Below are 72,089 nucleotides of genomic sequence, written 5' to 3'. Positions count from 1 at the left end.
TTTCTCTACTCTCTCCACGGACGTGCTTTTTACCTTTTTGTGGATTTGAGAACATAACTTGGTCCATTGGCATCTTTTGGTTACGAAACGTTGTACAAAAGCTAGGCTAGCAACTTAGACTTCTAAGAACATTAAAAAGAGTACAATTGTCCCCTTTGATTCGTTGGAATTGCCCAACTCTCTCCATAGAATTACTTTTAACTTTTTTGTGCGTTAAAGAACATAACATGGTCTATTGACACCTTTTTGTTACGAAACGTTATACGAAAGCTACACTAGCAACTTAGACTTCTAAGAACAATAAATAGAGTACAACGGTCCACTTCGATGCTTTGGAATTGCTCAACTCTCTCCATAGACGAGCATTTAACGTTTTTGTACATGAAAGAACATAACTTGGTCTATTGGCATCTTTTGGTTACGAAACGTTGTATAACAACTATACTAACAACTTAGACTTCTAAGAACACTAAATAGAGTAGAACGGTCCACTTTGATGCCTTGGAATTGCTCAACTCTCTCCATAGTCGAGCTTTTCACATTTTTGTGCATTAACGAACATAACTTGGTCTATTAACCTGTTTTTGTTACGAAACGTTGTAGGAAAGCTACACTAGATACTTAGGCTTCAAAGAACACTAAATGGAGTACAACAATCCACTTTGATGATTTGGAATTGCTCTACTCTCTGCATAGAGGAGCTTTTCAAGCTTTTGTGCTTTTGAGAACATAACTTGGTCTATTGGCATCTTTTGGTCACGAAACGTTGTACGAAAGCTACACTAACAACTTAGACTTCAAAGAACACTAAATAGAGTACAACGGTCTACTTTGATGCCTTTGAATTTCACAACTCTCTCCATAGACGAGCTTTTAACGTTTTTATGCATTAAAGAACGTAACTTGGTCTATTGACATCTGTTTCTTACGAAACGTTATACGAAAGCTACACTAGCAACTTAGACTTCAAAGAACACTAAATAGAGTACAACGGTCTACTTTGATGCCTTTGAATTTCACAACTCTCTCCATAGACGAGCTTTTAACGTTTTTATGCATTAAAGAACGTAACTTGGTCTATTGACATCTGTTTCTTACGAAACGTTATACGAAAGCTACACTAGCAACTTAGACTTCTAAGAACACTAAATAGAGTACAACGGTCCACTTTGTTGCCTTGGAATTGCACAACTCTCTCCATAGACGAGGTTTTAACGTTTTTGTGCATTAAAGAACGTAACTTGGTCTATTGACATCTCTTTGTTACGAAACATTGTACGAACACTACACTAGGAACTTACACTTCTAAGAACAGTAAATAGAGTACAACGGTCCACTATGATGGTTTGGAATTGCTCTACCCTCTCTATAGACGAGGTTTTCATGTGTTTGTGCTTTTGAGAACGTAACTTGGTCTATTAGCATCTTTTGATCAAGTTGTACGAAAGCTACACTAACAATTTAGACTTCTAAGAACACTAAATAGAGTACAACGGTCCACTTTGATGCCTTGAAATTGCACAACTCTCTCCATATACGAGCTTTTAACATTTTTGTGCACTAAAGAATCTTAACTTGGTCTATTGGCATCTGTTTCTTACGAAACGTTATACGAAAGCTACACTAGCAACTTAGACTTCACAACTGTCCACTTTGATTTGTTGGAATTTCACAACTCTCTCCATAGACGAGCTTTTCACGTTTTTGTGTATTTCAGAATGTAACTTGGTCTATTGGCATCTTTTGGTTAAGAAATGTTGTACGAAAGCTACACTAGCAAGTCAGACTTCTCAGAACACTAATAGAGTACAACGGTCCACTTCGATGGTTTGGAATTGCTCTACCCTCTCCATGGACGAGGTTTTCAATTTTTTGTGCTTTTGAGAACATAACTTTCTCTATTAGGATCTTTTCGTCACGAAACGTTGTACGAAAGCTACACTAAACACTTAGACTTCTAAGAACAGTAAATAGAGTACAACGGTCTACTTTGATGCCTTGGAATTGCACAACCCTCTCCATAGATGAGCTTTTAACGTTTTTATGGATTAAAGAACGTAAGTTGGTCTAGTGACATCTGTTTCTTACGAAATGTTATCCGAAAGCTGCACTAGCAACTTAGACTTCTAAGAACACTAAATAGAGTACAACGGTCCACTTTGATGCTTGGGAATTGCTCAACTCTCTCCATAGACGAGCTTTTAACGTTTTTGTACATTAAAGAACATAACTTGGTCTATTGGCATCTTTTGGTTACGAAACGTTGTACAAAAACTATACTAACAACTTAGGCTTCTAAGAACACTAAATAGAGTAGAACGGTCCACTTTGACGCCTTGGAATTGCTCAACTCTCTCCATAGTCGAGCTTTTAACGTTTTTGTGCATTAAGGAACATAACTTGGTCTATTGACCTATTTTTGTTACAAACGTTGTAGGAAAGCTACACTAGATAGTTAGGCTTCGAAGAACACTAAATGGAGTACAACTATCCACTTTGATGATTTGGAATTGCTCTACTCTCTGCATAGAGGAGCTTTTTACGTTTTTCTGTATTTTAGAACATAACTTGGTCTATTGGTATCTGTTGGTTACGAAACGTTGTACGAAAGCTACACTAACAACTTGGACTTCTAAGAACACTAAATAGAGTACAACGATCCACTTTGATGGTTTGGATGGACGAGGTTTTCATGTTTTTGTGCTTTTGAGAACATAACTTGCTCTATTAGCATCTTTTGGTCATGAAACGTTGTACGAAAGCTACACTAACAACTTAGACTTCCAAGAAACCTAAATAGAGTACAACGGTCTACTTTGACGCCTTGGAATTGCACAAATCTCTCCATAGACGAGCTTTTAACGTTTTTATGCATTGAAGAACGTAACTTGGTCTATTGAAATCTGTTTCTTACGAAACGCTATACGAAAGCTCCACTAGCAACTTAGACTTCTAAGAACACTAAATAGAGTACAACGGGCCGCTTTGACGTTTTGGAATTGCTCAACTCTCTCTATAGATGAGATTTTCACGTTTTTGTTCATTTGAGAACGTAACTTGGTCTATTGGCATCTTTTGGTTACGAAACGTTGTACGAAAGTTACACTAGCAATTTAGACTTCTAAGAACACTAGATAGAGTACAACGGTCTACTTCAATGCTTTGGAATTTCTCCACTCTCTCCACGGACGAGCTTTTTACCTTTTTGTGCATTTGAGAATATAACTTCGTCCATTGGCATCTTTTGGCTACGAAACGTTGTACAAAAGCTAGACCAGCAACTTAGACTTCTAAGAACACTAAATAGAATACAATTGTCCCGTTTGATGCGTTGGAATTGCCCAACTCTCTCCATAGAATTGCTTTTAACTTTTTTGTGCGTCAAAGAACATAACATGGTCTATTGACATCTTTTTGTTACGAAACGTTATACGAAAGCTACACTAGCAACTTAGACTTCTAAGAACAATAAATAGAGTACAACAGTCCACTTTCATGCTTTGGAATTGCTCAACTCTGTCCTTAGATGAGCTTTTAACGTTTTTGTACTTTAAAGAACATAACTTGGTCTATTGGCATCTTTTGGTTACGAAACGTTGTATAAAAACTATACTAACAACTTCGGCTTCTAAGAACACTAAATAGAGTAGAACGGTCCACTTTGATGCCTTGGAATTGCTCAACTCTCTCCATAGTCGAGCTTTTAACGTTTTTGTGCATTAAGGAACATACTTCGTCTATTGACCTGTTTTTGTTACGAAACGTTATAGGAAAGCTACACTAGATACTTAGGATTCGAAGAACACTAAATGGAGTACAACTATCCACTTTGATGATTTGGAATTGCTCTACTCTCTGCATAGAGGAGCTTTTCACGTTTTTGTGCATTGAGAACATAACTTGGTCTATTGGTGTCTGTTGGTTATGAAACGTTGTACGAAAGCTACACTAGCAACTTAGACTTCTAAGAACACAAAATAGAGTTCAACGGTCCACATTGATGGTTTGGATGGAGGAGGTTTTCATATTTTTGTGCTTTTGAGAACATAACTTGCTCTATTAGCATCTTTTGGTCACGAAACATTGTACGAAAGCTACACTAACAACTTAGACTTTCAAGAACCTTAAATAGAGTACAACGGTCTACTTTGATGCCATGGAATTGCACAAACCTCTCCATAGAAGAGCTTTTAACGTTTTTATGCATTAAAGATTGTAACTTGGTCTATTGGCATCTGTTTCTTATGAAACGCTATACAAAAGCTCCACTAGCAACTTAGACATCTAAGAACACTAAATAGAGTACAACGGTCCACTTAGACATTTTGGAATCGCTCAACTCTCTCTATAGATGAGCTTTTCACGTTTTTGTGCATTTGAGAACGTAACTTGGTCTATTGGCATCTTTTGGTTACGAAACGTTGTACCAAAGTTACGCTATCAATTTAGACTTCTAAGAACACTAAATAAAGTACAACGGTCTACTTCGATGCTTTGGAATTTCTCTACTCTCTCCACGGACGAGCTTTTTACCCTTTTGTGCATTTGAGAACATAACTTGGTCCATTGGCATCTTTTGGTTACGAAACGTTGTACAAAAGCTAGACTAACAACTTAGGCTTCTAAGAACACTAAATAGAGTAGAACGGTCCACTTTGATGCCTTGGAATTGCTCAACTCTCTCCATAGTCGAGCTTTTAACGTTTTTGTGCATTAAGGAACATACTTGGTCTATTGACCTGTTTTTGTTACGAAACGTTCTAGGAAAGCTACACAAGATTCTTAGGATTCGAAGAACACTAAATGGAGTACAACTATCCACTTTGATGCTTTGGAATTGCTCAACTCTCTCCATAGATGAGCTTTTAATGTTTTTGTACTTTAAAGAACATAACTTGGTCTATTGGCATCTTTTGGTTACGAAACGTTGTATAAAAACTATACTAACAACTTAGGCTTCTAAGAACACTAAATAGAGTAGAACGGTCCACTTTGATGCCTTGGAATTGCTCAACTCTCTCCATAGTCGAGCTTTTAACGTTTTTGTGCATTAAGGAACATACTTGGTCTATTGACCTGTTTTTGTTACGAAACGTTCTAGGAAAGCTACACAAGATACTTAGGATTCGAAGAACACTAAATGGAGTACAACTATCCACTTTGATGATTTGGAATTGCTCTACTCTCTGCATAGAGGAGCTTTTCACGTTTTTGTGCATTTGAGAACATAACTTGGTCTATTGGTGTCTGTTGGTTACGAAACGTTGTACGAAAGCTACACTAGCAACTTAGACTTCTAAGAACACTAAATAGATTTCAACGGTCCACATTGATGGTTTGGATAGACGAGGTTTTCATGTTTTTGTGCTTTTGAGAACAGAACTTGCTCTATTAGCATCTTTTGGTCACGAAACGTTGTACGAAAGCTACACTAACAACTTAGACTTCCAAGAACCCTAAATAGAGTACAACGGTCTACTTTGACGCCTTGGAATTGCAAAAATCTCTCCATAGACGAGCTTTTAACGTTTTTATGCGTTAAAGAACGTAACTTGGTCTATTGACATAGTTTCTTATGAAACGCTATACGAAAGCTCCACTAGCAACTTAGACTTCTAAGAACACTAAATAGATTTCAACGGTCCACATTGATGGTTTGGATAGACGAGGTTTTCATGTTTTTGTGCTTTTGAGAACATAACTTGCTCTATTAGCATCTTTTGGTCACGAAACGTTGTACGAAAGCTACACTAACAACTTAGACTTCCAAGAACCCTAAATAGAGTACAACGGTCTACTTTGACGCCTTGGAATTGCAAAAATCTCTCCATAGACGAGCTTTTAACGTTTTTATGCGTTAAAGAACGTAACTTGGTCTATTGACATATGTTTCTTATGAAATGCTATACGAAAGCTCCACTAGCAACTTAGACTTCTAAGAACACTAAATAGAGTACATCGGGCCGCTTTGACATTTTGGAATTGCTCAACTCTCTCTATAGATGAGATTTTCACGTTTTTGTGCATTTGAGAACGTAACATGGTCTATTGGCATCTTTTGGTTACGAAACGTTGTACGAAAGTTACACTAGCAATTTAGACTTCTAAGAACACTAAATAGAATACAACGGTCTACTTCGATGCTTTGGAATTTCTCCACTCTCTCCACGGACGAGCTTTTTACCTTTTTGTGCATTTGAGAACATAACTTGGTCCATTGGTATCTTTTGGTTACGAAACATTGTACAAAAGCTAGACTAGCAACTTAGACTTCTAAGAACACTAAATAGAATACAATTGTCCCGTTTGATGCGTTGGAATTGCCCAACTCTCTCCATAGAATTGCTTTTAACTTTTTTGTGCGTCAAAGAACATAACATGGTCTATTGACATCTTTTTGTTACGAAACGTTATACGAAAGCTACACTAGCAATTTAGACTTCTAAGAACAATAAATAGAGTACAACAGTCCACTTTGATGCTTTGGAATTGCTCAACTCTCTCCATAGATGAGCTTTTAACGTTTTTGTACTTTAAAGAACATAACTTGGTCTATTGGCATCTTTTGGTTACGAAACGTTGTATAAAAACTATACTAACAACTTAGGCTTCTAAGAACACTAAATAGAGTAGAACGGTCCACTTTGATGCCTTGGAATTGCTCAACTCTCTCCATAGTCGAGCTTTTAACGTTTTTGTGCATTAAGGAACATACTTGGTCTATTGACCTGTTTTTGTTACGAAACGTTCTAGGAAAGCTACACAAGATACTTAGGATTCGAAGAACACTAAATGGAGTACAACTATCCACTTTGATGATTTGGAATTGCTCTACTCTCTGCATAGAGGAGCTTTTCACGTTTTTGTGCATTTGAGAACTTAACTTGGTCTATTGGTGTCTGTTGGTTACGAAACGTTGTACGAAAGCTACACTAGCAACTTAGACTTCTAAGAACACTAAATAGATTTCAACGGTCCACATTGATGGTTTGGATAGACGAGGTTTTCATGTTTTTGTGCTTTTGAGAACATAACTTGCTCTATTAGCATCTTTTGGTCACGAAACGTTGTACGAAAGCTACACTAACAACTTAGACTTCCAAGAACCCTAAATAGAGTACAACGGTCTACTTTGACGCCTTGGAATTGCAAAAATCTCTCCATAGACGAGCTTTTAACGTTTTTATGCGTTAAAGAACGTAACTTGGTCTATTGACATATGTTTCTTATGAAACGCTATACGAAAGCTCCACTAGCAACTTAGACTTCTAAGAACAATAAATAGAGTACATCGGGCCGCTTTGACATTTTGGAATTGCTCAACTCTCTCTATGGATGAGATTTTCACGTTTTTGTGCATTTGAGAACGTAACATGGTCTATTGGCATCTTTTGGTTACGAAACGTTGTACGAAAGTTACACTAGCAATTTAGACTTCTAAGAACACTAAATAGAGTACAACGGTCTACTTCGATGCTTTGGAATTTCTCCACTCTCTCCACGGACGAGCTTTTTACCTTTTTGTGCATTTGAGAACATAACTTGGTCCATTGGTATCTTTTGGTTACGAAACATTGTACAAAAGCTAGACTAGCAACTTAGACTTCTAAGAACACTAAATAGAATACAATTGTCCCGTTTGATGCGTTGGAATTGCCCAACTCTCTCCATAGAATTGCTTTTAACTTTTTTGTGCGTCAAAGAACATAACATGGTCTATTGACATCTTTTTGTTACGAAACATTATACGAAAGCTACACTAGCAATTTAGACTTCTAAGAACAATAAATAGAGTACAACAGTCCACTTTGATGCTTTGGAATTGCTCAACTCTCTCCATAGATGAGCTTTTAATGTTTTTGTACTTTAAAGAACATAACTTGGTCTATTGGCATCTTTTGGTTACGAAACGTTGTATAAAAACTATACTAACAACTTAGGCTTCTAAGAACACTAAATAGAGTAGAACGGTCCACTTTGATGCCTTGGAATTGATCAACTCTCTCCATAGTCGAGCTTTTAACGTTTTTGTGCATTAAGGAACATACTTGGTCTATTGACCTGTTTTTGTTACGAAACGTTCTAGGAAAGCTACACAAGATACTTAGGATTCGAAGAACACTAAATGGAGTACAACTATCCACTTTGATGATTTGGAATTGCTCTACTCTCTGCATAGAGGAGCTTTTCACGTTTTTGTGCATTTGAGAACATAACTTGGTCTATTGGTGTCTGTTGGTTACGAAACGTTGTACGAAAGCTACACTAGCAACTTAGACTTCTAAGAACACTAAATAGATTTCAACGGTCCACATTGATGGTTTGGATAGACGAGGTTTTCATGTTTTTGTGCTTTTGAGAACAGAACTTGCTCTATTAGCATCTTTTGGTCACGAAACGTTGTACGAAAGCTACACTAACAACTTAGACTTCCAAGAACCCTAAATAGAGTACAACGGTCTACTTTGACGCCTTGGAATTGCAAAAATCTCTCCATAGACGAGCTTTTAACGTTTTTATGCGTTAAAGAACGTAACTTGGTCTATTGACATATGTTTCTTATGAAACGCTATACGAAAGCTCCACTAGCAACTTAGACTTCTAAGAACACTAAATAGATTTCAACGGTCCACATTGATGGTTTGGATAGACGAGGTTTTCATGTTTTTGTGCTTTTGAGAACATAACTTGCTCTATTAGCATCTTTTGGTCACGAAACGTTGTACGAAAGCTACACTAACAACTTAGACTTCCAAGAACCCTAAATAGAGTACAACGGTCTACTTTGACGCCTTGGAATTGCAAAAATCTCTCCATAGACGAGCTTTTAACGTTTTTATGCGTTAAAGAACGTAACTTGGTCTATTGACATATGTTTCTTATGAAACGCTATACGAAAGCTCCACTAGCAACTTAGACTTCTAAGAACACTAAATAGAGTACATCGGGCCGCTTTGACATTTTGGAATTGCTCAACTCTCTCTATAGATGAGATTTTCACGTTTTTGTGCATTTGAGAACGTAACATGGTCTATTGGCATCTTTTGGTTACTAAACGTTGTACGAAAGTTACACTAGCAATTTAGACTTCTAAGAACACTAAATAGAGTACAACGGTCTACTTCGATGCTTTGGAATTTCTCCACTCTCTCCACGGACGAGCTTTTTACCTTTTTGTGCATTTGAGAACATAACTTGGTCCATTGGTATCTTTTGGTTACGAAACATTTTACAAAAGCTAGACTAGCAACTTAGACTTCTAAGAACACTAAATAGAATACAATTGTCCCGTTTGATGCGTTGGAATTGCCCAACTCTCTCCATAGAATTGCTTTTAACTTTTTTGTGCGTCAAAGAACATAACATGGTCTATTGACATCTTTTTGTTACGAAACGTTATACGAAAGCTACACTAGCAACTTAGACTTCTAAGAACAATAAATAGAGTACAACAGTCCACTTTGATGCTTTGGAATTGCTCAACTCTCTCCATAGATGAGCTTTTAACGTTTTTGTACTTTAAAGAACATAACTTGGTCTATTGGCATCTTTTGGTTACGAAACGTTGTATAAAAACTATACTAACAACTTAGGCTTCTAAGAACACTAAATAGAGTAGAACGGTCCACTTTGATGCCTTGGAATTGCTCAACTCTCTCCATAGTCGAGCTTTTAACATTTTTGTGCATTAAGGAACATACTTGGTCTATTGACCTGTTTTTGTTACGAAACGTTCTAGGAAAGCTACACAAGATACTTAGGATTCGAAGAACACTAAATGGAGTACAACTATCCACTTTGATGATTTGGAATTGCTCTACTCTCTGCATAGAGGAGCTTTTCACGTTTTTGTGCATTTGAGAACTTAACTTGGTCTATTGGTGTCTGTTGGTTACGAAACGTTGTACGAAAGCTACACTAGCAACTTAGACTTCTAAGAACACTAAATAGATTTCAACGGTCCACATTGATGGTTTGGATAGATGAGGTTTTCATGTTTTTGTGCTTTTGAGAACATAACTTGCTCTATTAGCATCTTTTGGTCACGAAACGTTGTACGAAAGCTACACTAACAACTTAGACTTCCAAGAACCCTAAATAGAGTACAACGGTCTACTTTGACGCCTTGGAATTGCAAAAATCTCTCCATAGACGAGCTTTTAACGTTTTTATGCGTTAAAGAACGTAACTTGGTCTATTGACATATGTTTCTTATGAAACGCTATACGAAAGCTCCACTAGCAACTTAGACTTCTAAGAACAGTAAATAGAGTACATCGGGCCGCTTTGACATTTTGGAATTGCTCAACTCTCTCTATAGATGAGATTTTCACGTTTTTGTGCATTTGAGAACGTAACATGGTCTATTGGCATCTTTTGGTTACGAAACGTTGTACGAAAGTTACACTAGCAATTTAGACTTCTAAGAACACTAAATAGAGTACAACGGTCTACTTCGATGCTTTGGAATTTCTCCACTCTCTCCACGGACGAGCTTTTTACCTTTTTGTGCATTTGAGAACATAACTTGGTCCATTGGTATCTTTTGGTTACGAAACATTGTACAAAAGCTAGACTAGCAACTTAGACTTCTAAGAACACTAAATAGAATACAATTGTCCGTTTTGATGCGTTGGAATTGCCCAACTCTCTCCATAGAATTGCTTTTAACTTTTTTGTGCGTCAAAGAACATAACATGGTCTATTGACATCTTTTTGTTACGAAACGTTATACGAAAGCTACACTAGCAATTTAGACTTCTAAGAACAATAAATAGAGTACAACAGTCCACTTTGATGCTTTGGAATTGCTCAACTCTCTCCATAGATGAGCTTTTAATGTTTTTGTACTTTAAAGAACATAACTTGGTCTATTGGCATCTTTTGGTTACGAAACGTTGTATAAAAACTATACTAACAACTTAGGCTTCTAAGAACACTAAATAGAGTAGAACGGTCCACTTTGATGCCTTGGAATTGATCAACTCTCTCCATAGTCGAGCTTTTAACGTTTTTGTGCATTAAGGAACATACTTGGTCTATTGACCTGTTTTTGTTACGAAACGTTCGAGGAAAGCTACACAAGATACTTAGGATTCGAAGAACACTAAATGGAGTACAACTATCCACTTTGATGATTTGGAATTGCTCTACTCTCTGCATAGAGGAGCTTTTCACGTTTTTGTGCATTTGAGAACATAACTTGGTCTATTGGTGTCTGTTGGTTACGAAACGTTGTACGAAAGCTACACTAGCAACTTAGACTTCTAAGAACACTAAATAGATTTCAACGGTCCACATTGATGGTTTGGATAGACGAGGTTTTCATGTTTTTGTGCTTTTGAGAACAGAACTTGCTCTATTAGCATCTTTTGGTCACGAAACGTTGTACGAAAGCTACACTAACAACTTAGACTTCCAAGAACCCTAAATAGAGTACAACGGTCTACTTTGACGCCTTGGAATTGCAAAAATCTCTCCATAGACGAGCTTTTAACGTTTTTATGCGTTAAAGAACGTAACTTGGTCTATTGACATATGTTTCTTATGAAACGCTATACGAAAGCTCCACTAGCAACTTAGACTTCTAAGAACACTAAATAGATTTCAACGGTCCACATTGATGGTTTGAATAGACGAGGTTTTCATGTTTTTGTGCTTTTGAGAACATAACTTGCTCTATTAGCATCTTTTGGTCACGAAACGTTGCACGAAAGCTACACTAACAACTTAGACTTCCAAGAACCCTAAATAGAGTACAACGGTCTACTTTGACGCCTTGGAATTGCAAAAATCTCTCCATAGACGAGCTTTTAACGTTTTTATGCGTTAAAGAACGTAACTTGGTCTATTGACATATGTTTCTTATGAAACGCTATACGAAAGCTCCACTAGCAACTTAGACTTCTAAGAACACTAAATAGAGTACATCGGGCCGCTTTGACATTTTGGAATTGCTCAACTCTCTCTATAGATGAGATTTTCACGTTTTTGTGCATTTGAGAACGTAACATGGTCTATTGGCATCTTTTGGTTACTAAACGTTGTACGAAAGTTACACTAGCAATTTAGACTTCTAAGAACACTAAATAGAGTACAACGGTCTACTTCGATGCTTTGGAATTTCTCCACTCTCTCCACGGACGAGCTTTTTACCTTTTTGTGCATTTGAGAACATAACTTGGTCCATTGGTATCTTTTGGTTACGAAACATTTTACAAAAGCTAGACTAGCAACTTAGACTTCTAAGAACACTAAATAGAATACAATTGTCCCGTTTGATGCGTTGGAATTGCCCAACTCTCTCCATAGAATTGCTTTTAACTTTTTTGTGCGTCAAAGAACATAACATGGTCTATTGACATCTTTTTGTTACGAAACGTTATACGAAAGCTACACTAGCAACTTAGACTTCTAAGAACAATAAATAGAGTACAACAGTCCACTTTGATGCTTTGGAATTGCTCAACTCTCTCCATAGATGAGCTTTTAACGTTTTTGTACTTTAAAGAACATAACTTGGTCTATTGGCATCTTTTGGTTACGAAACGTTGTATAAAAACTATACTAACAACTTAGGCTTCTAAGAACACTAAATAGAGTAGAACGGTCCACTTTGATGCCTTGGAATTGCTCAACTCTCTCCATAGTCGAGCTTTTAACATTTTTGTGCATTAAGGAACATACTTGGTCTATTGACCTGTTTTTGTTACGAAACGTTCTAGGAAAGCTACACAAGATACTTAGGATTCGAAGAACACTAAATGGAGTACAACTATCCACTTTGATGATTTGGAATTGCTCTACTCTCTGCATAGAGGAGCTTTTCACGTTTTTGTGCATTTGAGAACTTAACTTGGTCTATTGGTGTCTGTTGGTTACGAAACGTTGTACGAAAGCTACACTAGCAACTTAGACTTCTAAGAACACTAAATAGATTTCAACGGTCCACATTGATGGTTTGGATAGATGAGGTTTTCATGTTTTTGTGCTTTTGAGAACATAACTTGCTCTATTAGCATCTTTTGGTCACGAAACGTTGTACGAAAGCTACACTAACAACTTAGACTTCCAAGAACCCTAAATAGAGTACAACGGTCTACTTTGACGCCTTGGAATTGCAAAAATCTCTCCATAGACGAGCTTTTAACGTTTTTATGCGTTAAAGAACGTAACTTGGTCTATTGACATATGTTTCTTATGAAACGCTATACGAAAGCTCCACTAGCAACTTAGACTTCTAAGAACACTAAATAGATTTCAACGGTCCACATTGATGGTTTGGATAGACGAGGTTTTCATGTTTTTGTGCTTTTGAGAACATAACTTGCTCTATTAGCATCTTTTGGTCACGAAACGTTGTACGAAAGCTACACTAACAACTTAGACTTCCAAGAACCCTAAATAGAGTACAACGGTCTACTTTGACGCCTTGGAATTGCAAAAATCTCTCCATAGACGAGCTTTTAACGTTTTTATGCGTTAAAGAACGTAACTTGGTCTATTGACATATGTTTCTTATGAAACGCTATACGAAAGCTCCACTAGCAACTTAGACTTCTAAGAACAGTAAATAGAGTACATCGGGCCGCTTTGACATTTTGGAATTGCTCAACTCTCTCTATAGATGAGATTTTCACGTTTTTGTGCATTTGAGAACGTAACATGGTCTATTGGCATCTTTTGGTTACGAAACGTTGTACGAAAGTTACACTAGCAATTTAGACTTCTAAGAACACTAAATAGAGTACAACGGTCTACTTCGATGCTTTGGAATTTCTCCACTCTCTCCACGGACGAGCTTTTTACCTTTTTGTGCATTTGAGAACATAACTTGGTCCATTGGTATCTTTTGGTTACGAAACATTGTACAAAAGCTAGACTAGCAACTTAGACTTCTAAGAACACTAAATAGAATACAATTGTCCCGTTTGATGCGTTGGAATTGCCCAACTCTCTCCATAGAATTGCTTTTAACTTTTTTGTGCGTCAAAGAACATAACATGGTCTATTGACATCTTTTTGTTACGAAACGTTATACGAAAGCTACACTAGCAATTTAGACTTCTAAGAACAATAAATAGAGTACAACAGTCCACTTTGATGCTTTGGAATTGCTCAACTCTCTCCATAGATGAGCTTTTAATGTTTTTGTACTTTAAAGAACATAACTTGGTCTATTGGCATCTTTTGGTTACGAAACGTTGTATAAAAACTATACTAACAACTTAGGCTTCTAAGAACACTAAATAGAGTAGAACGGTCCACTTTGATGCCTTGGAATTGCTCAACTCTCTCTATAGTCGAGCTTTTAACGTTTTTGTACATTAAGGAACATAACTTGGTCTATTGACCTGTTTTTGTTACGAAACATTGTAGGAAAGCTACACTAGATACTTAGGCTTCGAAGAACACTAAGTGGAGTACAACTATCCACTTTGATGATTTGGAATTGCTCTACTCTCTGTATAGAGGAGCTTTTCACGTTTTTATGCATTTGAGAACATAACTTGGGCTATTGGTATCTGTTGGTTACGAAATGTTGTACGAAAGCTACACTAGCAACTTAGACTTCTAAGAATACTAAATAGAGTACAATGGTCCACTTTGATGGTTTGCAAGGACGAGGTTTTCATGTTTTTGTGCTTTTGAGAACATAACTTGCTCTATTAGCATCTTTTGGTCACGAAACGTTGTACGAAAGCTACACTAACAACTTAGACTTCCAAGAACCCTAAATAGAGTACAACGGTCTACTTTGATGCCTTGGAATTGTACAAATCTCTCCATAGACGAGCTTTTAACGTTTTTATGCATTAAAGAACGTAACTTGGTCTATTGACATCTGTTTCTTACGAAACGCTATACAAAAGCTCCACTAGCAACTTAGACTTCTAAGAACACTAAATAGAGTACAACGGTCCACTTTGACGTTTTGGAATTGCTCAACTCTCTCTGTAGATGAGCTTTTCACGTTTTTGTGCATTTGAGAAAGAAAACTTGGTCTATTGGCATCTTTTGGTTACGAAACGTTGTACCAAAGTTACACTAGCAATTTACACTTCTAAGAACACTAAATAGAGTACAACGGTCTACTTCGATGCTTTGGAATTTCTCTTCTCTCTCCACGGACGAGCTTTTTACCTTTTTGTGCATTTGAGAACATAACTTGGTCCATTGGCATCTTTTGGTTACGAAAAGTTGTACAAAAGCTAGACTACCAACTTAGACTTTTAAGAACACTAAATGGAGTACAATTGTCCCCTGTGATGCGTTGGAATTGCCCAATTCTCTCCATAGAATTGCTTTTAACTTTTTTGTGCGTCAAAAAACATAACTTGGTCTATTGACATCTTTTTGTTATGAAACGTTATACTAAAGCTACACTAGCAACTTAGACTTCTAAGAACAATAAATAGAGTACAACAGTCCACTATGATGCTTTGGCATTGCTCAACTCTCTCCATGGATGAGCTTTTAACATTTTTGTACATTAAGGAACATAACTTGGTCTATTGGCTTCTTTTGGTCAAGAAACGTTGTATAGAAACTATACTAACAACTTAGACTTCTAAGAACACTAGATAGAGTAGCACGACCCACTTTGATGCCTTGGAATTGCTCAAGTCTCTCCATATTCGAGCTTTTAACGTTTTTGTGCATTAAGGAACATAACTTGGTGTATTGACCTGTTTTCTTACGAAACGTTGTAGGAAAGCTACACTAGATACTTAGGCTTCGAAGAACACTAAATGGAGTATAACTATCCACTTTGATGATTTGGAATTGCTCTACTCTCTACATAGAGGAGCTTTTCACGTTTTTGTGCATTTGAGAACATAACTTGGTCTATTGGTATATGTTGGTTACGAAACGTTGTACGAAAGCTACACTAGCAACTGAGACTTCTAAGAACACTAAATAGAGTACAACGGTCCACTTTGATGGTTTGGATGGACGGGGTTTTCATGTTTTTGTGCTTTTGAGAACATAACTTCCTCTATTAGCATCTTTTGGTCACGAAACGTTGTACGAAAGCTACACTAACAACTTAGACTTCCAAGAACCCTAAATAGAGTACAAGGGTCTACTTTGATGTCTTGGAATTGCATAAATCTCTCCATAGACGAGCTTTTAATGTTTTTGTGCATTAAAGAACGTAACTTGGTCCATTGACATCTGTTTCTTACGAAACGCTATACGAAAGCTCCACTAGCAACTTAGACTTCTAAGAACACTAAATAGAGTACAACGGTCCACTTTGACATTTTGGAATTGCTCAACTCTCTCTATAGATGAGCTTTTCACGTTTTTGTGCATTTGAGAACATAACTTGGTCTATTGGCATCTTTTGGTTACGAAACGTTGTACCAAAGTTACGCTGGCAATTTACACTTCTAAGAACACTAAATAGAGTACAACGGTCTACTTTGATGCTTTGGAATTTCTCTACTCTCTCCACGGACGAGCTTTTTACCTTTTTGAGCATTTGAGAACATAACTTGGTCCATTAGCATCTTTTGGTCACGAAACGTTGTACAAAAGCTAGACTACCAACTTAGACTTCTAAGAACACTAAATGGAGTATAAGTGTCCCCTGTGATGCGTTGGAATTGCCCAATTCTCTCCATAGAATTGCTTTTAACTTTTTTGTGCGTCAAAAAATATAACTTGGTCTATTGACATCTTTTTGTTACGAAACGTTATACGAAAGCTACACTAGCAACTTATACATCTGAGAATAATAAATAGAGTACAACAGTCCACTTTGATGCTTTGGCATTGCTCAACTCTCTCCATGGATGAGCTTTTAACGTATTTGTACATTAAAGAACATAACTTGGTCTATTGGCTTCTTTTGGTCAAGAAACGTTGTATAGAAACTATACTAATAACTTAGACTTCTAAGAACACTATATAGAGTAGAACGGCCCACTTTGATGCTTTGGAATTGCTCAAGTCTCTCCATAGTCGAGCTTTTAACGTTTTTGTGCATTAAGGAACATAACTTGGTCTATTGACCTGTTTTTGTTACGAAACATTGTAGGAAAGCTACACTAGATACTTAGGCTTCGAAGAACACTAAGTGGAGTACAACTATCCACTTTGATGATTTGGAATTGCTCTACTCTCTGTATAGAGGAGCTTTTCACGTTTTTATGCATTTGAGAACATAACTTGGGCTATTGGTATCTGTTGGTTACGAAATGTTGTACGAAAGCTACACTAGCAACTTAGACTTCTAAGAATACTAAATAGAGTACAATGGTCCACTTTGATGGTTTGCAAGGACGAGGTTTTCATGTTTTTGTGCTTTTGAGAACATAACTTGCTCTATTAGCATCTTTTGGTCACGAAACGTTGTACGAAAGCTACACTAACAACTTAGACTTCCAAGAACCCTAAATAGAGTACAACGGTCTACTTTGATGCCTTGGAATTGTACAAATCTCTCCATAGACGAGCTTTTAACGTTTTTATGCATTAAAGAACGTAACTTGGTCTATTGACATCTGTTTCTTACGAAACGCTATACAAAAGCTCCACTAGCAACTTAGACTTCTAAGAACACTAAATAGAGTACAACGGTCCACTTTGACGTTTTGGAATTGCTCAACTCTCTCTGTAGATGAGCTTTTCACGTTTTTGTGCATTTGAGAAAGAAAACTTGGTCTATTGGCATCTTTTGGTTACGAAACGTTGTACCAAAGTTACACTAGCAATTTACACTTCTAAGAACACTAAATAGAGTACAACGGTCTACTTCGATGCTTTGGAATTTCTCTTCTCTCTCCACGGACGAGCTTTTTACCTTTTTGTGCATTTGAGAACATAACTTGGTCCATTGGCATCTTTTGGTTACGAAAAGTTGTACAAAAGCTAGACTACCAACTTAGACTTTTAAGAACACTAAATGGAGTACAATTGTCCCCTGTGATGCGTTGGAATTGCCCAATTCTCTCCATAGAATTGCTTTTAACTTTTTTGTGCGTCAAAAAACATAACTTGGTCTATTGACATCTTTTTGTTACGAAACGTTATACTAAAGCTACACTAGCAACTTAGACTTCTAAGAACAATAAATAGAGTACAACAGTCCACTATGATGCTTTGGCATTGCTCAACTCTCTCCATGGATGAGCTTTTAACATTTTTGTACATTAAGGAACATAACTTGGTCTATTGGCTTCTTTTGGTCAAGAAACGTTGTATAGAAATTATACTAACAACTTAGACTTCTAAGAACACTAGATAGAGTAGCACGACCCACTTTGATGCCTTGGAATTGCTCAAGTCTCTCCATATTCGAGCTTTTAACGTTTTTGTGCATTAAGGAACATAACTTGGTGTATTGACCTGTTTTCTTACGAAACGTTGTAGGAAAGCTACACTAGATACTTAGGCTTCGAAGAACACTAAATGGAGTATAACTATCCACTTTGATGATTTGGAATTGCTCTACTCTCTACATAGAGGAGCTTCGACGTTTTTGTGCATTTGAGAACATATCTTGTCCTATTGGTATCTGTTGGTTACGAAACGTTGTACGAAAGCTACACTAGCAACTGAGACTTCTAAGAACACTAAATAGAGTACAACGGTCCACTTTGATGGTTTGGATGGACGTGGTTTTCATGTTTTTGTGCTTTTGAGAACATAACTTGCTCTATTAGCATCTTTTGGTCACGAAACGTTGTACGAAAGCTACACTAACAACTTAGACTTCCAAGAACCCTAAATAGAGTACAAGGGTCTACTTTGATGTCTTGGAATTGCATAAATCTCTCCATAGACGAGCTTTTAATGTTTTTGTGCATTAAAGAACGTAACTTGGTCCATTGACATCTGTTTCTTACGAAACGCTATACGAAAGCTCCACTAGCAACTTAGACTTCTAAGAATACTAAATAGAGTACAATGGTCCACTTTGATGGTTTGCAAGGACGAGGTTTTCATGTTTTTGTGCTTTTGAGAACATAACTTGCTCTATTAGCATCTTTTGGTCACGAAACGTTGTACGAAAGCTACACTAACAACTTAGACTTCCAAGAACCCTAAATAGAGTACAACGGTCTACTTTGATGCCTTGGAATTGTACAAATCTCTCCATAGACGAGCTTTTAACGTTTTTATGCATTAAAGAACGTAACTTGGTCTATTGACATCTGTTTCTTACGAAACGCTATACAAAAGCTCCACTAGCAACTTAGACTTCTAAGAACACTAAATAGAGTACAACGGTCCACTTTGACGTTTTGGAATTGCTCAACTCTCTCTGTAGATGAGCTTTTCACGTTTTTGTGCATTTGAGAAAGAAAACTTGGTCTATTGGCATCTTTTGGTTACGAAACGTTGTACCAAAGTTACACTAGCAATTTACACTTCTAAGAACACTAAATAGAGTACAACGGTCTACTTCGATGCTTTGGAATTTCTCTTCTCTCTCCACGGACGAGCTTTTTACCTTTTTGTGCATTTGAGAACATAACTTGGTCCATTGGCATCTTTTGGTTACGAAAAGTTGTACAAAAGCTAGACTACCAACTTAGACTTTTAAGAACACTAAATGGAGTACAATTGTCCCCTGTGATGCGTTGGAATTGCCCAATTCTCTCCATAGAATTGCTTTTAACTTTTTTGTGCGTCAAAAAACATAACTTGGTCTATTGACATCTTTTTGTTACGAAACGTTATACTAAAGCTACACTAGCAACTTAGACTTCTAAGAACAATAAATAGAGTACAACAGTCCACTATGATGCTTTGGCATTGCTCAACTCTCTCCATGGATGAGCTTTTAACATTTTTGTACATTAAGGAACATAACTTGGTCTATTGGCTTCTTTTGGTCAAGAAACGTTGTATAGAAACTATACTAACAACTTAGACTTCTAAGAACACTAGATAGAGTAGCACGACCCACTTTGATGCCTTGGAATTGCTCAAGTCTCTCCATATTCGAGCTTTTAACGTTTTTGTGCATTAAGGAACATAACTTGGTGTATTGACCTGTTTTCTTACGAAACGTTGTAGGAAAGCTACACTAGATACTTAGGCTTCGAAGAACACTAAATGGAGTATAACTATCCACTTTGATGATTTGGAATTGCTCTACTCTCTACATAGAGGAGCTTTTCACGTTTTTGTGCATTTGAGAACATAACTTGGTCTATTGGTATATGTTGGTTACGAAACGTTGTACGAAAGCTACACTAGCAACTGAGACTTCTAAGAACACTAAATAGAGTACAACGGTCCACTTTGATGGTTTGGATGGACGGGGTTTTCATGTTTTTGTGCTTTTGAGAACATAACTTCCTCTATTAGCATCTTTTGGTCACGAAACGTTGTACGAAAGCTACACTAACAACTTAGACTTCCAAGAACCCTAAATAGAGTACAAGGGTCTACTTTGATGTCTTGGAATTGCATAAATCTCTCCATAGACGAGCTTTTAATGTTTTTGTGCATTAAAGAACGTAACTTGGTCCATTGACATCTGTTTCTTACGAAACGCTATACGAAAGCTCCACTAGCAACTTAGACTTCTAAGAACACTAAATAGAGTACAACGGTCCACTTTGACATTTTGGAATTGCTCAACTCTCTCTATAGATGAGCTTTTCACGTTTTTGTGCATTTGAGAACATAACTTGGTCTATTGGCATCTTTTGGTTACGAAACGTTGTACCAAAGTTACGCTGGCAATTTACACTTCTAAGAACACTAAATAGAGTACAACGGTCTACTTTGATGCTTTGGAATTTCTCTACTCTCTCCACGGACGAGCTTTTTACCTTTTTGAGCATTTGAGAACATAACTTGGTCCATTAGCATCTTTTGGTCACGAAACGTTGTACAAAAGCTAGACTACCAACTTAGACTTCTAAGAACACTAAATGGAGTATAAGTGTCCCCTGTGATGCGTTGGAATTGCCCAATTCTCTCCATAGAATTGCTTTTAACTTTTTTGTGCGTCAAAAAATATAACTTGGTCTATTGACATCTTTTTGTTACGAAACGTTATACGAAAGCTACACGAGCAACTTATACATCTGAGAATAATAAATAGAGTACAACAGTCCACTTTGATGCTTTGGCATTGCTCAACTCTCTCCATGGATGAGCTTTTAACGTATTTGTACATTAAAGAACATAACTTGGTCTATTGGCTTCTTTTGGTCAAGAAACGTTGTATAGAAACTATACTAATAACTTAGACTTCAAAGAACACTATATAGAGTAGAACGGCCCACTTTGATGCTTTGGAATTGCTCAAGTCTCTCCATAGTCGAGCTTTTAACGTTTTTGTGCATTAAGGAACATAACTTGGTCTATTGACCTGTTTTTGTTACGAAACATTGTAGGAAAGCTACACTAGATACTTAGGCTTCGAAGAACACTAAGTGGAGTACAACTATCCACTTTGATGATTTGGAATTGCTCTACTCTCTGTATAGAGGAGCTTTTCACGTTTTTATGCATTTGAGAACATAACTTGGGCTATTGGTATCTGTTGGTTACGAAATGTTGTACGAAAGCTACACTAGCAACTTAGACTTCTAAGAATACTAAATAGAGTACAATGGTCCACTTTGATGGTTTGCAAGGACGAGGTTTTCATGTTTTTGTGCTTTTGAGAACATAACTTGCTCTATTAGCATCTTTTGGTCACGAAACGTTGTACGAAAGCTACACTAACAACTTAGACTTCCAAGAACCCTAAATAGAGTACAACGGTCTACTTTGATGCCTTGGAATTGTACAAATCTCTCCATAGACGAGCTTTTAACGTTTTTATGCATTAAAGAACGTAACTTGGTCTATTGACATCTGTTTCTTACGAAACGCTATACAAAAGCTCCACTAGCAACTTAGACTTCTAAGAACACTAAATAGAGTACAACGGTCCACTTTGACGTTTTGGAATTGCTCAACTCTCTCTGTAGATGAGCTTTTCACGTTTTTGTGCATTTGAGAAAGAAAACTTGGTCTATTGGCATCTTTTGGTTACGAAACGTTGTACCAAAGTTACACTAGCAATTTACACTTCTAAGAACACTAAATAGAGTACAACGGTCTACTTCGATGCTTTGGAATTTCTCTTCTCTCTCCACGGACGAGCTTTTTACCTTTTTGTGCATTTGAGAACATAACTTGGTCCATTGGCATCTTTTGGTTACGAAAAGTTGTACAAAAGCTAGACTACCAACTTAGACTTTTAAGAACACTAAATGGAGTACAATTGTCCCCTGTGATGCGTTGGAATTGCCCAATTCTCTCCATAGAATTGCTTTTAACTTTTTTGTGCGTCAAAAAACATAACTTGGTCTATTGACATCTTTTTGTTACGAAACGTTATACTAAAGCTACACTAGCAACTTAGACTTCTAAGAACAATAAATAGAGTACAACAGTCCACTATGATGCTTTGGCATTGCTCAACTCTCTCCATGGATGAGCTTTTAACATTTTTGTACATTAAGGAACATAACTTGGTCTATTGGCTTCTTTTGGTCAAGAAACGTTGTATAGAAACTATACTAACAACTTAGACTTCTAAGAACACTAGATAGAGTAGCACGACCCACTTTGATGCCTTGGAATTGCTCAAGTCTCTCCATATTCGAGCTTTTAACGTTTTTGTGCATTAAGGAACATAACTTGGTGTATTGACCTGTTTTCTTACGAAACGTTGTAGGAAAGCTACACTAGATACTTAGGCTTCGAAGAACACTAAATGGAGTATAACTATCCACTTTGATGATTTGGAATTGCTCTACTCTCTACATAGAGGAGCTTTTCACGTTTTTGTGCATTTGAGAACATAACTTGGTCTATTGGTATATGTTGGTTACGAAACGTTGTACGAAAGCTACACTAGCAACTGAGACTTCTAAGAACACTAAATAGAGTACAACGGTCCACTTTGATGGTTTGGATGGACGGGGTTTTCATGTTTTTGTGCTTTTGAGAACATAACTTCCTCTATTAGCATCTTTTGGTCACGAAACGTTGTACGAAAGCTACACTAACAACTTAGACTTCCAAGAACCCTAAATAGAGTACAAGGGTCTACTTTGATGTCTTGGAATTGCATAAATCTCTCCATAGACGAGCTTTTAATGTTTTTGTGCATTAAAGAACGTAACTTGGTCCATTGACATCTGTTTCTTACGAAACGCTATACGAAAGCTCCACTAGCAACTTAGACTTCTAAGAACACTAAATAGAGTACAACGGTCCACTTTGACATTTTGGAATTGTTCAACTCTCTCTATAGATGAGCTTTTCACGTTTTTGTGCATTTGAGAACATAACTTGGTCTATTGGCATCTTTTGGTTACGAAACGTTGTACCAAAGTTACGCTGGCAATTTACACTTCTAAGAACACTAAATAGAGTACAACGGTCTACTTTGATGCTTTGGAATTTCTCTACTCTCTCCACGGACGAGCTTTTTACCTTTTTGAGCATTTGAGAACATAACTTGGTCCATTAGCATCTTTTGGTCACGAAACGTTGTACAAAAGCTAGACTACCAACTTAGACTTCTAAGAACACTAAATGGAGTATAAGTGTCCCCTGTGATGCGTTGGAATTGCCCAATTCTCTCCATAGAATTGCTTTTAACTTTTTTGTGCGTCAAAAAATATAACTTGGTCTATTGACATCTTTTTGTTACGAAACGTTATACGAAAGCTACACTAGCAACTTATACATCTGAGAATAATAAATAGAGTACAACAGTCCACTTTGATGCTTTGGCATTGCTCAACTCTCTCCATGGATGAGCTTTTAACGTATTTGTACATTAAAGAACATAACTTGGTCTATTGGCTTCTTTTGGTCAAGAAACGTTGTATAGAAACTATACTAATAACTTAGACTTCTAAGAACACTATATAGAGTAGAACGGCCCACTTTGATGCTTTGGAATTGCTCAAGTCTCTCCATAGTCGAGCTTTTAACGTTTTTGTGCATTAAGGAACATAACTTGGTCTATTGACCTGTTTTTGTTACGAAACATTGTAGGAAAGCTACACTAGATACTTAGGCTTCGAAGAACACTAAGTGGAGTACAACTATCCACTTTGATGATTTGGAATTGCTCTACTCTCTGTATAGAGGAGCTTTTCACGTTTTTATGCATTTGAGAACATAACTTGGGCTATTGGTATCTGTTGGTTACGAAATGTTGTACGAAAGCTACACTAGCAACTTAGACTTCTAAGAATACTAAATAGAGTACAATGGTCCACTTTGATGGTTTGCAAGGACGAGGTTTTCATGTTTTTGTGCTTTTGAGAACATAACTTGCTCTATTAGCATCTTTTGGTCACGAAACGTTGTACGAAAGCTACACTAACAACTTAGACTTCCAAGAACCCTAAATAGAGTACAACGGTCTACTTTGATGCCTTGGAATTGTACAAATCTCTCCATAGACGAGCTTTTAACGTTTTTATGCATTAAAGAACGTAACTTGGTCTATTGACATCTGTTTCTTACGAAACGCTATACAAAAGCTCCACTAGCAACTTAGACTTCTAAGAACACTAAATAGAGTACAACGGTCCACTTTGACGTTTTGGAATTGCTCAACTCTCTCTGTAGATGAGCTTTTCACGTTTTTGTGCATTTGAGAAAGAAAACTTGGTCTATTGGCATCTTTTGGTTACGAAACGTTGTACCAAAGTTACACTAGCAATTTACACTTCTAAGAACACTAAATAGAGTACAACGGTCTACTTCGATGCTTTGGAATTTCTCTTCTCTCTCCACGGACGAGCTTTTTACCTTTTTGTGCATTTGAGAACATAACTTGGTCCATTGGCATCTTTTGGTTACGAAAAGTTGTACAAAAGCTAGACTACCAACTTAGACTTTTAAGAACACTAAATGGAGTACAATTGTCCCCTGTGATGCGTTGGAATTGCCCAATTCTCTCCATAGAATTGCTTTTAACTTTTTTGTGCGTCAAAAAACATAACTTGGTCTATTGACATCTTTTTGTTACGAAACGTTATACTAAAGCTACACTAGCAACTTAGACTTCTAAGAACAATAAATAGAGTACAACAGTCCACTATGATGCTTTGGCATTGCTCAACTCTCTCCATGGATGAGCTTTTAACATTTTTGTACATTAAGGAACATAACTTGGTCTATTGGCTTCTTTTGGTCAAGAAACGTTGTATAGAAACTATACTAACAACTTAGACTTCTAAGAACACTAGATAGAGTAGCACGACCCACTTTGATGCCTTGGAATTGCTCAAGTCTCTCCATATTCGAGCTTTTAACGTTTTTGTGCATTAAGGAACATAACTTGGTGTATTGACCTGTTTTCTTACGAAACGTTGTAGGAAAGCTACACTAGATACTTAGGCTTCGAAGAACACTAAATGGAGTATAACTATCCACTTTGATGATTTGGAATTGCTCTACTCTCTACATAGAGGAGCTTTTCACGTTTTTGTGCATTTGAGAACATAACTTGGTCTATTGGTATATGTTGGTTACGAAACGTTGTACGAAAGCTACACTAGCAACTGAGACTTCTAAGAACACTAAATAGAGTACAACGGTCCACTTTGATGGTTTGGATGGACGGGGTTTTCATGTTTTTGTGCTTTTGAGAACATAACTTCCTCTATTAGCATCTTTTGGTCACGAAACGTTGTACGAAAGCTACACTAACAACTTAGACTTCCAAGAACCCTAAATAGAGTACAAGGGTCTACTTTGATGCCTTGGAATTGCATAAATCTCTCCATAGACGAGCTTTTAATGTTTTTGTGCATTAAAGAACGTAACTTGGTCCATTGACATCTGTTTCTTACGAAACGCTATACGAAAGCTCCACTAGCAACTTAGACTTCTAAGAACACTAAATAGAGTACAACGGTCCACTTTGACATTTTGGAATTGCTCAACTCTCTCTATAGATGAGCTTTTCACGTTTTTGTGCATTTGAGAACATAACTTGGTCTATTGGCATCTTTTGGTTACGAAACGTTGTACCAAAGTTACGCTGGCAATTTACACTTCTAAGAACACTAAATAGAGTACAACGGTCTACTTTGATGCTTTGGAATTTCTCTACTCTCTCCACGGACGAGCTTTTTACCTTTTTGAGCATTTGAGAACATAACTTGGTCCATTAGCATCTTTTGGTCACGAAACGTTGTACAAAAGCTAGACTACCAACTTAGACTTCTAAGAACACTAAATGGAGTATAAGTGTCCCCTGTGATGCGTTGGAATTGCCCAATTCTCTCCATAGAATTGCTTTTAACTTTTTTGTGCGTCAAAAAATATAACTTGGTCTATTGACATCTTTTTGTTACGAAACGTTATACGAAAGCTACACTAGCAACTTATACATCTGAGAATAATAAATAGAGTACAACAGTCCACTTTGATGCTTTGGAATTGCTCAACTCTCTCCATGGATGAGCTTTTAACGTTTTTGTACATTAAAGAACATAACTTGGTCTATTGGCATCTTTTGGTCAAGAAACGTTTTATAGAAACCATACTAACAACTTAGACTTCTAAGAACACTACATAGAGTAGAACGGCCCACTTTGATGCCTTGGAATTGCTCAAGTCTCTCCATAGTCGAGCTTTTAACGTTGTTGTGCATTAAGGAACATAACTTGGTCTATTGACCTGTTTTTGTTACGAAACGTTGTAGGAAAGCTACACTAGATACTTAGGCTTCGAAGAACACTAAATGGAGTACAACTATCCACTTTGATGATTCAGAATTGCTCTACTCTCTACATAGAGGAGCTTCGACATTTTTGTGCATTTGAGAACATATCTTGTCCTATTGGTATCTATTGGTTACGAAACGTTGTACGAAAGCTACACTAGCAACTGATACTTCTAAGAACAATAAATAGAGTACAACAGTCGACTTTGTTGGTTTGGATGGACGTGGTTTTCATGTTTTTGTGCTTTTGAGAACATAACTTGCTCTATTAGCATCTTTTGGTCACGAAACGTTGTACGAAAGCTACACTAACAACTTAGACTTCCAAGAACACTAAATAGAGTACAACGGTCTACTTTGATGCCTTGGAATTGCACAAATCTCTCCATAGATGAGCTTTTAACGTTTTTATGCATTAAAGAACGTAACTTGGTCTATTGACATCTGTTTCTTACGAAACGCTATACGAAAGCTCCACTAGCAACTTAGACTTCTAAGAACACTAAATAGAGTATAACGGTCCACTTTGACGTTTTGGAATTGCTCAACTTTCTCTATAGATGAGCTTTTCACGTTTTTGTGCATTTGAGAACGTAACTTGGTCTATTGGCATCTTTTGGTTACGAAACATTGTACGAAAGTTACGCTAGCAATTTAGACTTCTAAGAACACTATATAGAGTAGAACGGTCTACTTTGATGCCTTGGAATTGCTCAACTCTCTCCATAGTCGAGCTTTTAACGTTTTTGTGCATTAAGGAACATAACTTGGTCTATTGACCTGTTTTTGTTACGAAACGTTGTAGGAAAGCTACACTAGATAGTTAGGCTTCGAAGAACACTAAATGGAGTACAACTATCCACTTTGATGATTCAAAATTGCTCTACTCTCTGCATAGAGGAGTTGTTCACGTTTTTGTGCGTTCGAGAACATAACTTGGCCTATTGGTATCTGTTGGTTACGAAACGTTGTAAAAAAAGCTACACTAGCAACTGAGACTTCTAAGAACACTAACTAGAGTACAACGGTCCACTTTGATGGTTTGGATGGATAGGGTTTTCATGTTTTTGTGCTTTTGAGAACATAACTTGCCCTATTAGCATCTTTTGTTCATGAAACGTTGTACGAAAGCTACACTAACAACTTAGACTTCCAAGAACCCTAAATAGAATACAATGGCCTACTTTGATGCCTTGGAATTGCACAAATCTCTCCATAGACGAGCTTTTAACGTTTTTATTGATTAAAGAACGTAACTTGGTCTATTGACATCTGTTTCTTACGAAACGCTATACGAAAGCTCCACTAGCAACTTAGACTTCTAAGAACACTAAATAGAGTACAACGGTCCACTTTGATGTTTTGGAATTGCTGAACTCTCTCTATAGATGAGCTTTTCACGTTTTTGTGCATTTGAGAACGTAACTTGGTCTATTGGCATCTTTTGGTTACGAAATGTTCTACGAAAGTTACGCTAGCAATTTATACTTCTAAGAACACTAAATAGAGTACAACGGTTTACTTCGATGCTTTGGAATTTCTCTACTCTCTCCACGGACGAGCTTGTTACCTTTTTTTGCATTTGAGAACATAACTTGGTCCGTTGGCATGTTTTGGTTACGAAACGTTGTACAAAAGCTAGACTACCAACTTAGACTTCTAAGAACACTAAATAGAGTACAACTGTCCCCTGTGATGCATTGGAATTGCCCAATTCTGTCCATAGAATTGCTTTTAACTTTTTTGTGCGTCAAAGAACATAACATGGTCTATTGACATCTTTTTGTTACGAAACGTTATACAAAAGCTACACTAGCAACTTAGACTTCTAAGAACAATAAATAGAGTACAACAGTCCACTTTGATGCTTTGGAATTGCTCAACTCTCTCCATGGATGAGCTTTTAACGTTTTTGTACATTAAAGAACATAACTTGGTCTATTGGCATCTTTTGGTCAAGAAACGTTGTATAGAAACTATACTAACAACTTAGACTTCTAAGAATACTAAATAGAGTAGAACGGTCCCCTTTGATGTCTTGGAATTGCTCAACTCTCTCCATAGTCGAGCTTTTAACGTTTTTGTGCATTAAGGAACATAACTTGGTCTATTGACCTGTTTTCGTTCCGAAACGTTGTAGGAAAGCTACACTAGATACTTAGGCTTTGAAGAACACTAAATGGAGTACAACAATCCACTTTGATGATTTGGAATTGCTCTACTCTCTGCATGGAGGAGCTCTTCATGTTTTTGTGCATTTGAGAACATAACTTGGTCTATTGGCATCTTTTGGTTACGAAACATTGTACGAAAGCTACACTAGCAACTTAGACTTCTAAGAACACTAAATAGAGTACAACGGTCCACTTTGATTGTTTGGAATTCCTCTACCCTCTCCATAGACGAGCTTTTCTTGTTTTTATGCTTTTGAGGACATAACTTGGTCTATTAGCATCTTTTGGTTATGAAACGTTGTACGTAAGCTACACTAAGAACTTACACTTCTAAGAACACTAAATAGAGTACAACGATCCACTATGACGGTTTGGAATCGCTCTACCTTTTCCATAGATGAGCTTTTCATATTTTTGTGCTTTTGAGAACATAACTTGGTCTATTAGCATCGTTTGGTCACGAAACGTTGGACGAAAGCTACACTAACAACTTAGACTTCTAAGAACACTAAATAGAGTACAACGGTCCACTTTGATGCCTTGGAATTGCACAACTCTCTCCATAGACGAGCTTTTAACGTTTTTATGCATTAAGGAACGTAACTTGGTCTATTGACATCTTTTTGTTACGAAACATTGTACGAACGCTACACTAGGAACTTACACTTCTAAGAACACTAAATAGAGTACAACGGTCCACTATGATGGTTTGGAATTGCTCTGCCCTCTCCATAGACAAGGTTTTCATGTTTTTGTGCTTTTGAGAACATAACTTGGTCTATTAGCATCTTTTGGTCAAGTTGCACGAAAGCTACACTAACAATTTAGACTTCTAAGAACACTAAATAGAGTACAACGGTCCACTTTGATGCCTTGAAATTGCACAACTCTCTCCATAGACGAGCTTTTAACATTTTTGTGCACTAAAGAACGTAACTTGGTCTATTGACTTATGTTTCTTACGAAACGTTATACGAAAGCTACACTAGCAACTTAGACTTGTAAGAACACTAAATGGAGTACAACGATCCACTTTAACGCTTTGGAATTGCTCAACTCTCTCTATAGATGAGGTTTTCACGTTTTTGTGCATTTCAGAACGTAACTCGGTCTATTGGCATTTTTTGGTTAGGAAACATTGTACGAAAGTTACACTAGCAATTTAGACTTCTAGGAACACTAAATAGAGTACAATGGTCTACTTTGATGCTTTGGAATTTCTCTACAACCCCCAGGATGAGCTTTTCACGTTTTTGTGCATTTGAGAACATAACTTGGTCTTTTGGCATCTTTTGGTTAAGAAACGTTGTACGAAAGCTACACAAGCAACTCAGACTTCTAAGAACACTAAATAGAGTACAACGGTCCACTTTGATGGTTTGGAATTGCTCTACCCTCTCCATGGATTGAGCATTGCTAAGGCATCAAATTGGACCGTTATACTCTATTTAGTGTTCTTAGAAGTCTTAACTTGCTAGTTTAGCTTTTGGACAAGGTTTAGTTAGGTAAAGAAGCCAATACACCAAGTTAAGTTCAAAATTGCACGAAACGTGAAAACTTGTATATGCATAGAATTGAGCATTCCTAAGGCATCAAATTGGACTGTTATACTCTCTTTAGTTTTCTTAGAAGTCTTAACTTTCTAGTTTAGCTTTTGGACAACGTTTCGTTAGGTAAAGAAGCCAATAGACCAAGTCAAGTTCAAAATTGCACGAAATGTGAAAAACTTGTCTACGCATAGAATTGAGCATTTCTAAGGCATCAAATTGGACCGTTATACTCTATTTAGTGTTCTTAGAAGTCTTAACTTGCTAGTTTAGCTTTTGGACAAGGTTTAGTTAGATAAAGAAGCCAATACACCAAGTTAAGTTCAAAATTGCATGAAACGTGAAAAACTTGTCTATGCATAGAATTGAGCATTCCTAAGGCATCAAATTGGACCGTTATACTCTCTTTAGTTTTCTTAGAAGTCTTAACTTGCTAGTTTAGCTTTTGGACAACGCTTCGTTAGGTAAAGAAGCCAATAGACCAAGTCAAGTTCAAAATTGCACGAAATGTGAAAAACTTGTCTACGCATAGAATTGAGCATTCCTAAGGCATCAAATTGGACCGTTATACTCTATTTAGTGTTCTTAGAAGTCTTAACTTGCTAGTTTAGCTTTTGGACAAGGTTTAGTTAGGTAAAGAAGCCAATACACCAAGTTAAGTTCAAAATTGCACGAAACGTGAAAACTTGTATATGCATAGAATTGAGCATTCCTAAGGCATCAAATTGGACTGTTATACTCTCTTTAGTTTTCTTAGAAGTCTTAACTTTCTAGTTTAGCTTTTGGACAACGTTTCGTTAGGTAAAGAAGCCAATAGACCAAGTTCAGTTCAAAATTGCACGAAACGTGAAAAACTTATCTATGCATATAACTAAGCATTCCTAGGGCATCAAATTTGTCTATTTAGTGTTCCTAGAAGTCTTAACTTGATTGTTTTGCTTTTGGACAACGTTTCGCTAGGTAAAGAAGCCAATAGACCAAGTTAAGTTAAAAATTGCACGAAACGTGAAAAACTTGTCTATGCATAGAATTGAGCATTCCTAAGGCATCAAATTGGACCGTTATACTCTATTTAGTGTTCTTAAAAGACTTAACTTGCTAGTTTAGCTTTTGGACAACGTTCAGTTAGGTAAAGAAGCCAATACACCAAATTAAGTTCAAAATTGCACGAAATGTGAAAAACTTGTCTACGCATACAATTGAGCATTCCTAAGGCATCAAATTGGACCGTTATACTCTATTTAGTGTTCTTAGAAGTCTTAACTTGCTAGTTTAGCTTTTGGACAACGTTTCGTTATGTAAAGAAGCCAATAGACCAAGTTAAGTTCAAAATTGCACGAAATGTGAAAAACTTGTCTATGCATAGAATTGAGCATTCCTAAGGCATCAAATTGGACCGTTATACTCTATTTAGTGTTCTTAGAAGTCTTAAGTTGCTAGTTTAGCTTTTGGACAACGTTTTGTTAGGTAAAGAAGCCAATAGACCAAGTTCAGTTCAAAATTGCACGAAACGTGAAAAACTTGTCTATGCATAGAACTAAGCATTCCTAGGGCATAAAATTTGTCTATTTAGTGTTCTTAAAAGTCTTAACTTCATATTTTTGCTTTTGGACAACGTTTCGTTAGGTAAAGAAGCCAATAGACCAAGTTAAGTTTGCACGAAACGTGAAAAACTTGTCTATGCATAGAATTGAGCATTCCTAAGGCATCAAATTCGACCGTTATACTCTATTTAGTGTTCTTAAAAGACTTAACTTGCTAGTTTGGCCTTTGGACAACGTTTATTTAGGTAAAGAAGCCAATACACCAAGTTAAGTTCAAAATTGCACGAAATGTGAAAAACTTGTCTACGCATACAATTGAGCATTCCTAAGGCATCAAATTGGACCGTTATACTCTATTTAGTGTTCTTAGAAGTCTTAACTTGCTAGTTTAGCTTTTGGACAACGTTTCGTTAGGTAAAGAAGCCAATAGACCAAGTTAAGTTTAAAATTACACGAAATGTGAACAACTTTTCTATGCATAGAATTGAGCATTCCTAAGGCATCAAATTGGACCGTTATACTCTATTTAGTGTTCTTAGAAGTCTTGACTTGCTAGTTTAGCTTTTGGACAACGTTTCGTTAGGTAAAGAAGCCAATAGACCAAGTTAAGTTCAAAGTTACACGAAATGTGAAAAAGTTGTCTACGCATAGAATTGAGCGTTCCTAAGGCATCAAATTGGACCGTTATACTCTATTTAGTGTTCTTAGAAGTCTTAACTTGTTAGTTTCGCTTTTGGACAACGTTTCGTTAGGTAAAGAAGCCAATAGACCAAGTTAAGTTCAAAATTGCAAGAAACATGAAAAACTTGTCTATGCATAGAATTGAGCATTCCTAAGGCATCAAATTGGACCGTTATACGTTATTTAGTGTTCCTAGAAGTCTTAACTTGCTAGTTTTGCTTTTGGACAACGTTTCGTTAGGTAAAGAAGCCAATAGACCAAGTTAAGTTCAAAATTGCACGAAACGAGAAAAACTTGTCTATGCATAGAACTCAGTATTCCTAGGGCATCAAATTTGACCGTTATACTCTATTTAGTGTTCTTAGAAGTCTTAACTTGCTAGTTTAGCTTTTGGACAAGGTTTAGTTAGGTAAAGAAGCCAATACACCAAGTTAAGTTCAAAATTGCACGAAACGTGAAAAACTTGTATATGCATAGAATTGAGCATTCCTAAGGCATCAAATTGGACTGTTATACTCTCTTTAGTTTTCTTAGAAGTCTTAACTTTCTAGTTTAGCTTTTGGACAACGTTTCGTTAGGTAAAGAAGCCAATAGACCAAGTTAAGTTCAAAATTGCACGAAACGTGAAAAACTTATCTATGCATAGAATTGAGCATTGCTAAGGCATCAAATTGGACCGTTATACTCTATTTAGTGTTCTTAGAAGTCTTAACTTGATAGTTTTGCTTTTGGACAACGTTTCGTTAGGTAAAGAAGCAAATAGACCAAGTTCAGTTCAAAATTGCACGAAACGTGAAAAACTTGTCTGTGCATAGAACTAAGCATTCCTAGGGCATCAAATTTGTCTATTTAGTGTTCTTAGAAGTCTTAACTTGATAGTTTTGCTTTTGGACAACGTTTCGTTAGGTAAAGAAGCCAATAGACCAAGTTAAGTTCAAAATTGTACGAAACGTGAAAAACTTATCTATGCATAGAATTGAGCATTCCTAAGGCATCAAATAGGACCGTTATACTCTATTTAGTGTTCTTAAAAGACTTAACTTGCTAGTTTAGCTTTTGGACAACGTTCAGTTAGGTAAAGAAGCCAATACACCAAGTTAAGTTCAAAATTGCACGAAATGTGAAAAACTTGTCTACGCATACAATTGAGCATTCCTAAGGCATCAAATTGGACCGTTATACTCTATTTAGTGTTCTTAGAAGTCTTAACTTGCTAGTTTAGATTTTGGACAACGTTTCATTAGGTAAAGAAGCCAATAGACCAAGTTAAGTTCAAAATTACACTAAATGTGAAAAACTTTTCTATGCATAGAATTGAGCATTCCTAAGGCGTCAAATCGGACCGTTATACTCTATTTAGTGTTCTTAGAAGTCTTAACTTGCTAGTTTAGCTTTTGGACAACGTTTCGTTAGGTAAAGAAGGCAATACACCAACTTAAGTTCAAAATTGCACGAAATGTGAAAAACTTGTCTATGCATAGAACTAAGCATTCCTAGGGCATCAAATTTGTCTATTTAGTGTTCTTAGAAGTCTTAACTTGATAGTTTTGCTTTTGGACAACATTTTGTTAGGTAAAGAAGCCAATAGACCAAGTTAAGTTCAAAATTGCACGAAACGTGAAAAACTTGTCTATGCATAGAACTAAGCATTCCTAAGGCATCAAATTTGACCGTTATACTCTATTTAGTGTTCTTCGAAGTCTTAACTTGCTAGTTTTGCTTTTGGACAACGTTTCGTTAGGTAAAGAAGCCAATAGACCAAGTTAAGTTCAAAATTACACGAAACGAGAAAAACTTGTCTATGCATAGAACTAAGCATTCCTAAGGCATCAAATTTGACCGTTATACTCTATTTAGTGTTCTTCGAAGTCTTAACTTGCTAGTTTTGCTTTTGGACAACGTTTCGTTACGTAAAGAAGCCAATAGACCAAGTTAAGTTCAAAATTGCACGAAACGTGAAAAACTTATCTATGCATAGAATTGAGCATTGCTAAGGCATCAAATTGGACCGTTATACTCTATTTAGTGTTCTTAGAAGTCTTAACTTGATAGTTTTGCTTTTGGACAACGTTTCGTTAGGTAAAGAAGCAAATAGACCAAGTTAAGTTCAAAATTGCACGAAACGTGAAAAACTTGTCTATGCATAGAACTAAGCATTCCTAAGGCATCAAATTTGACCGTTATACTCTATTTAGTGTTCTTCGAAGTCTTAACTTGCTAGTTTTGCTTTTGGACAACGTTTCGTTAGGTAAAGAAGCCAATAGACCAAGTTAAGTTCAAAATTACACGAAACGAGAAAAACTTGTCTATGCATAGAACTAAGCATTCCTAAGGCATCAAATTTGACCGTTATACTCTATTTAGTGTTCTTCGAAGTCTTAACTTGCTAGTTTTGCTTTTGGACAACGTTTCGTTACGTAAAGAAGCCAATAGACCAAGTTAAGTTCAAAATTGCACGAAACGTGAAAAACTTATCTATGCATAGAATTGAGCATTCCTAAGGCATCAAATAGGACCGTTATACTCTATTTAGTGTTCTTAAAAGACTTAACTTGCTAGTTTAGGTTTTGGACAACGTTCAGTTAGGTAAAGAAGCCAATACACCAAGTTAAGTTCAAAATTGCACGAAATGTGAAAAACTTGTCTACGCATACAATTGAGCATTCCTAAGGCATCAAATTGGACAGTTATACTCTATTTAGTGTTCTTAGAAGTCATAACTTGCTAGTTTAGATTTTGGACAACGTTTCGTTAGGTAAAGAAGCCAATAGACCAAGTTAAGTTCAAAATTACACGAAATGTGAAAAACTTTTCTATGCATAGAATTGAGCATTCCTAAGGCGTCAAATCGGACCGTTATACTCTATTTAGTGTTCTTAGAAGTCTTAACTTGCTAGTTTAGCTTTTGGACAACGTTTCGTTAGGTAAAGAAGGCAATACACCAAGTTAAGTTCAAAATTGCACGAAATGTGAAAAACTTGTCTATGCATAGAACTAAGCATTCCTAGGGCATCAAATTTGTCTATTTAGTGTTCTTAGAAGTCTTAACTTGATAGTTTTGCTTTTGGACAACATTTTGTTAGGTAAAGAAGCCAATAGACCAAGTTAAGTTCAAAATTGCACGAAACGTGAAAAACTTATCTATGCATAGAATTGAGCATTCCTAAGGCATCAAATTGGACCGTTAAACCCTATTTAGTGTTCTTAGAAGTCTTAACTTGCTAGTTTAGCTTTTGGACAACGTTTCGTTAGGTAAAGAAGCCAGTAGACCAAGTTAAGTTCAAAATTGCACGAAACGAGAGAAACTTGTCTATGCATAGAATTGAGCATTCCTAAGGCATCAAATTGGACCGTTATACTCTATTTAGTGTTCTTAGAAGTATTTACTTACTAGTTTAGCTTTTGGACAACGTTTCGTTAGGTAAAGAAGCCAATAGACCAAGTTAAGTTCAAAATTGCACGAAACGTGAAAAACTTATCTATGCATAGAATTGAGCATTGCTAAGGCATCAAATTGGACCGTTATACTCTATTTAGTGTTCTTAGAAGTCTTAACTTGATAGTTTTGCTTTTGGACAACGTTTCGTTAGGTAAAGAAGCAAATAGACCAAGTTCAGTTCAAAATTGCACGAAACGTGAAAAACTTGTCTGTGTATAGAACTAAGCATTCCTAGGGCATCAAATTTGTCTATTTAGTGTTCTTAGAAGTCTTAACTTGATAGTTTTGCTTTTGGACAACGTTTCGTTAGGTAAAGAAGCCAATAGACCAAGTTAAGTTCAAAATTGCACGAAACGTGAAAAACTTATCTATGCATAGAATTGAGCATTCCTAAGGCATCAAATAGGACCGTTATACTCTATTTAGTGTTCTTAAAAGACTTAACTTGCTAGTTTAGCTTTTGGACAACATTCAGTTAGGTAAAGAAGCCAATACACCAAGTTAAGTTCAAAATTGCACGAAATGTGAAAAACTTGTCTACGCATACAATTGAGCATTCCTAAGGCATCAAATTGGACCGTTATACTCTATTTAGTGTTCTTAGAAGTCTTAACTTGCTAGTTTAGATTTTGGACAACGTTTCGTTAGGTGAAGAAGCCAATAGACCAAGTTAAGTTCAAAATTACACTAAATGTGAAAAACTTTTCTATGCATAGAATTGAGCATTCCTAAGGCGTCAAATCGGACCGTTATACTCTATTTAGTGTTCTTAGAAGTCTTAACTTGCTAGTTTAGCTTTTGGACAACGTTTCGTTAGGTAAAGAAGGCAATACACCAAGTTAAGTTCAAAATTGCACGAAATGTGAAAAACTTGTCTATGCATAGAACTAAGCATTCCTAGGGCATCAAATTTGTCTATTTAGTGTTCTTAGAAGTCTTAACTTGATAGTTTTGCTTTTGGACAACATTTTGTTAGGTAAAGAAGCCAATAGACCAAGTTAAGTTCAAAATTGCACGAAACGTGAAAAACTTGTCTATGCATAGAACTAAGCATTCCTAAGGCATCAAATTTGACCGTTATACTCTATTTAGTGTTCTTCGAAGTCTTAACTTGCTAGTTTTGCTTTTGGACAACGTTTCGTTAGGTAAAGAAGCCAATAGACCAAGTTAAGTTCAAAATTACACGAAACGAGAAAAACTTGTCTATGCATAGAACTAAGCATTCCTAAGGCATCAAATTTGACCGTTATACTCTATTTAGTGTTCTTCGAAGTCTTAACTTGCTAGTTTTGCTTTTGGACAACGTTTCGTTACGTAAAGAAGCCAATAGACCAAGTTAAGTTCAAAATTGCACGAAACGTGAAAAACTTATCTATGCATAGAATTGAGCATTGCTAAGGCATCAAATTGGACCGTTATACTCTATTTAGTGTTCTTAGAAGTCTTAACTTGATAGTTTTGCTTTTGGACAACGTTTCGTTAGGTAAAGAAGCAAATAGACCAAGTTCAGTTCAAATTGCACGAAACGTGAAAAACTTGTCTGTGCATAGAACTAAGCATTCCTAGGGCATCAAATTTGTCTATTTAGTGTTCTTAGAAGTCTTAACTTGATAGTTTTGCTTTTGGACAACGTTTCGTTAGGTAAAGAAGCCAATAGACCAAGTTAAGTTCAAAATTGCACGAAACGTGAAAAACTTATCTATGCATAGAATTGAGCATTCCTAAGGCATCAAATAGGACCGTTATACTCTATTTAGTGTTCTTAAAAGACTTAACTTGCTAGTTTAGGTTTTGGACAACGTTCAGTTAGGTAAAGAAGCCAATACACCAAGTTAAGTTCAAAATTGCACGAAATGTGAAAAACTTGTCTACGCATACAATTGAGCATTCCTAAGGCATCAAATTGGACCGTTATACTCTATTTAGTGTTCTTAGAAGTCTTAACTTGCTAGTTTAGATTTTGGACAACGTTTCGTTAGGTAAAGAAGCCAATAGACCAAGTTAAGTTCAAAATTACACGAAATGTGAAAAACTTTTCTATGCATAGAATTGAGCATTCCTAAGTCGTCAAATCGGACCGTTATACTCTATTTAGTGTTCTTAGAAGTCTTAACTTGCTAGTTTAGCTTTTGGACAACGTTTCGTTAGGTAAAGAAGGCAATACACCAAGTTAAGTTCAAAATTGCCGAAATGTGAAAAACTTGTCTATACATAGAACTAAGCATTCCTAGGGCATCAAATTTGTCTATTTAGTGTTCTTAGAAGTCTTAACTTGATAGTTTTGCTTTTGGACAACATTTTGTTAGGTAAAGAAGCCAATAGACCAAGTTAAGTTCAAAATTGCACGAAACGTGAAAAACTTGTCTATGCATAGAATTGAGCATTCCTAAGGCATCAAATTGGACCGTTAAACCCTATTTAGTGTTCTTAGAAGTCTTAACTTGCTAGTTTAGCTTTTGGACAACGTTTCGTTAGGTAAAGAAGCCAGTAGATCAAGTTAAGTTCAAAATTGCACGAAACGAGAAAAACTTGTCTATGCATAGAATTGAGCATTCCTAAGGCATCAAATTGGACCGTTATACTCTATTTAGTGTTCTTAGAAGTATTTACTTACTAGTTTAGCTTTTGGACAACGTTTCGTTAGGTAAAGAAGCCAATAGACCAAGTTAAGTTCAAAATTTTGCAAGAAAAGTGAAAAACTTGTCTATGCATAGAATTGAGCATTCCTAAGGCATCAAATTGGACCGTTATACTCTATTTAGTGTTCTTAGAAGTCTTAACTTTCTAGTTTAGATTTTGGACAACGTTTCGTTAGGTAAAGAAGCCAATACACCAAGTTATGTTCAAAATTGCACAAAACGTGAAAAACTTGTCCATGCATAAAATTGAGCATTCCTAAGGCATCAAATTGGACCGTTATACTCTATTTAGTGTTCTTAGAAGTCTTAACTTTCTAGTTTAGATTTTGGACAACGTTTCGTTAGGTAAAGAAGCCAATACACCAAGTTAAGTTCAAAATTGCACGAAACGTGAAAAACTTGTCTATGCATAGAATTGAGCATTCCTAAGGCATCAAATTGGACCGTTATACCCTATTTAGTGTTCTTAGAAGTCTTAACTCTCTAGTTTAGCTTTTGGACAACGTTTCGTTAGGTAAAGAAGCCAATAGACCAAGTTAAGTTCAAAATTGCACGAAACGTGAAAAACTTATCTATGCATAGAATTGAGCATTCCTAAGGCATCAAATTGGACCATTATACTCTCTTTAGTGTTCTTATAAGTCTTAACTTGCTAGTTTAGCTTTTGGACAACATTTCGTTAGGTAAAGAAGCCAATAGACCAAGTTAAGTTCAAAATTGCACGAAATGTGAAAAACTTGTCTACGCATAGAATTGAGCATTCCTAAGGCATCAAATTGGACCGTTATACTCTATTTAGTGTTCTTAGAAATCTTAACTTGGTAGTTTAGCTTTTGGACAAGGTTTAGTTAGGCAAAGAAGCCAATACACCAAGTTAAGTTCAAAATTGCACGAAACGTGAAAAACTTGTCTATGCATAGAATTGAGCATTCCTAAGGCATCAAATTGGACCGTTATACTCTCTTTAGTGTTCTTAGAAGTCTTAACTTGCTAGTTTAGCTTTTGGACAACGTTTCGTTAGGTAAAGAAGCCAATAGACCAAGTCAAGTTCAAAATTGCACGAAATGTGAAAAACTTGTCTACGCATAGAATTGAGCATTCCTAAGGCATCAAATTGGACCGTTAGACTCTATTTAGTGTTCTTAGAAGTCTTAACTTGCCAGTTTAGCTTTTGGACAACGTTTCGTTAGGTAAAGAAGCAAATAGACCAAGTTCAGTTCAAAATTGCACGAAACGTGAAAAACTTGTCTATGCATAGAACTAAGCATTCCTAGGGCATCAAATTTGTCTATTTAGTGTTCCTAGTAGTCTTAACTTGATAGTTTTGCTTTTGGACAACGTTTCGTTAGGTAAAGAAGCCAATAGACCAAGTTAAGTTCAAAATTGCACGAAACGTGAAAAACTTGTCTATGCATAGAATTGAGCATTCCTAAGGCATCAAATTGGACCGTTATACTCTATTTAGTGTTCTTAAAAGACTTAACTTTCTAGTTTAGCTTTTGGACAACGTTCAGTTAGGTAAAGAAGCCAATACACCAAGTTAAGTTCAAAATTGCACGAAATGTGAAAAACATGTCTACGCATACAATTGAGCATTCCTAAGGCATCAAATTGGACCGTTATACTCTATTTGATGTTCTTAGAAGTCTTAACTTGCTAGTTTAGCTTTTGGACAACGTTTCGTTAGGTAAAGAAGCCAATAGACCAAGTTCAGTTCAAAATTACACGAAATGTGAAAAACTTGTCTATGCATAGAATTGAGCATTCCTAAGGCATCAAATCGGATCGTTATACTCTACTTAGTGTTCTTAGAAGTCTTAACTTGCTAGTTTAGCTTTTGGACAACGTTTCGTTAGGTAAAGAAGGCAATACACCAAGTTAAGTTCAAAATTGCACGAAATGTGAAAAACTTGTCTATGCATAGAACTAAGCATTCCTAGGGCATCAAATTTGTCTATTTAGTGTTCTTAGAAGTCTTAACTTGATAGTTTTGCTTTTGGACAACATTTTGTTAGGTAAAGAAGCCAATAGACCAAGTTAAGTTCAAAATTGCACGAAACGTGAAAAACTTGTCTATGTATAGAATTGAGCATTCCTAAGGCATCAAATTGGACCGTTAAACCCTATTTAGTGTTCTTAGAAGTCTTAACTTGCTAGTTTAGCTTTTGGACAACGTTTCGTTGGGTAAAGAAGCCAGTAGACCAAGTTAAGTTCAAAATTGCACGAAACGAGAAACACATGTCTATGCATAGAACTAAGCATTCCTAAGGCATCAAATTGGACCGTTATACTCTATTTAGTGTTCTTAGAAGTATTTACTTGCTAGTTTAGCTTTCGGACAACGTTTCGTTAGGTAAAGAAGCCAATAGACCAAGTTAAGTTCAAAATTTTGCAAGAAACGTGAAAAACTTGTCTATGCATAGAATTGAGCATTCCTAAGGCATCAAATTGGACCGTTATACTCTATTTAGTGTTCTTAGAAGTCTTAACATTCTAGTTTAGATTTTGGACAACGTTTCGTTAGGGAAAGAAGCCAATACAACAAGTTAAGTTCAAAATTGCACGAAACGTGAAAAACTTGTCTATGCATAGAATTGAGCATTCCTAAGGCATCAAATTGGACCGTCATACTCTATTTAGTGTTCTTAGAAGTCTTAACTTTCTAGTTTAGATTTTGGACAACGTTTAGTTAGGTAAAGAAGCCAATACACCAAGTTAAGTTCAAAATTGCACGAAACGTGAAAAACTTGTCTATGCAAAGAATTGAGCATTCCTAAGGCATCAAATTGGACCGTTATACCCTATTTAGTGTTCTTAGAAGTCTTAACATTCTAGTTTAGCTTTCGGGCAACGTTTCGTTAGGGAAAGAAGCCAATACACCAAGTTAAGTTCAAAATTGCACGAAACGTGAAAAACTTGTCTATGCATAGAATTGAGCATTCCTAAGGCATCAAATTGGACCGTTATACTCTCTTTAGTGTTCTTAGAAGTCTTAACTTGCTAGTTTAGCTTTTGGACAACGTTTCGTTAGGTAAAGAAGCCAATAGACCAAGTCAAGTTCAAAATTACACGAAATGTGAAAAACTTGTCTACGCATAGAATTGAGCATTCCTAAGGCATCAAATTGGACCGTTAAACCCTATTTAGTGTTCTTAGAAGTCTTAACTTGCTAGTTTAGCTTTTGGACAACGTTTCGTTAGGTAAAGAAGCCAGTAGACCAACTTAAGTTCAAAATTGCACGAAACGAGAAAAACTTGTCTATGCGTAGAACTAAGCATTCCTAAGGCATCAAATTGGACCGTTATACTCTATTTAGTGTTCTTAGAAGTATTTACTTGCTAGTTTAGCTTTTGGACAACGTTTCGTTAGGTAAAGAAGCCAATAGACCAAGTTAATTTCAAAATTTTGCAAGAAACGTGAAAAACTTATCTATGCATAGAATTGAGCATTCCTAAGGCATCAAATTGGACCGTTATACTCTATTTCGTGTTCTTAGAAGTCTTAACATTCTAGTTTAGATTTTGGACAACGTTTCGTTAGGTAAAGAAGCCAATACACCAAGTTAAGTTCAAAATTGCACGAAACGTGAAAAACTTGTCTATGCATAGAATTGAGCATTCCTAAGGCATCAAATTGGACCGTTATACTCTATTTAGTGTTCTTAGAAGTCTTAACTGTCTAGTTTAGATTTTGGACAACGTTTAGTTAGGTAAAGAAGCCAATACACCAAGTTAAGTTCAAAATTGCACGAAACGTGAAAAACTTGTCTATGCATAGAATTGAGCATTCCTAAGGCATCAAATTGGACCGTTATACCCTATTTAGTGTTCTTAGAAGTCTTAAATCTCTAGTTTTGCTTTTGGACAACGTTTCGTTAGGGAAAGAAGCCAATACACCAAGTTAAGTTCAAAATTGCACGAAACGTGAAAAACTTGTCTATGCATAGAATTGAGCATTCCTAAGGCATCAAATTGGACCGTCATACTCTATTTAGTGTTCTTAGAAGTCTTAACTTTCTAGTTTAGATTTTGGACAACGTTTAGTTAGGTAAAGAAGCCAATACACCAAGTTAAGTTCAAAATTGCACGAAACGTGAAAAACTTGTCTATGCAAAGAATTGAGCATTCCTAAGGCATCAAATTGGACCGTTATACCCTATTTAGTGTTCTTAGAAGTCTTAACTCTCTAGTTTAGCTTTCGGGCAACGTTTCGTTAGGTAAAGAAGCCAATAGACCAAGTTAAGTTCAAAATTGCACGAAACGTGAAAAACTTATCTATGCATAGAATTGAGCATTCCTAAGGCATCGAATTGGACCATTATACTCTTTTTAGTGTTCTTAGAAGTCTTAACTTGCTAGTTTAGCTTTTGGACAACGTTTCGTTAGGTAAAGAAGCCAATAGACCAAGTTAAGTTCAAAATTGCACGAAATGTGAAAAACTTGTCTACGCATAGAATTGAGCATTCCTAAGGCATCAAATTGGACCGTTATACTCTATTTAGTGTTCTTAGAAATCTTAACTTGCTATTTTAGCTTTTGGACAAGGTTTTGTTAGGTAAAGAAGCCAATACACCAAGTTAAGTTCAAAATTGCACGAAACGTGAAAAAACTTGTCTATGCATAGAATTGAGCATTCCTAAGGCATCAAATTGGACCGTTATACTCTCTTTAGTGTTCTTAGAAGTCTTAACTTGCTAGTTTAGCTTTTGGACAACGTTTCGTTAGGTAAAGAAGCCAATAGACCAAGTCAAGTTCAAAATTGCACGAAATGTGAAAAACTTGTCTACGCATAGAATTGAGCATTCCTAAGGCATCAAATTGGACCGTTAAACCCTATTTAGTGTTCTTAAAAGTCTTAACTTGCTAGTTTAGCTTTTGGACAACGTTTCGTTAGGTAAAGAAGCCAGTAGACCAAGTTAAGTTCAAAATTGCACGAAACGAGAAAAACTTGTCTATGCGTAGAACTAAGCATTCCTAAGGCATCAAATTGGACCGTTATACTCTATTTAGTGTTCTTAGAAGTATTTACTTGCTAGTTTAGCTTTTGGACAACGTTTCGTTAGGTAAAGAAGCCAATAGACCAAGTTAATTTCAAAATTTTGCAAGAAACGTGAAAAACTTATCTATGCATAGAATTGAGCATTCCTAAGGCATCAAATTGGACCGTTATACTCTATTTCGTGTTCTTAGAAGTCTTAACATTCTAGTTTAGATTTTGGACAACGTTTCGTTAGGGAAAGAAGCCAATACACCAAGTTAAGTTCAAAATTGCACGAAACGTGAAAAACTTGTCTATGCAAAGAATTGAGCATTCCTAAGGCATCAAATTGGACCGTTATACCCTATTTAGTGTTCTTAGAAGTCTTAACTCTCTAGTTTAGCTTTCGGGCAACGTTTCGTTAGGTAAAGAAGCCAATAGACCAAGTTAAGTTCAAAATTGCACGAAACGTGAAAAACTTATCTATGCATAGAATTGAGCATTCCTAAGGCATCGAATTGGACCATTATACTCTTTTTAGTGTTCTTAGAAGTCTTAACTTGCTAGTTTAGCTTTTGGACAACGTTTCGTTAGGTAAAGAAGCCAATAGACCAAGTTAAGTTCAAAATTGCACGAAATGTGAAAAACTTGTCTACGCATAGAATTGAGCATTCCTAAGGCATCAAATTGGACCGTTATACTCTATTTAGTGTTCTTAGAAATCTTAACTTGCTATTTTAGCTTTTGGACAAGGTTTTGTTAGGTAAAGAAGCCAATACACCAAGTTAAGTTCAAAATTGCATGAAACGTGAAAAACTTGTCTATGCATAGAATTGAGCATTCCTATGGCATCAAATTGGACCGTTATACTCTCTTTTGTGTTCTTAGAAGTCTTAACTTGCTAGTTTAGCTTTTGGACAACGTTTCGTTAGGTAAAGAAGCCAATAGACCAAGTCAAGTTCAAAATTACACGAAATGTGAAAAACTTGTCTACGCATAGAATTGAGCATTCCTAAGGCATCAAATTGGACCGTTAAACCCTATTTAGTGTTCTTAGAAGTCTTAACTTGCTAGTTTAGCTTTTGGACAACGTTTCGTTAGGTAAAGAAGCCAGTAGACCAACTTAAGTTCAAAATTGCACGAAACGAGAAAAACTTGTCTATGCGTAGAACTAAGCATTCCTAAGGCATCAAATTGGACCGTTATACTCTATTTAGTGTTCTTAGAAGTATTTACTTGCTAGTTTAGCTTTTGGACAACGTTTCGTTAGGTAAAGAAGCCAATAGACCAAGTTAATTTCAAAATTTTGCAAGAAACGTGAAAAACTTATCTATGCATAGAATTGAGCATTCCTAAGGCATCAAATTGGACCGTTATACTCTATTTCGTGTTCTTAGAAGTCTTAACATTCTAGTTTAGATTTTGGACAACGTTTCGTTAGGTAAAGAAGCCAATACACCAAGTTAAGTTCAAAATTGCACGAAACGTGAAAAACTTGTCTATGCATAGAATTGAGCATTCCTAAGGCATCAAATTGGACCGTTATACTCTATTTAGTGTTCTTAGAAGTCTTAACTGTCTAGTTTAGATTTTGGACAACGTTTAGTTAGGTAAAGAAGCCAATACACCAAGTTAAGTTCAAAATTGCACGAAACGTGAAAAACTTGTCTATGCATAGAATTGAGCATTCCTAAGGCATCAAATTGGACCGTTATACCCTATTTAGTGTTCTTAGAAGTCTTAAATCTCTAGTTTTGCTTTTGGACAACGTTTCGTTAGGGAAAGAAGCCAATACACCAAGTTAAGTTCAAAATTGCACGAAACGTGAAAAACTTGTCTATGCATAGAATTGAGCATTCCTAAGGCATCAAATTGGACCGTCATACTCTATTTAGTGTTCTTAGAAGTCTTAACTTTCTAGTTTAGATTTTGGACAACGTTTAGTTAGGTAAAGAAGCCAATACACCAAGTTAAGTTCAAAATTGCACGAAACGTGAAAAACTTGTCTATGCAAAGAATTGAGCATTCCTAAGGCATCAAATTGGACCGTTATACCCTATTTAGTGTTCTTAGAAGTCTTAACTCTCTAGTTTAGCTTTCGGGCAACGTTTCGTTAGGTAAAGAAGCCAATAGACCAAGTTAAGTTCAAAATTGCACGAAACGTGAAAAACTTATCTATGCATAGAATTGAGCATTCCTAAGGCATCGAATTGGACCATTATACTCTTTTTAGTGTTCTTAGAAGTCTTAACTTGCTAGTTTAGCTTTTGGACAACGTTTCGTTAGGTAAAGAAGCCAATAGACCAAGTTAAGTTCAAAATTGCACGAAATGTGAAAAACTTGTCTACGCATAGAATTGAGCATTCCTAAGGCATCAAATTGGACCGTTATACTCTATTTAGTGTTCTTAGAAATCTTAACTTGCTATTTTAGCTTTTGGACAAGGTTTTGTTAGGTAAAGAAGCCAATACACCAAGTTAAGTTCAAAATTGCACGAAACGTGAAAAACTTGTCTATGCATAGAATTGAGCATTCCTAAGGCATCAAATTGGACCGTTATACTCTCTTTAGTGTTCTTAGAAGTCTTAACTTGCTAGTTTAGCTTTTGGACAACGTTTCGTTAGGTAAAGAAGCCAATAGACCAAGTCAAGTTCAAAATTGCACGAAATGTGAAAAACTTGTCTACGCATAGAATTGAGCATTCCTAAGGCATCAAATTGGACCGTTAAACCCTATTTAGTGTTCTTAAAAGTCTTAACTTGCTAGTTTAGCTTTTGGACAACGTTTCGTTAGGTAAAGAAGCCAGTAGACCAAGTTAAGTTCAAAATTGCACGAAACGAGAAAAACTTGTCTATGCGTAGAACTAAGCATTCCTAAGGCATCAAATTGGACCGTTATACTCTATTTAGTGTTCTTAGAAGTATTTACTTGCTAGTTTAGCTTTTGGACAACGTTTCGTTAGGTAAAGAAGCCAATAGACCAAGTTAATTTCAAAATTTTGCAAGAAACGTGAAAAACTTATCTATGCATAGAATTGAGCATTCCTAAGGCATCAAATTGGACCGTTATACTCTATTTCGTGTTCTTAGAAGTCTTAACATTCTAGTTTAGATTTTGGACAACGTTTCGTTAGGTAAAGAAGCCAATACACCAAGTTAAGTTCAAAATTGCACGAAACGTGAAAAACTTGTCTATGCATAGAATTGAGCATTCCTAAGGCATCAAATTGGACCGTTATACTCTATTTAGTGTTCTTAGAAGTCTTAACTGTCTAGTTTAGATTTTGGACAACGTTTAGTTAGGTAAAGAAGCCAATACACCAAGTTAAGTTCAAAATTGCACGAAACGTGAAAAACTTGTCTATGCATAGAATTGAGCATTCCTAAGGCATCAAATTGGACCGTTATACCCTATTTAGTGTTCTTAGAAGTCTTAAATCTCTAGTTTTGCTTTTGGGCAACGTTTCGTTAGGTAAAGAAGCCAATAGACCAAGTTAAGTTCAAAATTGCACGAAACGTGAAAAACTTATCTATGCATAGAATTGAGCATTCCTAAGGCATCAAATTGGACCATTATACTCTCTTTAGTGTTCTTAGAAGTCTTAACTTGCTAGTTTAGCTTTTGGACAACGTTTCGTTAGGTAAAGAAGCCAATAGACCAAGTTAAGTTCAAAATTGCACGAAATGTGAAAAACTTGTCTACGCATAAAATTGAGCATTCCTAAGGCATCAAATTGGACCGTTATACTCTATTTAGTGTTCTTAAAAATCTTAACTTGCTAGTTTAGCTTTTGGACAAGGTTTTGTTAGGTAAAGAAGCCAATACACCAAGTTAAGTTCAAAATTGCACGAAACGTAAAAAACTTGTCTATGCATAGAATTGAGCATTCCTAAGGCATCAAATTGGACCGTTATACTCTCTTTAGTGTTCTTAGAAGTCTTAACTTGCTAGTTTAGCTTTTGGACAACGTTTCGTTAGGTAAAGAAGCCAATAGACCAAGTCAAGTTCAAAATTGCTCGAAATGTGAAAAACTTGTCTACGCATAGAATTGAGCATTCCTAAGGCATCAAATTGGACAGTTATACTCTATTTAGTGTTCTTAGAAGTCTTAACTTGCTAGTTTAGCTTTTGGACAACGTTTCGTTAGGTAAAGAAGCAAATAGACCAAGTTCAGTTCAAAATTGCACGAAACGTGAAAAACTTGTCTATGCATAGAGCTAAGCATTCCTAGGGCATCAAATTTGTCCATTTAGTGTTCTTAGAAGTCTTAACTTGATAGTTTTTCTTTTTGACATCGTTTCGTTAAGTTCAAAATTACACGAAATGTGAAAAACTTGTCTATGCATAGAATTGAGCATTCCTTGTAATACCCCGTATTTGTGAGACCGTTAAAGCGGACAAGTATCTTTAGTAGTATCATCCATTGAGCCATATAGTGTTATAGATGTGGTAATTGTAAACTTAGAATATTAAAAATAAAAGGGATTAATCATAAGAATATTCAACATAATACATAATGGCCGGATTGTAATTATGCAAGTGGCAGAATAGTAAATACAGAAGGGTCATAATAGTCTTTGAAAAAAAAAAAATAAAAAAAAATAAAAAAAAATTAAAACCTAAACCTACAGTGCCCGAACCCCTCCTTCACTCTATTTTCTTCTTCTTTTGTTCTTTTGTTCTTTTCTCCTAAATTACTTGTGCAGCCGTGACTCTCTTCTCCACCATCACCACAACCCCATCCGACCAGCCACCCATACCAGTCACCTCCAGCCACCGGCAACCACCACTCTCCGGAACCATCTTTGAAGGTCTTTAGAAGTTGGTAAGAACTATGATCTCATTATATACAAGTTAATTGAAAATTTGTTAGATTACAAATTTAGGGTATTTGAACCAATTTGGGGTTTTTGTTAAATTAATATTAGACTTGATAAATTAAGTCATAATATGTTATTTATGACTAGGTTGGCTCATTGGATATTATTTGACGTTAATTGTTTGAGCTTGTGAAGTTTGTTTCTACAAGAGGTAGGGGAAACTTCTACCCCCCTTGATAATTCCTTCTATGCCTTGTATTAATTGTAGGGAAACTACCATCCTCTCTAATAATTCTTTGTATATCTTGTATTTAATCCTTTTAGGAAAATTTCTATTCTCTTTGATAAATCTTTTATGCCTTGTATTGAATCATTGTAGGAACTTCCTAAATTCTTAAATTCCTTGTTCCTACAATTGTTTGATTGTTGTTCATGGATAATTGTTGGCCTCTATTATTCTTTGTCTTCCTCCATGGACATGTTGTGGCCTAAGCCATTGTTGTGGGTCTTGCATCCATCATGTTTTACTATAAATTTTCGTAACAAAGATATTGCATAAATACTTTTATTTGCATCAAATTCTTTTAATGCATTAAAGAGGAAAATTATAAATTTATTCAAAACCAATAATTTGCATATTTTACACCCTTGTGGAGTTCAATGGATGAGGGGTCGGGAGTGACGCCGGGGTTTCAGCCTGGACATTGTGCAACTCCCAGGAGGATCCCGAGTTTATTGGACCGCAATATGAGATTTTAGAAAACTGTATTGTAAACTGTTTTGGGTACAACCTAGTTGTACTGTTGTTGCTAAAGTAAATTCCTGTAATGATATAAAAATTATATCATTGGTAAATGTTTTTGAAATGTATTGTAATGTGGCATATATTGAGCCAAGTTTTGTGGACAATTGTTGGTTGTGTTGTTCTTGTATCACATTGCTCGGTGTGGGGTGTACAACCCACTACCGGTTTAGGTGTCCGGATATCCTTGTTGTTTGGGGAGTACACTTTCCTTAAATGGATCCTCCCTTGTGTGTGATTGTGACCTTACGTGTACTTGTATACACTTGGTCAACGAGTGTTTCGGCATTCGGTGTGCCTCAATTGTTCCACTTGTTGTTTTAAATATGTACAATATTTTAAATGTATATATATGTTGTAAATTGCATTTATTGATGCATATTGGATGTTGTACCTTGTAGCCATTTATCCAGATTCTTGTTGTTATGTACCATGTTTATTTTCTATGGCACTTTGAGCGTTGTGAATCTTTATAGGGGCCCGAATCTAGTACGGTTCCTTCTGGTATTGTATTTCTATCCCTCATTGTTTATCGTTCTATTTTTATTTCCCTACTGGGCCTTTCGCTCATGCCTTCTTTTCTTTCTTTTCCTTTCCCCCCCCCCCTCAGGTCAGGAAAAGGTTCAGGATCGACTGCCGGAGGCGTGACGGTGTGGTGTAGTCCGTGTTTATTAGCTGTCTGTTTCCTTACCTTTATTTAGGATTGTTAGACATTTTAAATTGTTGAATTTTATTTATGACTCAGTCACCTTCAACTTGAGCAGTTGTTTTGTTTCCGCTGTGATATTGACCACTAAGGTCTAGCATTCTGATTAAGTGGTTGTTTTATTGCATCTGCTTGATGTAGACCGTTGGGGTCTTAATTACTATAGTGGTATTGGATTATGTTTCTAGAGGCTTAATGCCATTGGAGTCCTCTTTAGGACAATTATTTATTGTTGTGCAGGCTAGCGCTCATTGTTCTATAAAATTGCACCACATCTGTCTAATTTGTATATGTGTTTTCCTATCTCACGACCCCACCCAAAACGGGGCGTGACAACTTGGTATCAGAGGTTTAGGTTCTAGTGTCCTAACCTTGTGTGTCTATGGGCTACACTGTGCGTCTCCGCAGTCAACAAGTAAGTTTTGTTTTCAATATTAGTCTTGTAGTTGGAATTACTGACATTATGATTGTTCTGATACTTATGTTCTTAGAGGTAGATATAAGTTCTTGTTTGTGCTATAATTGTAGTTGTCTGTTGTTAGCTGGTTATGTCATGTTTGTATGTTAAATAACACATTCAATTCGACTAAATATTTTTGTGTATGTAGTTAATGTCAGAGGTTCGAATGATGCACTTGATTGTGTGTATAGTTAATATTAGTGGTTAGATGATGCACATGAAATGATTCATCAGAAAAACTTGTTTGGTGGTTTGATAAACAAGGAAGTGTTCTCCACACTCCTTGGTTCATGAAGTAAAACAAAATAGTTAAAGTTTTACGATATTAATGGCATTCAAAGTAATAGTAATCTTTCATGATGAAAAGGGTTGTATGTTATGTGTCTTGATTGATAAGTATGTGTCTTACTAATAGAATGGTAAATTGATAATTTGGATGACCGCATCAACTTAATGACGTCACAAAACGTGTTGAACTTAAGATTTTAGAGTTTTGTTGAGGCTGTGTAGTAACTAAGAAGTATGGGAAAGTTTTAGTTTTAAAATTGAAGTTGTGTTATCCAAAAGTTAAGAACATTGGGTATGTGGTGTACAAAGTACCTATTGAGGTATGTAGTAAAAATCCTAGTGAAGTGGGAAAGGAAATTGTCGGAAAGGTTGACACTTTAAATTTATAAGTTTAGAGTTTTCTAGTGGTTGAAAAATGGGAAAAAAGTGTATTGTGAAATCCTTGGTGGATTATTTGAACCTACTAAGATCTAAGTATAAGTTAGTAACTCTTATTGAGAGTCACTTCCCAATGAATGATGTTAGTGAGATTTAAAAAAATTTTAAAGATAACTAAGTTGTGTGGATTTTATTGCATGTCGTTAATGGTTAAGGAGACCTTTTCAATATTTGAAGTAAATTCATGAGTGTTGGGTGTTGTGATGATAAATGGAGTTGTTTAGAGATTAATGCACTTTATGTTAAGAGAATGATCTTAATTGTAATGGAGTAAATGTCTAAGTAATGGTATGATGTTCTTGATTAATAACACCTCATGAGATGTTAATGGTATATGTTTGTGGAAATTATGCCTATCTAAGTGACGATCATGTAACTAAATGTGTTTAATGATGAAAGTGTAGTTGTGAAAATGCTAGAAGCATACTGGAGTTCTTTTTAGATATATGGGAATCATTGTATCTTGAATTTCTTGAGAAGTTATCACCTAAGTTACTAATCTTATAATTATGAGATGGTAATAGAAAATCAAAGAAATTGTTGAAGTTGTCCACTTGTGAATGTACGTTAAAAGAAAATTTGAATACTAGTGAAAGTTGTAAAGGCATAGTGTATAGTGAAGCTGAAAATTTGTATGGTGAATATAGAGGTAAGGTGGATGATATGACACATATATTGGGTTCAGATTAATTTTGATGATCATCTTGATTATTATGGGAGACATGTATATTTATGGTTGCTTACAACTTTTTGGGTAATTGGTGTTAGTTAGAAATTAGTGTAAGTTCTCAAGTTTGTTATTGGAGACATGGTTACTCAATTAGGGAATTTCTAAATTAATTATTTAAGTGGTCTTTGTGATGTCATGATTGGAGTATGATGGTTACAGTGTGTCAAATTTTTTTTTTAGGATAGTTGATTCTAAAGGTTTGATTGGTGAATGGTGATCCTATTGTAGTAAGGTTGGGTGATTTTGATGTTTTGACTAAACTAAAAATTCCTTTGTGGATGATATATTATTTGGTGGACTTTTGGATTTTAATAGTTTTACGGGTGCACGACGATTTATTTTTCTATAAAAAGGTCGATAGAATGAATATTACACAGGGTATTTTATTGTGGGTTATAATGATGACGATTATATTATGAATATGATTCAAATAGTTAACGAATGTTATAAGGACATAATTATGTTGGTTAAGTAATATGAATTGAGTGAACAAAGTTAAGTTTCATGGTTAGATAATCTCTAAAGAAGGAGGTAGACTCTTCTAAAGTTGAAGCTGTTTTTAAATGGAAACAATCAAAGAATATATAAAAAGGGACAAGCTATTTAAAGCTAAAGTTGTGATCATTTGTTAAACACTAATATTCCTTTTCGTGGTGTAAGTGCTTGGCAAGATTGTTGCCTACTATCTTGTATTTAAGTTGCATCCAATTCTTGATGCGTGACAAAGTAGTCTATGAAATGATAATGTGTGAAACTGATCAAGATTTGACTGAGGATTATATTTCTGAATTTTTTTACCTATTTATTTGAAACACGTGGTACTACTCCAAGGAATCAGTGTTGAGATGTTTTAAGAATTGGCTATATTTTTGCCAATCAATGGTCCTTCTTTTCTGTCTGCATCTATAGTATAGTTTTTTGTGACACATTTTTCTTTTATAATGTATTCATGAGAGAGACGTTTTGAAGTAGTTAAGATTTTTTGTAATTACGGTTCTTTTGATGGTTATATGCTCTTTGAGTCGTGCCTTGAAAATCCATGTATGATAATAACTAATAAGGTTGAAAATTGCTCCTAAGCTATATTTTCCATTAATTTTTTTGATCAGGAGAAAAATATTGTTGTAACTTATAAATTTTTTTTATTTATATTTTTACTACTGAAGAACGTTATGAATAAATTCTTCTTGATGGTTTACATTATGACATGTCAATTATGCACTTAACCTATGATGTATAATATTTTTATTGGGTCTACTTATGATGATAGATAATGGGGCTATTTATAGGTTGACTTTGCTGTATAAGTAAAATTTAATATCTCATAAATATTATAGTTGATGAGCATTTGAAAATAGTAGCATCTTTGTATTATGTGTGCCTGTGGACGTGTATTTACATGTCTCTTAATTGGACCTACTGTACTAAAAGAACTTTTGGCTATAACATTTGAAAACTTGCTCGTCTCGTTAATTGTGTGAATTTACTTGGGCAACATTTGTTGACTAAGTTTGATAATGTCTATTTGTTTATGTTATTGACAAGATTGTGAATTCGGTGAACTTTTCCTTTAAGCTAATAAGATATATCATGTCATGCTATAATTGGTTATAAATTGTCAAAAATTTGTATTTTACTGCGTTCCATGGTCTACTAATAAGTATGACTTATATTAAATAGCATAAATTATGCTGTTAATTTTTCTAGTATTGTAGTCATTTTATGTGAAACTAGCTTATATTGACTTCAAAAAAAAAAAAAAAGAGTTCTGTCTGTTTCTTCTTGAAATTGGAATTGAACTTGTATGCATTGGAAGTGGTTAATGGTTTTTGGCCTAGCCGACGAGTTTACAAATTATTAAGTGTACATGATTTCTAATCCCATAGTGGATTTACTTAATTATTTATTTCCCTATACTTGATAGATTCTGAGAATAAGTCGTATTGACATTGGATCTTTCGAGTAGGATTCATGGTAGAATTTCTCTTGTAACATTTTTTCTTGAGGTTGAAGTTTCTGATAGCATGGACGCATGTCTAGTGTTTCGTGGTAAATTAGAAATAACTAATACTATGGGTAAACTAGCAGTTTCTTAGTAAAATTTTGAGGACGAAATTTTATTTAGAGGGGGAGAATGTTACACCTCGAAAGCCTGTAGTTCTTGTGTGTTTGTGAAGGCAAACTATTACTCGTAGGCATCATGCTTAGCAAGTGGTATAAATTTCGAAGACGAAATTTTTGCTTAGTGGGGAAGAATGTTACACCCCAAGTACTTACAATTCTTATGTGTTGTGCAACATTGAGTAGTGACCATGTTTTGTTATGTATTGTTACTTACGGGTGTTTTAGCTTAGGTAGATTTAGATGTTCTAACTTAGATAGTTTTATAAATTTCGAGGACGAAATTTTTGTTAAGTGGGGAAGGATGTAATACCCTGTATTTGTGAGACCGTTAAAGCGGACAAGTATCTTTAGTAGTATCATCCATTGAGCCATATAGTGTTATAGATGTGGTAATTGTAAACTTAGAATATTAAAAATAAAAGGGATTAATCGTAAGAATATTCAACATAATACATAATGGCCGGATTGTAATTATGCAAGTGGCAGAATAGTAAATACAGAAGGGTCATAATAGTCTTTGAAAAAAAAAATAAAAATAAAATTAAAACCTAAACCTACAGTGCCCGAACCCCTCCCTCACTCTATTTTCTTCTTCTTTTGTTCTTTTGTTCTTTTCTCCTAAATTACTTGTGCAGCCGTGACTCTCTTCTCCACCATCACCACAACCCCATCCGACCAGCCACCCATACCAGTCACCTCCAGCCACCGGCAACCACCACTCTCCGGAACCATCTTTGAAGGTCTTTAGAAGTTGGTAAGAACTATGATCTCATTATATACAAGTTAATTGAAAATTTGTTAGATTACAAATTTAGGGTATTTGAACCAATTTGGGGTTTTTGTTAAATTAATATTAGACTTGATAAATTAAGTCATAATATGTTATTTATGACTAGGTTGGCTCATTGGATATTATTTGACGTTAATTGTTTGAGCTTGTGAAGTTTGTTTCTACAAGAGGTAGGAGAAACTTCTACCCCCCTTGATAATTCCTTCTATGCCTTGTATTAATTGTAGGGAAACTACCATCCTCTCTAATACTTCTTTGTATATCTTGTATTTAATCCTTTTAGGAAAATTTCTATTCTCTTTGATAAATCTTTTATGCCTTGTATTGAATCATTGTAGGAACTTCCTAAATTCTTAAATTCCTTGTTCCTACAATTGTTTGATTGTTGTTCATGGATAATTGTTGCCTCTATTATTCTTTGTCTTCCTCCATGGACATGTTGTGGCCTAAGCCATTGTTGTGGGTCTTGCATCCATCATGTTTTACTATAAATTTTCGTAACAAAGATATTGCATAAATACTTTTATTTGCATCAAATTCTTTTAATGCATTAAAGAGGAAAATTATAAATTTATTCAAAACCAATAATTTGCATATTTTACACCCTTGTGGAGTTCAATGGATGAGGGGTCGGGAGTGACGCCGGGGTTTCAGCCTGGACATTGTGCAACTCCCAGGAGGATCCCGAGTTTATTGGACCGCAATATGAGATTTTAGAAAACTGTATTGTAAACTGTTTTGGGTACAACCTAGTTGTACTGTTGTTGCTAAAGTAAATTCCTGTAATGATATAAAAATTATATCATTGGTAAATGTTTTTGAAATGTATTGTAATGTGGCATATATTGAGCCAAGTTTTGTGGACAATTGTTGGTTGTGTTGTTCTTGTATCACATTGCTCGGTGTGGGGTGTACAACCCACTACCGGTTTAGGTGTCCGGATATCCTTGTTGTTTGGGGAGTACACTTTCCTTAAATGGATCCTCCCTTGTGTGTGATTGTGACCTTACGTGTACTTGTATACACTTGGTCAACGAGTGCTTCGGCATTCGGTGTGCCTCAATTGTTCCACTTGTTGTTTTAAATATATACAATATTTTAAATGTATATATATGTTGTAAATTGCATTTATTGATGCATATTGGATATTGTACCTTGTAGCCATTTATCCAGATTCTTGTTGTTATGTGCCATGTTTATTTTCTATGGCACTTTGAGCGTTGTAAATCTTTATAGGGGCCCGAATCTAGTACGGTTCCTTCTGGTATTGTATTTCTATCCCTCGTTGTTTATCGTTCTATTTTTATTTCCCTACTGGGCCTTTCGCTCATGCCTTCTTTTCTTTCTTTTCCTTTCCCCCCCCCCTCAGGTCAGGAAAAGGTTCAGGATCGACTGCCGGAGGCGTGACGGTGTGGTGTAGTCCGTGTTTATTAGCTGTCTGTTTCCTTACCTTTATTTAGGATTGTTAGACATTTTAAATTGTTGAATTTTATTTATGACTCAGTCACCTTCAACTTGAGCAGTTGTTTTGTTTCCGCTGTGATATTGACCACTAAGGTCTAGCATTCTGATTAAGTGGTTGTTTTATTGCATCTGCTTGATGTAGACCGTTGGGGTCTTAATTACTATAGTGGTATTGTATTATGTTTCTAGAGGCTTAATGCCACTGGAGTCCTCTTTAGGACAATTGTTTATTGTTGTGCAGGCTAGCGCTCATTGTTCTATAAAATTGCACCACATCTGTCTAATTTGTATATGTGTTTTCCTATCTCACGACCCCACCCAAAACGGGGCGTGACATTCCTAAGGCATCAAATCAGACCGTTATACTCTATTTAGTGTTCTTAGAAGTCTTAACTTGCTAGTTTAGCTTTTGGACAACGTTTCGTTAGGTAAAGAAGCCAGTAGACCAAGTTAAGTTCAAAATTGCACGAAACGAGAAAAACTTGTCTATGCATAGAACTAAGCATTCCTAAGGCATCAAATTGGACCGTTATACTCTATTTAGTGTTCTTAGAAGTCTTTACTTGCTAGTTTAGCTTTTGGACAACGTTTCGTTAGGTAAAGAAGCCAATAGACCAAGTTAAGTTCAAAATTTTGCAAGAAACGTGAAAAACTTGTCTATGCATAGAATTGAGCATTCCAAAGGCATCAAATTGGACCGTTATACTCTATTTAGCGTTCTTAGAAGTCTTAACTTTCTAGTTTAGATTTTGGACAACGTTTCGTTAGGTAAAGAAGCAAATACGCCAAGTTAAGTTCAAAATTGCACGAAACGTGAAAAACTTGTCTATGCATAGAATTGAGCAATCCTAAGGCACCAAATTGGACCGTTATACTCTATTTAGTGTTCTTAGAAGTCTTAACTTTCTATTTTAGATTTTGGACAACGTTTCGTTAGGTAAAGAAGCCAATACACCAAGTTAAGTTCAAAATTGCACGAAACGTGAAAAACTTGTCTATGCATAGAATTGAGCATTCCTAAGGCATCAAATTGGACCGTTATACCCTATTTAGTGTTCTTAGAAGTCTTAACTCTCTAGTTTAGCTTTTGGACAACATTTCGTTAGGTAAAGAAGCCAGTAGACCAAGTTAAGTTCAAAATTGCACGAAACGAGAAAAACTTGTCTATGCATAGAACTAAGCATTCCTAAGGCATCAAATTTGACCGCTATACTCTATTTAGTGTTCTTCGATGTCTTAACTTGCTAGTTTTGCTTTTGGACAACGTTTCGTTAGGTAAAGAAGCCAATAGACCAAGTTAAGTTCAAAATTGCACGAAACGTGAAAAACTTATCTATGCATAGAATTGAGCTTTCCTAAGGCATTAAATTGGACCGTTATACCCTATTTAGTGTTCTTAGAAGTCTTAACTCTCTACTTTAGCTTTTGGACAACGTTTCGTTAGGTAAATAAGCCAATAGACCAAGTTCAGTTCAAAATTGCACGAAACGAGAAAAACTTGTCTATGCATAGAACTAAGCATTCCTAGGGCATCAAATTTGTCTATTTAGTGTTCTTAGAAGTCTTAACTTGATAGTTTTTCTTTTGGACAACGTTTCGTTAGGTAAAGAAGCCAATAGACCAAGTTAAGTTCAAAATTGCACGAAACGTGAAAAACTTGTCTATGCATAGAATTGAGCATTCCTAAGGCATCAAATTGGTCCGTTATACTCTATTTAGTGTTCTTAGAAGTCTTAACATTCTAGTTTAGATTTTGGACAACGTTTCGTTAGGTAAAGAAGCCAATACACCAAGTTAAGTTCAAAATTGCACGAAACGCGAAAAACTTGTCTATGCATAGAATTGAGCATTCCTAAGGCATCAAATTGGACCGTTATACTCTATTTAGTGTTCTTAGAAGTCTTGACTTGCTAGTTTAGCTTTTGGACAACGTTTCGTTAGGTAAAGAAGCCAGTAGACCAAGTTAAGTTCAAAATTGCACGAAACGAGAAAAACTTGTCTATGCATAGAACTAAGCATTCCTAAGGCATCAAATTGGACCGTTATACTCTATTTTGTGTTCTTAGAAGTCTTTACTTGCTAGTTTAGCTTTTGGACAACGTTTCGTTAGGTAAAGAAGCCAATAGACCAAGTTAAGTTCAAAATTTTGCAAGAAACGTGAAAAACTTGTCTATGCATAGAATTGAGCATTCCTAAGGCATCAAATTGGACCGTTATACTCTATTTAGCGTTCTTAGAAGTCTTAACTTTCTAGTTTAGATTTTGGACAACGTTTCGTTAGGTAAAGAAGCAAATACACCAAGTTAAGTTCAAAATTGCACGAAACGTGAAAAACTTGTCTATGCATAGAATTGAGCAATCCTAAGGCACCAAATTGGACCGTTATACTCTATTTAGTGTTCTTAGAAGTCTTAACTTTCTAGTTTAGATTTTGGACAACGTTTCGTTAGGTAAAAAGCCAATACACCAAGTTAAGTTCAAAATTGCACGAAACGTGAAAAACTTGTCTATGAATAGAATTGAGCATTCCTAAGGCATCAAATTGGACCGTTATACCCTATTTAGTGTTCTTAGAAGTCTTAACTCTCTAGTTTAGCTTTTGGACAACATTTCGTTAGGTAAAGAAGCCAGTAGACCAAGTTAAGTTCAAAATTGCACGAAACGAGAAAAACTTGTCTATGCATAGAACTAAGCATTCCTAAGGCATCAAATTTGACCGCTATACTCTATTTAGTATTCTTCGATGTCTTAACTTGCTAGTTTTGCTTTTGGACAACGTTTCGTTAGGTAAGAAGCCAATAGACCAAGTTAAGTTTAAAATTGCACGAAACGTGAAAAACTTGTCTATGCATAGAATTGAGCTTTCCTAAGGCATTAAATTGGACCGTTATACCCTATTTAGTGTTCTTAGAAGTCTTAACTCTCTACTTTAGCTTTTGGACAACGTTCAGTTAGGTAAAGAAGCCAATACACCAAGTTAAGTTCAAAATTGCACGAAAGGTGAAAAACTTGTCTACGCATAGAATTGAGCATTCCTAAGGTATCAAATTGGACCGTTATACTCTATTTAGAGTTATTAGAAGTCTTAACTTGCTAGTTTAGCTTTTGGACAACGTTTCGTTAGGTAAAGAAGCCAATAGACCAAGTTAAGTTCAAAATTACAAGAAATGTGAAAAACTTGTCTATGCATAGAACTGAGCATTCCTAAGGCATCAAATCGGACCGTTATACTCTATTTAGTGTTCTTAGAAGTCTTAACTTGCTAGTTTAGCTTTTGGACAACGTTTCGTTAGGTAAAGAAGGCAATACACCAAGTTAAGTTCAAATTGCACGAAATGTGAAAAACTTGTCTATGCATAGAACTAAGCATTCCAAGGGCATCAAATTTGTCTATTTAGTGTTCTTAGAAGTTTTAACTTGATAGTTTTGCTTTTGGACAGCATTTTGTTAGGTAAAGATGCCAATAGACCAAGTTAAGTTCAAAATTGCACGAAACGTGAAAAACTTGTCTATGCATTGAATTGAGCATTCCTAAGGCATCAAATTGGACCGTTAAACCCTATTTAGTGTTCTTAGAAGTCTTAACTTGCTAGTTTAGCTTTTGGACAACGTTTCGTTAGGTAAAGAAGCCAGTAGACCAAGTTAAGTTCAAAATTGCACGAAATGTGAAAAACTTGTCTACGCATACAATTGAGCATTCCTAAGGTATCAAATTGGACCGTTATACTCTATTTAGTGTTCTTAGAAGTCTTAACTTGCTAGTTTTGCTTTTGGACAACGTTTCGTTAGGTAAAGAAGCCAATGGACCAAGTTAAGTTCAAAATTTTGCAAGAAACGTGAAAAACTTGTCTATGCATAGAATTGAGCATTCCTAAGGCATCAAATTGGACCGTTATACTCTATTTAGCATTCTTAGAAGTCTTAACTTTCTAGTTTAGATTTTGGACAACGTTTCGTTAGGTAAAGAAGCCAATACACCAAGTTAAGTTCAAAATTGCACGAAACGTGAAAAACTTGTCTATGCATAGAATTGAGCATTCCTAAGGCATCAAATTGGACGGTTATACTCTATTTAGTGTTCTTAGAAGTCTTAACTTTCTAGTTTAGATTTTGGACAACGTTTCGTTAGGTAAAGAAGCCAATACACCAAGTTAAGTTCAAAATTGCACGAAACGTGAAAAACTTGTCTATGCATAGAATTGAGCATTCCTAAGGCATCAAATTGGACCGTTATACCCTATTTAGTGTTCTTAGAAGTCTTAACTCTCTAGTTTAGCTTTTGGACAACGTTTCGTTAGGCAAAGAAGCCAGTAGACCAAGTTAAGTTCAAAATTGCACGAAACGAGAAAAACTTGTCTATGCATAGAACTAAGCATTCCTAAGGCATCAAATTTGACCGCTATACTCTATTTAGTGTTCTTCGATGTCTTAAATTTCTAGTTTAGATTTTGGAAAACGTTTCGTTAGGTAAAGAAGCCAATACACCAAGTTAAGTTCAAAATTGCACGAAACGTGAAAAACTTGTCTATGCATAGAATTGAGCATTCCTAAGGCATCAAATTAGACCGTTATACCCTATTTAGTGTTGTTAGAAGTCTTAACTCTCTACTTTAGCTTTTGGACAACGTTTCGTTACGTAAAGAAGCCAATAGACCAAGTTAAGTTCAAAATTGCACGAAACGAGAAAAACTTGTCTATGCATAGAACTAAGCATTCCTAAGGCATCAAATTTGACCGTTATACTCTATTTAGTGTTCTTCGATGTCTTAACTGCTAGTTTTGCTTTTGGACAACGTTTCGTTAGGTAAAGAAGGCAATACAACAAGTTAAGTTCAAAATTGCACGAAATGTTAAAAAGTTGTCTATGCATAGAACTAAGCATTCCCAGGGCATCAAATTTGTCTATTTAGTGTTCTTAGAAGTCTTAACTTGATAGTTTTGCTTTTGGACAACATTTTGTTAGGTAAAGAAGCCAATAGACCAAGTGAAGTTCAAAATTGCACGAAACGTGAAAAACTTGTCTATGCATAGAATTGAGCATTCCTAAGGCATCAAATTGGACCGTTATACTCTATTTAGTGTTCTTAAAAGACTTAACTTTCTAGTTTTGCTTTTGGACAACGTTCAGTTAGGTAAAGAAGCCAATACACCAAGTTAAGTTCAAAATTGCACGAAATGTGAAAAACTTGTCTACGCATACAATTGAGCATTCCTAAGGTATCAAATTGGACCGTTATACTCTATTTAGTGTTCTTAGAAGTCTTAACTTGCTAGTTTAGCTTTTGGACAACGTTTCATTAGGTAAAGAAGCCAATAGACCAAGTTAAGTTCAAAATTACACGAAACGAGAAAAACTTGTCCATGCATAGAATGAGCATTCCTAAGGCATCAAATCGGACCGTTATACTCTATTTAGTGTTTTTAGAAGTCTTAACTTGCTAGTTTTTGCTTTTTGGACAACGTTTCGTTAGGTAAAGAAGGCAATACAACAAGTTAAGTTCAAAATTGCACGAAATGTTAAAAGTTGTCTATGCATAGAACTAAGCATTCCCAGGCATCAAATTTGTCTATTTAGTGTTCTTAGAAGTCTTAACTTGATAGTTTCTGCTTTTGGACAACATTTTGTTAGGTAAAGAAGCCAATAGACCAAGTGAAGTTCAAAATTGCACGAACGTGAAAAACTTGTCTATGCATAGAATTGAGCATTCCTAAGGCATCAAATTGGACCGTTTAAACCTATTTAGTGTTCTTAGAAGTCTTAACTTGCTAGTTTAGCTTTTGGACAACGTTTCGTTAGGTAAAGAAGCCAGTAGACCAAGTTAAGTTCAAAATTGCACGAAACGAGAAAAACTTGTCTATGCATAGAACTAAGCATTCCTAAGGCATCAAATTGGACCGTTATACTCTATTTAGTGTTCTTAGAAGTCTTTAACTTGCTAGTTAGCTTTTGGACAACGTTTCGTTAGGTAAAGAAGCCAATAGACCAAGTTAAGTTCAAAATTTTGCAAGAAACGTGAAAAACTTGTCTATGCATAGAATTGAGCATTCCTAAGGCATCAATTGGACCGTTATACTCTATTTAGTGTTCTTAAAAGACTTAACTTGCTAGTTTAGCTTTGGACAACGTTTAGTTAGGTAAGGAAGCCAATTCACCAAGTTATGTTCAAAATTGCACGAAACGTGAAAAACTTATCTATGCATAGAATTGAGCATTCCTAAGGCATCAAATTGGACCGTTATACTCTATTTAGTGTTCTTAGAAGTCTTTACTTGCTAGTTTAGCTTTTGGACAACGTTTAGTTAGGTAAAGAATCTAATAGACCAAGTTAAGTTTAAAATTACACGAAACGTGAAAAACTTGTCTACGCATAGAAATTGAGCATTCCTAAGGCATCAAATTGGACCGTTATACTCTATTTAGTGTTCTTAGAAGTACTTAACTTGCTAGTTTAGCTTTTGGACAACGTTTCGTTAGGTAAAGAAGCCAATTCGACCAAGTTAAGTTCAAAATTGCACGAAACGTGAAAAACTTGTCTATGCATAGAACTGAGCATTCCTAAGGCATCAAATTGGACCGTTTATACTCCTATTTAGTGTTCTTAGAAGTCTTTACTTGCTAGTTTAGCTTTGGACAACGTTTCGTTAGGTAAAGAAGCCAAGTAGACCAAGTTAAGTTCAAAATTGCACGAACGAGAAAACTTGTCTATGCATAGAACTTAAGCATTCCTAAGGCATCAAATTGGACCGTTATACTCTATTTAGTGTTCTTAGAAGTCTTAACTTGCTAGTTTAGCTTTTGGACAACGTTTCGTTAGGTAAGGAAGCCAATAGACCAAGTTAAGTTCAAAATTTGCAAGAAACGTGAAAAACTTAGTCTATGCATAGAATTGAGCATTCCTAAGGCATCAAATTGGACCGTTTAACTCTATTAGTGTTCTTAGAAGTCTTACTTGCTAGTTTAGCTTTTGGACAACGTTTAGTTAGGTAAAGAAGCCAATTAGACCAAGTTAAGTTCAAAATTACACGAAACGTGAAAAACTTGTCTATGCATAGAATTGAGCATTCCTAAGGCATCAATTGGACCGTTATACTCTATTTAGTGTTCTTAGAAGTCTTTAACTTGCTAGTTTAGCTTTTGGACAACGTTTAGTTAGGTAAAGAAGCCTAATAGACCAAGTTAAGTTCAAAATTGCACGAAACGTGAAAAACTTGTCTATGCATAGAATTGAGCATTCCTAAGGCATCAAATTGGACCGTTATACTCTATTTAGTGTTCTGAGAAGTCCTTACTTGCTAGTTTAGCTTTTGGACAACGTTTCGTTAGGTAAAGAAGCCTAATAGCACCAAGTTAAGTTCAAAATTGCACGAAACGTGAAAAACTTGTCTATGCATAGAATTGAGCTATTCCTAAGGCATCAAATTGGACGTTATACTCTATTTAGTGTTCTTAAAGTACTTAACTTGCTAGTTTAGCTTTTGGACAACGTTTCGTTAGGTAAAGAAGCCCAATTCACCAAGTTAAGGTTCAAAATGCACGAAACGTGAAAAACTTGTCTATGCATAGAATTGAGCATTCCTAAGGCATCAAATTGGACCGTTATACTCTATTTAGTGTTCTTAGAAGTCTTAACTTGCTAGTTTAGCTTTTGGACAACGTTTCGTTAGGTAAAGAAGCCTATTAGACCAAGTTAAGTTCAAAATTACACGAAACTGAAAAAACTTGTCTACTGCATAGAATTGAAGCATTCCTAAGGCATCAAATTGGACCGTTATACTCTATATATCGTTCTTAGAAGTCTTAACTTGCTAGTTTATGCTTTTGGACAACGTTTCGTTAGGTAAAGAAGCCATAGACCAAGTTAAGTTTCAAATTGCCACGAAACGAGTGAAAAACTTGTCTATGCATAGAACTAAGCATTCCTAAGGCATCAAATTTGACTGTTATACCCTATTTACTGTTCTTAGAAGTCTTAACTTGCTAGTTTTGCTTTTGGACAACGTTTCGTTAGGTAAAGAAGCCAATAGACCAAGTTAAGTTCAAAATTGCACGAACCGAGAAAAACTTGTCTATGCATAGAACTAAGCATTCCTAAGGCATCAAATTTGACCGTTATACTCTATTTAGTGTTCTTCGAAGTCTTAACTTGCTAGTTTAGCTTTTGGACAACGTTTCGTTAGGTAAAGAAGCCAATAGACCAAGTTAAGTTCAAAATTGCACGAAACGAGGAAAAACTTGTCTATGCATAGAACTCAGCATTCCTAGGGCATCAAATTTGACCTGTTTATACCCTATTTAGTGTTCTTAGAAGTCTTAACTTGCTAGTTGTGCTTTTGGACAACGTTTCGTTAGATAAAGAAGCCAATAGACCAAGTTAAGTTCAAAATTGCACGAAACGTGAAAAACTTGTCTATGCATAGAATTGAGCATTCCTAAGGCATCAAATGGACGTTATACTCTCTTTAGTGTTCTTAGAAGTCTTAACTGCTAGTTTTAGCTTTTGGACAATGTTTCGTTAGGTAAGAACCCAATAGACCAAGTCAAGTTCAGAATGCACGAAATGTGACAAACTTGTCTACGCATAGAATTGAGCAATTTTAAGGCATCAAATTGGACCGTATACTCTATTAGTGTTCTTAGAAGTCTTAACTTGCTAGTTTAGCTTTTGGACAACATTTTCGTTTAGGTAAGAAGCCGATAGACCAAGTTCAGTTCAAAATGCACGAAACGTGAAAAACTTGTCTATGCATACAACTAAGCATCCTAGGGTATCAAATTTGTCTCTTTTGTGTTCTTAGAAGTCTTAACTTGATAGTTTTATTTTTGGACAATGTTCGTTAGGTAAAGAAGCCAATAGACCAAGGTTAAGTTCAAAATGCACGAAACGTGAAAAACTTGTCTATGCATAGAATTGAGCATTCCTAAGGCATCCAAATTGGACGTTATACTCTCTTTAGTGTTCTTAGAAGTCTTAACTTGCTAGTTTAGCTTTTGGACAATGTTTCGTTAGGTAAAGAAACCAATAGACCAAGTCAAGTTCAGAATTGCACGAAATGTGACAACTTGTCTACGCATAGAATTGAGCAATTTTAAGGCATCAAATTGGACCGTTATACTCTATTTAGTGTTCTTAGAAGTCTTAACTTGCTAGTTTAGCTTTTTGGACAACATTTCGTTAGGTAAAGAAGCCAATAGACCAAGTTAAGTTCAAAATTTTGCACGAAACGTGAAAAAACTTGTCTATGCATAGAATTGAGCATTCCTAAGGCATCAAATTGGACCGTTATACCCTATTTAGTGTTCTTAGAAGTCTTAACTCTCTAGTTTAGCTTTTGGACCAACGTTTCGTTAGGTAAAGAAGCCAGTAGACCCAAGTTAAGTTCAAAATTTGCACGAAACGAGGAACAACTTGTCTATGCATAGAACTTAAGCATTCCTAAGGCATCAAATTTGACCCGCTATACTCTATTTAGTGTTCTTAGAATGTCTTAACTTGCTAGTTTAGCTTTTGGACAACGTTTCGTTAGGTAAAGAAGCCAATAGACCAAGTTAAGTTCAAATTGCAAGAAACGTGAAAAACTTGTCTATTCATAGAATTGAGCATTCCTAAGGCATCAAATTGGACTGTTATGCCCTATTTAGTGTTCTCAGAAGTCTTAACTCTCTAGTTTAGCTTTTGGGACAACGTTTTTTCGTTAGGTAAAGAAGCCAATAGACCAAGTTAAGTTCAAAATTTGCAAGAAACGTGAAAAACTTTGTCTATGCATAGAATTGAGCATTCCTAAGGCATCAAATTGGACCGTTTTAACCCTATTTAGTGTTCTTAGAAGTCTTAACTTGCTAGTTTAGCTTTTGGACAACGTTTCGTTAGGTAAAGAAGCCAGTAGACCAAGTTAAGTTCAAAATTGCACGAAACGATGAAAACTTGTCTATGCATAGAACTAAGCATTCCTAAGGCATCAAATTGGACCGTATGCTCTATTTAGTGTTCTTAGAAGTCTTTACTTGCTAGTTTAGCTTTTGGACAACGTTTCGTTAGGTAAAGAAGCCAATAGACCAAGTTAAGTTCAAAATTTTGCAAGAAACGTGAAAAACTTGTCTATGCATAGAATTGAGCATTCCTAAGGCATCAAATTGGACCGTTATACTCTATTTAGTGTTCTTAAAGACTTAACTTGCTAGTTTAGCTTTTGGACAACGTTTTAGTTAGGTAAGGAAGCCAATTCACCAAGTTATGTTCAAAATTGCACGAAACGTGAAAAACTTATCTATGCATAGAAGTTGAGCATTCCTAAGGCATCAAATTGGACCGTTATACTCTATTTAGTGTTCTTAGAAGTCTTACTTGCTAGTTTAGCTTTTGGACAACGTTTAGTTAGGTAAAGAATCTAATAGACCAAGTTAAGTTTAAAATTCACGAAACGTGAAAAACTTGTCTACGCATAGAATTGAGCATTCCTAAGGCATCAAATTGGACCGTTATACTCTATTTAGTGTTCTTAAAGACTTAACTTGCTAGTTAGCTTTTGGACAACGTTTAGTTAGGTAAAGAAGCCAATTCACCAAATTAAGTTCAAAATTGCACGAAACGTGAAAAACTTGTCTATCGATAGAATTGAGCATTCCTAAGGCATCAAATTGGACCGTTATACTCCATTTAGTGTTCTGAGAAAGTCTTACTTGCTAGTTTAGCTTTTGGACAACGTTTTCGTTAGGTAAAGAAGCCTATAGACCAAGTTAAGTTCAAAATTGCACGAAACGTGAAAAACTTGTCTATGCATAGAATTGAGCATTCCTAAGGCATCAAATTGGACCGTTATACTCCCTATTTAGTGTTCTTAAAAGACTTACTTGCTAGTTTAGCTTTTGGACAACGTTTAGTTAGGTAAAGAAGCCTAATTCACCAAGTTAAGTTCAAAATTGCACGAAACGTGAAAACTTGTCTATGCATAGAATTGAGCATTCCTAAGGCATCAAATTGGACCGCTATACTCTATTTTAGTGTTCTTAGCAGTCTTAACTTGCTAGTTTAGCTTTTGGACAACGTTTCGTTAGGTAAAGAAGCCTATTAGACCAAGTTAAGTTCAAAATTACACAAACTGTGAAAAACTTGTCTACGCATAGAATTGAGCATTCCTAAGGCATCAAATTGGACCGTATACTCTATATATCGTTCTTAGAAGTCTTAACTTGCTAGTTTTGCTTTTGGACAACGTTTCGTTAGGTAAGAAGCCTATAGACCAAGTTAAGTTTAAAATTACACGAAACTGATGAAAAACTTGTCTATGCATAGAACTCAGCATTCCTAGGCATCAAATTTGACCTGTATACCCTATTTACTGTTCTTAGAAGTCTTAACTTGCTAGTTTTGCTTTTGGACAACGTTTCGTTAGGTAAAGAAGCCAATAGACCAAGTTAAGTTAAAATTGCACGAAACGAGAAAAACTTGTCTATGCATAGAACTAAGCATTCCTAAGGCATCAAATTTGACCGTTATACTCTATTTAGTGTTCTTCGAAGTCATTAACTTGCTAGTTTTAGCTTTTGGACAACGTTTCGTTAGGTAAAGAAGCCAATAGACCAAGTTAAGTTCAAAATTGCACGAACGAGAAAAACTTGTCTATGCATAGAACTTGAGCATTCCTAAGGCATCAAATTGGACCGTTATACTCTATTTAGTGTTCTTAGAAGTCTTAACTTGCTAGTTTGCTTTTCGACAACGTTTCGTTAGGTAAAGAAGCCCATAGACCAAGTTAAGTTCAAAATTGCACGAAACGAGAAAAACTTGTCTATGCATAGAACTCAGCATTCCTAGGGCATCAAATTTGACTGTTATACCCTATTTAGTGTTCTTAGAAGTCTTAACTTGCTAGTTTTGCTTTTGGACAACGTTTCGTTAGATAAAGAAGCCAATAGACCAAGTTAAGTTCAAAATTGCACGAAACGTGAAAAACTTGTCTATGCATAGAATTGAGCATTCCTAAGGCATCAAATTGGACGTTATACTCTCTTTAGTGTTCTTAGAAGTCTTAACTTGCTAGTTTAGCTTTTGGACAATGTTTCGTTAGGTAAAGAACCCAATAGACCAAGTCAAGTTCAGAATTGCACGAAATGTGACAAACTTGTCTACGCATAGAATTGAGCAATTTTAAGGCATCAAATTGGACCGTTATACTCTATTTAATGTTCTTAGAAGTCTTAACTTGCTAGTTTAGCTTTTTGGACACATTTCGTTAGGTAAGAAGCCGATAGACCAAGTTCAGTTCAAAATTGCACGAAACGTGAAAAATTGTCTATGCATACAACTAAGCATTCCTAGGGTATCAATTTGTCTCTTTTGTGTTCTAGAAGTCTTAACTTGATAGTTTTATTTTTGGACAATGTTTCGTTAGGTAAAGAAGCCAATAGACCAAGTTAAGTTCAAAATTGCACGAAACGTGAAAAACTTGTCTATGCATAGAATTGAGCATTCCTAAGGCATCAATTGACGTTATACTCTCTTTAGTGTTCTTAGAAGTCTTAACTTGCTAGTTTAGCTTTTTGGACAATGTTTCGTTAGGTAAAGAACCCAATAGACCAAGTCAAGTTCAGAATTGCATGAAATGTGACAAACTTGTCTACGCATAGAATTGAGCAATTTTAAGGCATCAAATTGGACCGTTATACTCTATTTAGTGTTCTTAGAAGTCTTAACTTGCTAGTTTAGCTTTTGGACAACATTTCGTTAGGTAAAGAAGCCAATAGACCAAGTTAAGTTCAAAATTTTGCAAGGAAAACGTGAAAAACTTGTCTATGCATAGAATTGAGCATTCCTAAGGCATCAAATTGGACCGTTATACCCTATTAGTGTTCTTAGAAGTCTTAACTCTCTAGTTTAGCTTTTGGACAACGTTTCGTTAGGTAAAGAAGCCAGTAGACCAAGTTAAGTTCAAAATTGCACGAAACGAGGAAAAACTTGTCTATGCATAGAACTAAGCATTCCTAAGGCATCAAATTTGACCGCTATACTCTATTTAGTGTTCTTCGATGTCTTAACTTGCTAGTTTTGCTTCTTGGACAACGTTTCGTTAGGTAAAGAAGCCAATAGACCAAGTTAAGTTCAAAATTGCAAGAAACGTGAAAACTTGTCTATTCATAGAATTGAGCATTCCTAAGGCATCAAATTGGAATGTTATGCCCTATTTAGTGTTCTCAGAAGTCTTAACTCTCTAGTTTAGCTTTTGGACAACGTTTCGTTAGGTAAAGAAGCCAATAGACCAAGTTAAGTTCAAAATTTTGCAAGAAACGTGAAAAACTTGTCTATGCATAGAATTGAGCATTCCTAAGGCATCAAATTGGACCGTTAAACCCTATTTAGTGTTCTTAGAAGTCTTAACTTGCTAGTTTAGCTTTTGGACAACGTTTCGTTAGGTTAAAGAAGCCAGTAGACCATAGTTAAGTTCAAAATTGCACGAAACGAGAAAAACTTGTCTATGCATAGAACTAAGCATTCCTAAGGCAATCAAATTGGACCGTTATGCCTCTATTTAGTGTTCTTAGAAGTCTTTACTTGCTAGTTTAGCTTTTGGACAACGTTTCGTTAGGTAAGAAGCCAATAGACCAAGTTAAGTTCAAATTTTGCAAGAAACGTGAAAAACTTGTCTATGCATAGAATTGAGCATTCCTAAGGCATCAAATTGGACCGTTATACTCTATTTAGTGTTCTTAAAAGACTTAACTTGCTAGTTTAGCTTTTGGACAACGTTTAGTTAGGTAAGGAAGCCAATTCACCAAGTTATGTTCAAATTGCACGAAACGTGAAAAACTTATCTATGCATAGAATTGAGGCATTCCTAAGTGCATCAAATTGGACCGTTATACTCTATTTAGTGTTCTTAGAAGTCTTTACTTGCTAGTTTAGCTTTTGGACAACGTTTAGTTAGGTAAAGAATCTAATAGACCAAGTTAAGTTCTAAAATTACACGAAACGTGAAAAACTTGTCTACGCATAGAATTGAGCATTCCTAAGGCATCAAATTGGACCGTTATACTCTATTTAGTGTTCTTAAAAGACTTAACTTGCTAGTTTAGCTTTTGGACAACGTTTAGTTAGGTAAAGAAGCCAATTCACCAAATTAAGTTCAAAATTGCACGAAACGTGAAAAACTTGTCTATGCATAGAATTGAGCATTCCTAAGGCATCAAATTGGACCGTTATACTCCATTAGTGTTCTGAGAAGTCTTTACTTGCTAGTTTAGCTTTTGGACAACGTTTCGTTAGGTAAAGAAGCCTATAGACCAAGTTAAGTTCAAAATTGCACGAAACGTGGAAAAACTTGTCTATGCATAGAATTGAGCATTCCTAAGGCATCAAATTGGACCGTTATACTCTATTTAGTGTTCTTAAAAGACTTAACTTGCTAGTTTAGCTTTTGGACAACGTTTAGTTAGGTAAAGAAGCCAATTCACCAAGTTAAGTTCAAAATTGCACGAAACGTGAAAAACTTGTCTATGCATAGAATTGAGCATTCCTAAGGCATCAAATTGGACCGCTATACTCTATTTAGTGTTCTTAGCAGTCTTAACTTGCTAGTTTAGCTTTTGGACAACGTTTCGTTAGGTAAAGAAGCCTATAGACCAAGTTAAGTTCAAAATTACACAAAATGTGAAAAAATTGTCTACGCATAGAATTGAGCATTCCCTAAGGCATCAAATTGGGACCGTTATACTCTATATATCGTTCTTAGAAGTCTTAACTTGCTAGTTTTGCTTTTGGACAACGTTTCGTTAGGTAAGAAGCCCATAGACCAAGTTAAGTTTAACATTGCACGAAACGAGAAAAAACTTGTCTCATGCATAGAACTCAGCATTCCTAGGGCATCAAATTTGACTGTTATACCCTATTTACTGTTCTTAGAAGTCTTAACTTGCTAGTTTTTGCTTTTGGACAACGTTTCCGTTAGGTAAAGAAGCCAATAGACCAAGTTAAGTTCAAAATTGCACGAAACGAGAAAAAACTTGTCTATGCATAGAACTAAGCATTCCTAAGGCATCAAATTTGACCGTTATACTCTATTTAGTGTTCTTCGAAGTCATAACTTGCTAGTTTAGCTTTTGGACAACGTTTCGTTAGGTAAAGAAGCCAATAGACCAAGTTAAGTTCAAAATTGCACGAAACGTGAAAAACTTGTCCTATGCATAGAATTGAGCATTCCTAAGGCATCAAATTGGACCGTTATACTCTATTTAGTGTTCTTAGAAGTCTTAACTTGCTAGTTTTGCTTTTCGACAACGTTTCGTTAGGTAAAGAAGCCCATAGACCAAGTTAAGTTCAAATTGCACGAAACGAGAAAAACTTGTCTATGCATAGAACCTCAGCATTCCTAGGGCATCAAATTTGACTGTTATACCCTATTTAGTGTTCTTAGAAGTCTTAAACTTGCTAGTTTTGCTTTTGGACAACGTTTCGTTAGATAAGAAGCCAATAGACCAAGTTAAGTTCAAAATTGCACGAAACGTGAAAAACTTGTCTATGCATAGAATTGAGCATTCCTAAGGCATCAAATTGGACGTTATACTCTCTTTAGTGTTCTTAGAAGTCTTAACTTGCTAGTTTAGCTTTGGACAATGTTTCGTTAGGTAAAGAACCCAATAGACCAAGTCAAGTTCAGAATTGCACGAAATGTGACAAACTTGTCTACGCATAGAATTGAGCAATTTTAAGGCATCAAATTGGACCGTTATACTCTATTTAATGTTCTTAG

At 35.7% G+C, this 72,089-nt stretch overlaps 2 long non-coding RNA genes across 2 annotated transcripts; both read left to right on the top strand.

Moving 5' to 3' along the window:
- Positions 1–48,387: 48,387 nt before the first annotated feature.
- Positions 48,388–50,337, top strand: LOC120013674. The gene is made up of 3 exons (XR_005471473.1): positions 48,388–48,551; positions 48,694–48,757; positions 49,959–50,337. It is a non-coding gene; the product is annotated as an uncharacterized LOC120013674 (long non-coding RNA).
- Positions 50,338–54,664: 4,327 nt separating this feature from the next.
- On the top strand, positions 54,665–56,489 carry LOC120013690. Its single transcript, XR_005471476.1, has 3 exons — positions 54,665–54,848; positions 54,991–55,054; positions 56,254–56,489. It is a non-coding gene; the product is annotated as an uncharacterized LOC120013690 (long non-coding RNA).
- The last annotated feature ends 15,600 nt before the right edge of the window (positions 56,490–72,089 follow it).

This window comes from Tripterygium wilfordii, chromosome 13 (genome assembly GCF_013401445.1).
Source record: "Tripterygium wilfordii isolate XIE 37 chromosome 13, ASM1340144v1, whole genome shotgun sequence".
NCBI classification, from domain to species: Eukaryota; Viridiplantae; Streptophyta; class Magnoliopsida; order Celastrales; family Celastraceae; genus Tripterygium; species Tripterygium wilfordii.
The sequence above is the reverse complement of the archived record's forward strand: the minus strand, read 5'-3'. Positions and strand labels throughout refer to the sequence as shown.